This window comes from Pseudoliparis swirei, chromosome 19 (assembly GCF_029220125.1).
Source record: "Pseudoliparis swirei isolate HS2019 ecotype Mariana Trench chromosome 19, NWPU_hadal_v1, whole genome shotgun sequence".
Lineage (NCBI taxonomy): Eukaryota > Metazoa > Chordata > Actinopteri > Perciformes > Liparidae > Pseudoliparis > Pseudoliparis swirei.
In genome coordinates, this window is record NC_079406.1 from 6,062,491 (window position 1) to 6,134,579 (window position 72,089).

Here is a 72,089-nt window from a genome sequence, read left to right on the forward strand (position 1 = left end):
TCGTTTTTTATTGATTTTGCAAACACAGGAATGAAGAATAATACCACCTCCAACAAGTTGAGGTATACAGAACTTTACATTCAGTCGTTTGGAGGTTGTCTGACTGACACACTGTCACCATTTACAAAGATTTCAAGTACAATGAACAAACAACCACAATAACAGCAACTTAAGGTACATTTAAATATAGTACGAATTGAGACCCAGAAATTAGTCTAATAGAGATGAATTGACATCCCAATAAAAACATTTGTTTTGCTCTTATTTGAACCTTCAGCTCCGACAGGTTGGACAGTTCACCGATAGCCAAACTGTCCACACTTGACTCACAATCAATGACCTAAAATGGTTAATTTGAATTTTATGTGAAAGCACTTACTTCATGTGGTGATTTAAATTAACAACATTGCAAGGCTTGCATGATTCAAGTCAACAGTAAATGCCAGAGAGAAAAACTGAAAAATTCTCCTGCAACAGTGTCATCACGACCTCCTCGACTTTAAGTGGAGTTGGAACACGACGTCTCCCCCCCCCCCGTTACAACGAGAGTAAAGCTGTCCTCCCTTGTTCTTTTCTCTTCGTCGTCTCTGTGGATGGTTGATATTGCCAGTGTGAGAGAAGTGTTGCCCTCCCACCGCAGTCCATCCATCACAGCCAGCAGGCTGGCACTAAGCAGCTCATCGTTTGACATTTACCTCCCCTCGACTTCCCATTTTTCGCTTCGAGTCGTTTGATCTTTATCCTCCTCTTCTTTTTTTTCCCCACTTGAGTCATGCTTTGAGTTCTTAATGTCTTTGCACCCCTCCTGCTACCATAATAATGTGAAGATATGTTTATGCAGATGCACAGTATATGTCTCCACGCATATTTTGTAGAAATAGTGTCATTATTTGAACAAGATACATGACTGAAGTCTGGAATAGACCGATGAAGGAATGGTCACGGGGGGGGGGCCATGAAATAACACACTTGATAACATACATGAGTCAAGCTATGACCTGTTAGCTCAGGAGAGTGTGTTTGTGTGTGTGTATGTGTTCATGTGTGTGTTCACTGTGTGTGTGTGTGTGTCAAGTATCTGCACACCTGTGTGTAACTCTTGACCAGATTTGCATTTCTCATATTGCACATTGTGGGCGGAGCTTGTGAGACGTAGTGTCTTATTACATGTTTATATAGTTATAATATAATATATTTTGTCGCATAGGATTCTGACTCCTGTCGAGGATGCAAATCCTTCCACTGGCATAACTCATTTTCAAAAAGCCGTAAAATGTAAAACAGCAAGTCAGATGTCGATGAAGAACCCAGAGGAACAGACGTGGTGTTCCATGACACGTTGAATTACTGCTTTAACTGGAGAAAAAAAAAAAATGTTGTGACTTGCTACTTACTACCTGCATTAATTGGACAATATATAACAATGTGCCCTGGCTGATTTCTCCAAGTTCAAGTTTTATAGGCCTTGCAGTAATAAATTCAGCCATTCAAACGCAGTGTGATGTATTGGTGACAGACGATGAAACTGCAGTTTTAAAATCTGACCCGAGCCTATTAAGCAGCTTCCTGTTGTGCACCGACAGATATGCTAGAGAGGTTCATGTCATTTATGTTTCTCACTTTTCCCTAACAACGAGGAAGAGGTGATGGTCCCATCGGCACATGCCATGATCAGACGTTTGTCGCAGAGTTTGCTGGTGTGCTCGCCTCTTTCTCCGTTCAGCGTTCGGATGAAGGCTGTTGCGACGCTCATCGCCAGGGTCGCTCCTCCTACAGTCAGGCCAAAAAGGTTTGGCTCTCCACCAAGACTTACCACTCCATGTCCCCAAGAAAGAAACTGGTCGAGAGATTGGTCCCCGCTCAGTGTCCAGAGTCATCAACCCAAGGCTCACGCTTGCAACTCCCAGACCTGACCTTGAGCCCCAATTCCGTCGTTAAAAAATAAACTGTGTGTGAGAGCACAACTTGTTCCGCCTCCAGCCCTCCACCGCCCCAGTTCTTTGAAGGGGTGATGTTTACAAGGTCCGTAAGCTACTGGAGGTCCGTAAGGGGGGGCAAGCAAATTTCCTGTAGACTGGGAAGGGTTGTCCTGAGGCTGAAAGCTGGATGCTGCTTCTGCTTATATTAACAACACTACCCATCTACTTTTTAAAATCAGCCTGGGCCATCAGGGGCCCCCTAGGGGGGTGGAGTGCACCACGACCAGAGATATACAGAGAGGTTCTGTTTTCACCTGTCATCACACCTGTCTCTATGCTCTATCAGTGTCAGCCCCCCTGATTGGTCCCACTGTGTGTTGTTACCATGTGCTTTAATCCTGTCTCCCCATTCCTTGTGTCCTTGTGTCATCTTTGCCATTGAAAAGTTTTGATCCTCACTCATTGAGGCGCATTTGTTCACTGCAGAACCGAAAAATAAAGTACTTAACTTTATCTCTGTCTCCGGTCGTGCAATTGGGTCCTTCCATAAAGTTACTAAATGTCAGTTTTTACATTGTAAAGTGACAGAATAGGGCAGCCATGAATCTATATATAAGGTGACATCACTTTCTTTAAGAAGTACAGATAAAGAGGCGATTGGCTGCTGTCAAACAGCTTTTACAGCCATGCACACAACATCGGAGATGCCTCCAGATGAACCCTCTGATCCCACATGAGTGTGATGTTACATATCCACTGACATGTTAACCAGAAGGAAGCAGAGGTCTGTTTTGGTGGCTGCAGAACCTGGACTGGCTTTAAATCTGTTGTAAAATGAAACCAAACAAACGGTTGAAGTGGTATATCCACTAGTTGTGATATACTATAAATCAAGGAAATAACACATACCGATGAGCGGATATGTTCGGTTTTGAAAAATGAAGCAAATACAGAACGGTCTTACACTCGAATTATGTTTAATGACCATAAAGCAGGGTATGATGAAGGGCGTGGCTACCTTGGCTACCACCAGTCCAGTCTGGGAGTTTTATTGGTTAATTTATTTGGTCTTACAACTTCAACTCTTTCACAGTGTGTTTTTAGTTCGTGAAATATAATTCTAACATTTTGGCCGACTACAAAAAGTTGTATTCCCATTGGCTTGTACTAAACTCCACTACTTTGAGTCACTTCTGTTTCCAAAAAACCAAGACTGTTAAAATATGGAGCTCAAGGGTGAAAAACCGTGGTCCGCAAGGCAATGGTTGACGTCACGTTGACCACTTCTACATTGTATACGTACTACGAAGAATATAGTCAAGAAGTTAAAAGAAAATCCATTAAATAGTGTCAAAACATTTTAACACTGGTAGTTGAAAATGTTCATTGCGGTGAAAATTGACTTCTACATGTGAAAAGGATAAGAAACCAAACCGAAAACACCATCAACACATTAGACACAATTCATTTGAATGGTTTTCATCAAATATGAATGCTTCTCTCCTCTCCTATCTATCATCAGTCCATTTGTATCATTGCAAAGACGCTGACAGGGTGAAACAAGATATGATCCATCTTCTGTTCTACTGCCTTTGTCGCGTGTCTCCATGAATCACACACATCAATGCCTGGACTCGTCTCGCCAACCTGCCCCCATTTATATCCATCGCATGCATGCAGGACCATCCTGGCAAAGTCTCATGAGCCCGCTGGGTCCTCAGGTACCGTTCTAATCAATAAATACGGGTCAAATGCAATATGTGCTGTCCGTTCAATGAAAATGCATTTCAGAAGTTTGGATCTTTTTAAACCCAGTCGAGCATTAACCGCGAGTAGGCGTGGGCTTTATAGATTTCGGGAAGACGAGTCCTCGGGAAACGCTCATCTGAACCGGCGCCGCGAGGCGGACTAGCTCGTTCTGTAATTGGGCCCCGTGGAGAAACTGGGTTGATTAAATCTCATGTTTCCCCTCATTATTAGATTAATCTCTCCGATGCGCCACTTCGCAGGTCTTCTTGTGGGTGTGCTCCGATATCTCAAATGCAAGGGCCCTGTGCAACAGCTTGGGGAGGGGGGGCTCAACAAAGGCCCACATTACCGTGTAGCCTTCAGTAAATCATCTCACGCTGTGACAAGTGGAAATGCACAAATCTGATCCAAACAGGTTACAAATATCCTCCTGCTAATTTTCCTAATCACAGCTAACGTGATTTTTTTAGAGAATAGTCTCAGCGCTCTACTCTAAGAGCTGCAGGCGAGCAACACACGGGACAGATGGCGCCGCATCGTCATTACCCTTCCTGGCGCGGGGCCCTCGCACCGGTACGGGTGGGTAGACGAGCCGACCCGGTTCACACCGTAGCGCACCCTCCAGAGATCGGCTCATTCGCTCGAAGCGGGAAAAATGCAACGACGGTTCAAAGATGAATTATTTCTACGATGAACGGGTCTCCTCGTTAACCGTTCCCGCATGGGTCCGTGTCGCCCAGGTCGCTCGCCGTTACGAGGTTCAACACATATTTTTCCTGTGGAGGATAATTGACCCTGACCTCGCGCAAATAAATCTTCCGACGGATATTTCACGTACAGTGATATCAATGCGGCAGATGGTTAATGCGTCTGATTGTGAGTAACCCTAGGCTCGTGATTATCCACGCAGGATTTTTCTTCTTCTCATAATTCATACAAGAGAAAAGGTTGAAATATATAGAATTGGGAATATTTTGAACCGTACAAAGAAAGAAAAACACTTTAAAATTAAATTTTCAGAGAGGAAGTGAGCTCATTCACGCTGGCAGTGAATTCACAGTGTGGATGTGGAAAGTTAAATCCAGCAGGATTAAATGACGAGCTGCGATTTAAATCATCAAACTTTTTCTTTTTGCATTGGAATCATAAGAAATGCATGTTTTAATAAATAAAAAAATGGAATCACGATGTAAATGCGTTCGGCCAGGACACGGAGTGCCAAGCTAGGTAGCTGGAAAACCACTCAAGATGTTATCTTTATTTTATATTATTTATCTATAAATTATTTTTTATAGTTATTTGTTATAAGACAAAAGACAATACATAGATATAACACCTAGAGGACAACAAAACAGTGGACAACACATAATAAAGTCAGAGTATTGGAGAATTGTGTGTGTGTGTTTTCGTGTGTGTGTGTGAGGACAGATTTATATGTATGTGTGTATGCATGTAGGTGGAATTTAATTGATTTTCAGGCAAGGGAACATTCAAAATGAAGATTAATTAATTAATCAATAAGATGGGTGGTGTTATGTTTGTAAGATATAACATGATAAAAAGAGATTTCATGATGCTTTTGATGTGTGCTTTTACTTTTTTCTTTTTTTCAGTCTAATTTCTCCGATAGACGCAACATTTTTGTTGAAAAGTTGAAAAGTTTTGTAGATTATCACCTTTCCATGGAATTTTATATTTTCTAACTATACAGTTGCGTGCTACACGATCAGCCTGATCCATTACGTCCATGGCCTATAGGAGAGTTCAGATACTCAGAAAATTCCTCTTACTTTCACCCATAATATATTTTTCCATCCATTGTCCACTTTGTATCTTGTGACATCACACATCTGAGTTGTAGCACTAGTTTTTGGAAGAGAGGGGATATTGTTTTTTAAATTGAGACACCACTAAATCTACTTAAACTTACAACTCTTTTTTTGTTCGGGGTAGTATTTGAAATTGTTTAATTTATAGTGCACTTTGAGTTGAAACAAAGTCAGTGTCTACTGATACTGATAATAAAATAATAAAAATATTTGTTTATTTAGGCACATGTTAATAGTGTCTAAAAATAATGCAGTGCAGGATAATTAATTTAAATGTTTGTATATTTCTACTCCTAAAGATGTATAATTAGTATTCAAAGTGCATGTTCAGTTTATCAAAATAAAAGCACAAGTTTGGTACATTAACCACGAGTATATTTAATATCCTTAAATTATATCTACTTCATTGTATACTTGCAGTAAATCCTGGGTGAAGACTAATGTGTGGAGAGCTATCTGAATCAATGGTATCAGAATGAGTTGCTGGGCATCCCTCTGCTATTAGTTAAGGATTCAATAAATTATAATAAAAAAGATGTATTGCTCCGACCGTCTTTCACTGGAGGTGAGAACCCAGAATTACATCTTTGCACCGCGTGTTTAAATTATTCATGGAGGATACGGAGCAGCAGGCTTTCCTCTCTGAAGTTGACTCTGGTATCTATTGTTAAATGTTTAAATCCCCCCCTCAAGGGCCAACCCTGTATCACAAAAATTACGTTCCCCCAGACCTAAAATGCAATTTGCAGTTACGTTTGACTCAAACGTATTTCTCTCCAAATTACGTTAGAATGAAACGTATTTCTCTCCAGATTACGTTTGTATTTGACGTATTAGAATTACAAATACGTCTCTGATGAACGTATCTTTGCCGTTTGTTATCTCTCTTTTCTACAATGCTGTTATGAATTATAAAAAGCGTCCTCTAGTCTTATTTATTATTTTGTTATATATGTTGTTTCGCCTGCGTATTCTGACAGCAATAAGCGTTGTAACGGATCATATGAATTGGCGTGAAGACTTACTGCTGGTGACTCTCCTTTATTTTCTAATTTCAGGTGACAATACATGAATTAAAACTGCCACTATCACCACCTCATCACCACCGTAACAGAGTTAGTCCCATACGGGTCAAATCAACTATTAAACTTGTTATAAAATGCGCATCTGTCCGTAATCTATACCATAAAGTTCGCATTTTAACCTAAAAAAAAGTGCGCTTCCTTTTAACCTTTCAAAATAAAAGTCCGATTTATCTGTTAAGCGGAAGTAGTATAAAACGTCTATATTTATTCAAACAATACAATATAAAAGTCATACATACATCAAAATCAATAAGGAAAATGCTAAACAGTCAAACAACTCAAAACAATAAACCCTTCATGGCGTTATTTACAGGTGTTTACTTCTCATCAAACAAAAAGTGCAGGTACCCGGAAAAATTGGGGAAATAATTAGAGAATTGTTAATAAAACATGATTTACCCTACAACTTCCACTGATATGCATGCAAACTAATACATCGCTTCACACACACACACACACACACTGACAGAAACACATAGACACTCACATACGTACACACACACACAGGCAGAGACACACACATACTCACACACAGACACACTCTCAGACGCACACACACACAGACAGACACACACTCACACACACAGAATGACAGACACACACACAGACACACACACACACAGGCAGAGACACACACACATTTACACATGCACACACACATACTCTGCAGACTGACCCTTGACCTCCCAATTGTCTCTCAGATATAACCCTACTGCTTTATATTTAATATATTATATTTACCTAAATATAAGACTTTGAGGTCATGAGGGGAATCCCCTCCAAAACTTTCAAAAGAGAAAATTGTCACCGTGCCAATAACCCTTGTACGATCCTTAAAACCAGACTTTTAGTAAATGTTCATACTTTCAATAAACTTAAAGATCTGGATTATTTTCAGATTCAAAGAGGGGCCTCTGAATATGAATACCCTACAGTTTTGGACCGATAGCTCTGAGTTAAGGGCCCCAAAAACAGGTCCAAAGGGTCAAATTGGGTAAACATGTCAGAGCTTAGCTTTCTTTTCCAGGTTGTAGCCACTCCCAAATGGGGTAGAATACAATTGAAATTGTTCATATAGTACAAACATGTAAGGAGTTGTTAACCATTGAAGGAAGGAATTTTGTTTTCGGGTTTTAAACCCTCCCAAGCAGGGATGCTAAGTGCTATATGTTGCCAGCCTACATGGTTGGGCCCCATTTGGGAGTGGCTACAACCTGCAAAGAAAGCTAAGCTCTGACATGTTTGAAGAAAAAAGCTAAAATCAGCCCAAGCTCAAAACAGGGTCTCAGATTTGTTAAACCACACCCTCTTCAAGTCCTGGATTTCAGACAGCCAATTAACTCTTGTGGGTGTTTGGAGGAAATTTCACCCCATCACCTCATTGTAGGCCCTGTCCTGAGTGTCTGTGTTCAATTTGGGATTTCCAGGACGAATATTTAGGAGATTATGGCCATTTTTGCACTTGTCCAAAAATATGCAAATTTAAGAGAATAAGGCCCAATTTGACCCTTTGGACCTGTTTTGGGGCCCTTAACTCAGAGCTATCGGTCCAACGCCGTAGGGTATTCATATTCAGAGGCCCTTCTTTGAATCTGAAAAGAATCCAGATCTTTAAGTTGATTGAAAGTCTGAAAAATTAACTAAAAGACTGGTTTTAAGGATCGTATAAGGGTTATTGGCACGGTGACAATTTTCTCTTGTGAATGTTTTGGAGGGGATTCCCCCCACGACCTCAAAGTATTACATTTAGGTCAATATAATATATTAAATATAAAGCAGTAGGTTTATATCTGAGAGACAATTGGGAGGTCAAGGGTCAGTCTGCAGAGTATGCATGTGTGTGCATCTGTATTTGTGTGTGTGTGTGTGCGTGTGTGTGTGATTCTGCCTGTGTTTGTATGTATGTGAGTGTCTGTATGTGTGTGTCTGTGTGTGAGTGTGTGTGTCTGTGTGTGTGTGTGTGTGTGTGTGTCTGTCTGTGTGTGTGTGCGTGTCTGTCTGTGTGTGTGTGTCTGTGTGTGTGTGTGAGTGTGTGTGTGTGAGTATGTGTGTGTCTCTGCCTGTGTGTGTGTACGTATGTGAGTGTCTATGTGTTTCTGTCAGTGTGTGTGTGTGTGTGTGTGAAGCGATGTATTAGTTTGCATGCATATCAGTGGAAGTTGAAGGGTAAATCATGTTTTATTAACAATTCCCAAATTATTATTTCCCAGATTTTCCGGTACCTGCTCTTTTGTTTGATGAGAAGTAAACACACCTGTAAATAACGCCATGAAGGGTTTATTGTTTTGAGTTGTTTGACTGTTTAGCATTTTCCTTATTGATTTTGATGTATGTATGACTTTTATATTGTATTGTTTGAATAAATATAGACGTTTTATACTACTTCCGCTTAACAGATAAATCGGACTTTTATTTTGAAAGGTTAAAAGGAAGCGCACTTTCTTTTAGGTTAAAATGTGAACTTTATGGTATAGATTACGGACAGATGCGCATTTTATAACAAGTTTAATAGTTGATTTGACCCGTATGGGACTAACTCTGTTACGGTGGTGATGAGGTGGTGATAGTGGCCGAGTTTTAATTAATGTATTGTCACCTAAAAAAAGAAAATAAAGGAGAGTCACCAGCAGTAAGTCTTCATGCCAATTCATATGATCCGTTACAACGCTTATTGCTGTCAGAATACGCAGGCGAAACAACATATATAACATAATAATAAATAAGACTAGATGACGCTTTTTACAATTCATAACAGCATTGTAGAAAAGAGAGATAACAAACGGCAAAGATACGTTCATCAGAGACGTATTTGTAATTATAATACGTCAAATACAAACGTAATCTGGAGAGAAATACGTTTCATTCTAACGTAATTTGGAGAGAAATACGTTTGAGTCAAACGTAACTGCAAATTGCATTTTAGGTCTGGGGGAACGTAATTTTTGTGATACAGGGTTGCAAGGGCCCATACATAATTGACGGAGGCACTTTGCAGCAGACTCCTGTTGTTTTATGCCGGTCGGCACGGCAACGCAACGGATGCCCGACACGCAGTCGGGAGCGTTGTGTCACATGTGTCCGGCCTCGCTGGAGCTTTTTAGGGAACAAACATTCGATAACTATCAAAAGTGTGAGCTGCGTTTTGTTTGTTTGGTATTTTGTGTTTTAACTGTAGCTGTGAAGAAGAAATAAAAAAAATCTGTGAAACTATCTTAGCTTTTCAGCCCACGCTTCCATTATTTATTGAAAAGATTGAGTCACCGAGTCACTGTCTGCAGAGCAGACTGTTCCTGTGGACTTCATGAGTCAGTTTGGTCACTTTGACGCTCCACTTTGCTTAAGATAGCATATTGTTGCACTGACCGCGGGGGGGCTGCTGTGCAAAGAGGGCCCACCTTCCTCCCACAGACGTATTTGAAGATGAGATATTAGAAGTGTTAAGTCGTAAGCAAGAACATTAAAATAAAACACCTGTGGGATGGATTCATGATTGAATAAAGATTGTGTTCTCTGCGTGCCACGGAGTCACAGCGTGAGGCCGCGTGGGCAATTCATTATTCAGTCAGTCGTCTGGGTTCCAGGGCCCAGAATGCAATGCAAACTTAAACCGTGGGTGCAGCAATATTGTCATAACATCCTGCTTTATTTGTGATGGATGAATCACAGGGAGACATCCACAGCGTGTACATTGCTTTTCTTTTCCTTCTTTTTTTGGTTTGAAACTTTTAAAAAAATTGTTACAAACGTTTTAATGTACATAGGAGTGCTTGTGCTAGTTATCCTTTTTTTTTTTTAAGTATTGTGAAATTCAATGTGTACAATATAGGCTTTAAGTTTTACGTCCAACCACAAAATCCAAAGATGACATTCACTTTACATCGAGTTGGATTTGATCCTTTTTTCACCCCCTCGTAGGAATTCAAATAAAAAGCTTCAGAATTATGCAAATCTGCCTTTGCTGTGCGTTTTACGTAAATAAAAGGGACTCTCAAATGAAGGCAGCTGCATTGTGGAGGACTGAATGGAGCTTTCTGTCTATTTTGCACATAAACTAAATGGAGCCGCGGCAGTAAAAAAAAAGAAAAGAAATGAGTCGTAAAAAAATCTGATTAGGTGCTGATGAGCTGTGTAAAACCGTTAGCTGTGTTCAGCATCAGCACCGGAGCGGAAGAGTGTTTATGGAATGAGAACACGGCTTGTGACAGAACTTGGGAATTTGGCAATAATAGGCCGACTATTTATGTTTGCAGTCGCATTAAAGGGGAATCAAAGTAAAAAGCAATGCAAGTCTTATTTTCTATTTAGTGCGACCCAACAAAAGTGCCCACTGTGCTTTGTAAGGGCTCGGTCACACCAGACGTGCATTTCAAAAACGCGTTGCCCGCAAAACCATTGATTCCCTATGGTTTCTTGCGTTTTTCAGGCGCGGTTAAAAGTTAAAATATTCTCAACTTTCAGCGCGGAGGCGCGCCGCTCATCAATGTCGCACTCGGCCAATGCAGCCAATGGAATCAAGCAGGAGGCTTTCCTTCCCGTTTTTCCGAGGAGAACCTCATATTAGCGGTATTTAATTACGAAGAGCTTTATAATTCTAAATCTAAACACGACTCAAACTGACTCCTGCTCGGTCGGAAGTGCAACTGAAAGCGCTCGCCATCGAGACACAATTCGCGGAAAAGATGCTGGTATTCGCCGTACTCTTTCCTTTCTTTTTTTAAATATCTTGAACCCAAAATCAGCGGTTGGTTGCGGATTTTTGACAAGGCGTTTTTGGTGCGGCTGCGTTTTTGAGAGGCGCGTCTGGTGTGATCGAGCCCTGAGGAGAGCTGCAGCATGTGAGGCTCTGTAAATGTGTGACGTCGCTATAACGTGGAAATCTTTTGTCGAAGATATGTGTGGTTTGTGAAAGATGAAATGCTACTTCCAGAGAGAAGGAGTGCTCCAGCTTTAAAGGCATCACAACACTTTTGTCATCTTAAATTGGATATTTATAATGTGTTAGTCTGTGTGAAGTCCTCTTGCTTTCTAACATCTCGTTTTTTCTGATAGCACGGAGCTACGTGTCGCTAGTTCCGGAAACCTTCTGACCAAATTATGATTATGATATTTTAATAATTATTTAAGTTGGTGTTTAAGTTCAAATGGCTTACTGATTCTTATAGCCCAAGTTTTTATTTTATTTTGATGTACAACATCAATATATTTGGTCATGTTTATTATAATTCTTTAGACAGTTTAACCACAATGTCCAAAAAGTCCCCCAAAAGGGTTGAGATATTTTTTTCAGAAAGTTATCCTCGACTTTATGAGAACGGCAAAACATCAAATGTATACAACACAAGTGTGTCACCTCTAGGTTATCGAACGATTATTCCGCATTGTTCATCCTCCAAACTTTCATTATTATGTCGGTCGACCTCGAGTTGTGACGGAAAGACAGTGTTCAGCGGCTCTTTTTTTAAAGGCGTAACACACACAGACAAAAGAGATACGGACAGGGGGAACCTTTGAGAATCGTAATGTTCATAAAACACACAGCCAGTCATAGCCACCAAAAAAGGAAGTGTGGGATAACGGCCGTTGAGGTGCCCGTTTCAGCGTGCAGCCATGTGAATAGTTTATCATCGGAGTCAAACCACTCCCCCTTTCCTAAATCAGGAAGATGTGTAACCTGCTCAGAGAAACAGGTTTCTATTCCTCTTTAACAAAGGGTTCCTTTCAGGATTTCTAATCTGGCTCTGTAAAAACTTTCTTTTCTCTTTCCCCCTTTTCCCTCTCAGGGGGCTTGTAAAGCTTTGAGTCCAATTTCATACACTCTGTTTCCTCCTTCTGTTATGACCCCCCCTCCTCTCTTTCTCTCTCACCGGCTTTACCTCTTAACTCCTTACCTCTCTCAATCTCTCTCCTGACGCTTCCCCCCCAACTAATGCCAACATTTTCATAATTCAATGCCCAATCTTGTGATATGCGAAGGCATGCGCTCTACCGAGTGCCCGTTCTAGTTTCATCTGATTTCGCACCAAATCCGACCCGGGGGTCACTGATGACAAGCATTAAGAATAACCACATAAAGAAATATACAATATCGATAAAGAAGTAGCCAAAGTTCTTGCTGACGGTCTCGTTCAAACGTTATTATCGATATCAGTCCCACCGTTTACTGTCTCACGAAAACAAACGGCTCCGAATGCTGCTCCTTCACATTAAAAGCCTTCAACTGGTGAAAAGTTACTCATTGTGAAGCTTGTTTTTTCTATTGCATCACAGGAAACCGAATATATTTGTCAGCGTGGTTACCACTGGGAGCAATCATCCATCAGTAGTGTGTCTTCAAGACAGCGATCCTGTTGTCAGTGAACACATTTAAATGTGTCGCAGTGGATTACTGCAACAAGAGGGAGCCGCCACGGCGAGCTGCTCGATGAAGAGCCGCAGGTGACAAGCCGCTCACCTTCGACTCCCCAGCAAGGTAACCGAGGTCCCCGCGATCCTGCCAGCCGAGGTGCAAAACTCCTCCGACTGTGTTCAACATGGAATGGGATCACAGTCCCAATTATGTTTGAGTGACTTCATTATTTACGCAACACGAGCAGGTTCAGTCGAGCTGTAAACAGAGACGCCAGCTGCTCTTCTGTTGGGTTTTAGTAGTGGCTCTGGGTGTTTGCTGCAGTATTAAAATGCACTGTTGCCACAAATCGGCCGAGAGTGAAATGTAAAGGGTTGTAACTTTAGACTTGCAAATAAAGGAAGTTTTTTTTCTGGTTATGTAACAGTCTGACTGATAGAAGAAAGAAGATGGAGGATTGGCTTTTTTAAAATGGTTATTCTCTGGTCATTGGGTCCGATCCCCGAGGAAAAAACTTCTCCAGCTCTGACTCCTGAGGGCAGAGGTGTCAAACACAAGGCCCACGGGCTAAATCCGGCCCGCCACATCATTTTATGTGGCCCCTGACAACTTGAAAGACATATTCATCACCTTTTCTTCAAGAAATGCAAGAAAAACATCCCATGTTTTTATTTTGAAGGTTTTAAATTAAATGGATTTCTGTTATAATATTAGAGAATATTTCTGATGTACAATATTTCTACACTCAAATAAACAATAATCGAATGCAAAGAGAGTTATTTAACACTATTTTGGGGAGTCGTTTATACGTTTGTCTCAGTTACAACCCTTTGAGGGTAGCCGTGATGCTGACGTAGCCCACGGTGAAAATGAGTTTGAGACCCCTGCCTTAGGGGCATCTAGCGGCGACCAGCCAGACCCAGATCTGGCTTCGATGCCGCCTTCGACCCCACCTCCAGAAGCAATGTTTTGCATCGCTGATCCACCGGTCCCCAACATTGTCGCCACTGCTAAAGGAGACCCAGGCACCAGAATAATAAGTCACCAAAATGCATCATGTGCATGCTGGGCCTAAATGGGTCGGTCTCTCTTTCTGGATCTGGCAGGTGTGGTGGAGGTGGCAGCTGCAGATCAGCAGCCCTCAGGTTCACACTGCTTAACTCCAGCTTCCTCAGTCTGTCGTTGGAAAGAAACGGTCGTTGCAAAGATGTTTGGCAACCTCTGGCTCCACGACGTGGACGGTGAAGGGCCGGCTGGTGGTAAACGCCGACCGAGGCCTGTTTTCTGGATTGTTTCTTGGATCATTTGCCAGCTAATTTTATTTTGGAGTTGTTTGGGGGGTTGTCACTGTGCTGTGATCCGTGCTTCATTTCCTGGCCTGCTAATTAACTGGATGCTCCCAGGAACAGACGGAGGTGAAAGGGGCTGACAACAGAACTGGCTTGTGGACCAATGGATGTGCCAACTGCCCTGGGATCGACCCGGCTTCCAAGTATTCCACCTGTGTGTCTGCAGGCTTCTTTTATTTGGTGCACCGTCACCTAGATTTGGAACTTCAAATTCATTGAGTGTCTTCAGAGTCCAGTGCCACGGAATAAAACCCTTATCCTTTCCCTCAAGACCATGTCTTTTTAATCACATGGTAAAATCAACATAAAACAATTACTAGCTACAGCACTGAACATAACAGAGACACAGTTCAGGTATCAAAGTACACAACCTCAGAAAAGGGAAATATGTCCTCACATGTGTCTGCAGAGAGGAGATACTTGGTGGATCTTGCTGAGGAACTGTATTATCCGATGTAGTTTGGGGATTATGGTCGGGTCCATATGGTGCGTATCGGGCGATGCCGAGTACCGATCCGATACCAGTGTGATAAAAATAAAACAAAAAGTTATACAGGTCATAAGGTCATAAATATGTATAAATATATATATATATATTACATTAAATTAAGCTTACGCTTTTATCGAAAGCGACTTACAATCATGTTAGCTTCCTACACCGTAGGCACAACTACAGGGAGCAATTCAGGGTTAAGTGTCTTGCTCAAGGACACATCGACTCGGGCAGGGATTGAACCGCCAACCCCCTGATTGAAAAGACGGACCTGCTCACCACTGACTCACAGTTGCCCACATAATATAATATATATTATATATATATATATTATGTGAGTGACTGTATATATATTATATATCATAATGTCACTTCATAAAGGACAAGGCACTTAACTTTCTCAAGAGTAGGGCTCAATGATTGCTTTTATGTGCTTTCTAAATGGTGTGCATGCATTGTCACATACTCGTTCTTTTATTCAAGGAGTATACAGGCTCGGTTACTGGACAGTTGATTATAGAACTCTCACTTCAAAGGGTAAAATAAAAGAAGTGGTTTTTTTCCTCACATTTTTCTTTATTGCCCAAAATGCTCCAGGACACACACCTCTGGCAGTCGACTCCCGTTGCACTGACCTTGCTAACAGAGATGAAGAAGGCGACACCAGACAAAGAGGTTGCAGATGAAGGTGAAATAAACACAAGTTAAATTGAGATTATTTATTTGCATAACAATCCTGTCTTTGTTGCACAATTGTTGCAGGAGCCGACAGCAGGAACAGAGGCAGGGAGAGAACTACAAAATTGGACCTTTCCGAATCTACCAGAACAGAAAAGAAATAGTATTAAAGTCACGCATGTGCAAGATAATTCAGTTTGTACATCGCTACATGTATGATCCAGCTCTGTTTTCGGTGATGGATGTCTTCCAGGCTTTCTATGTCCGTGGGGAAAAGGACAGCGACAAAAAACTAAAGTTAAATTGAAAAGTGTTTACGTCTCCTCACTGAACTCAAAGTTCATGTCATCAAATCTAATTTCTCTTCCGCCTTAGAAGACATTTGGTTTACATTCAATTTCACAAATGGGATGGCTCGTGTCACGGCTCGTTGGCGACATTGCCCTCGCTCTGATTGGATAGCTGAACACGTTAGCGGGCCAGTGAAAATGATGTGGAGGCAATCTGCCTGTCACTCTCGTGTCACATGATGAAAAAGAAATGGAGCATGACATAGAGGGTCACTTCAGGACATCACAGGTTGCATTTATTCGATCCAAGCAGTGGTTAGTAGCACTGAAGTTACAACTACAGACATTCGAATCAGAAGACAAAAGGAAAACAAAATATTAAAAGAAGTTTTAAATGTTGTTTGATTGTAAATTGTGTGATTGTTTGATTTGATTTGTTTTATTATATGATCTAAATTTTGAATCAGACCGAAAGGTATTTGAACTTCAATTAATTGCGAGCAGCAGCTTGTATCTATATATATATATACAGTATTTATAAAATATATATATTATACATATTATATATATATATATATTTCCTTAACAAGAAACTTACACTCTCTGCTCGTTACATGTGTGCAGAACTTGCAACATAGATTACTTGTTTTTTTTAGGGTTTACTTACATGATTATTTAATGACTTGGTTAGATTTAGGTAACAAAAGTACTTAATGATTAAGAATATATATATTATATATATATACAGTATATAATATATATCACGTTACAAGACAAAAGGGGAAATAACTTGAGGTTGACTTGTGTGAGATGTCCAACTTTAGTTGTGGTTTTATTTGCGAGATAAATAGCCATTCAAAAATTACCTTTTTGTGTGAGATAGATAGATAGATAGAGAGAATATACATTATATGTTTGGTAAAAACCTCCTTCATGTAGACTTTTCTTCGAGCCTCTGGAGAGCATCCAGTAAATAAGCTAACTCTCTAATTAGTTGTGACCTTTCCGGATGCACTAACAAGGTGGCCAGGCAGCAACAGGTTGTCAGCAATGCAGCGCTGAAGCCCAGCCGCCGGCGATAACCTTAGTAATAAAGTAAAACAACAGGGAGTATGCACAAAATAACGACTCTGCCGATCACACGGAGGGGCTGTAGCTGTTCAGTGAGACTCTTCAAACACACGAGTGGAGGTTCAAACCTCTGTGTCAGCACACAACGGCTCTAATGAAGTGCCCTTGAGCAAGTTATGGAGCCAAAATGTGCTCCAATGGGGCTTCTTTTCTGACCTCTGTTTTCTTTCTGAAGGGCAATACGGGAAAATGCATCAATGTGATTTTTTGCCTACGGGCGGCCACCACATGTAGGTCTATGTAAATGTACTTTGGCGTTGAGCTGCTTTGGCAAGGGAGAGAAAGAGCGAGTGTAACAGAGATGAAGAGAAGCGTGTGAGCTCACCAGCCAACGTTAGCTTCGACCTTTCCCCAATGGCTTCGGCAGAGCCAGCTGGAGCTAACGCGGGGCTTGGTGGTGCTCTGCTCAAAGTAAGCATGTCACAACCTATGTCATCAAATCCTAAATTCAACCTTTCCCGTGTCCCAATGGGATTTCGGAAGTAATAAGCAATATCTAAATGGCCAGAAGACCAACACGGTTTTCCGTGTAAGTCAATATGAGAGTGTGTGTGTGTCTCCGTTTTACTGCTGGAATTCATATCCTGGAATTGGATATGAAATAATTCAACCAAAGGTGTGTTGCATTTGGAGAAAAAACTAAAAGAAATGCATTTCACGACCTGCCCGCAGCTTCCGTTCCTGTAAGATTTTTTGATCAAGCGCCGAAGCTTATATCCTGAAAATGGAAAAAAAGGAAATAAACAAACCCTGAAGCAGAATTCATGCAAGCCGAAATAATACAGTGCATCGGCCTTCACGCTAAACTCTTCCAAAACAGCGGGGACCGAGAAGAAAAAGGATTAGCCTTTTGATCCTGTCGCCCACAATCGTATGTTATCCAGTGTGCCTCGGTACATTTATTCAATGTGAGCATGAAAAACTCTCCAAAACAACAACAAACTCAACTCGAGCACCGACGACATAGCTTCTTTCAAGTAATATTTAAAGATGTTTTCTCATTTTTTCAACTTTTTTCAGCTAAAAGAAGAATCTGTAAACACAACTATGTCATATATAAACTTATACAGTTGGTATATTAGCAAACAATTGGGCTAATCACACACATAGAAGCATAAGCATTTATTTGGAAATGTGAGTCACTCTGCTTTTAGCTCCGTTTTGGCCTCCATCTATCTTTAGGGCAAACATCCACCTCTGTATCCACTCCATGCACTAGTTCTGCCACTCAATGCTGCCCTGATACAGTCACTTTACAGCTAACGGAAACGGGGGGATGAGATGGATGAGACTGAACCAAAACAGTACGGTTGCAGACTGTAAAAGGCTGTAAAAGATGGCGGCTTGGGCTCATCATTTCGTTTGTTTCCGAAAATTAAGTAATATACGTGAGTTACCCTATAATACGTCGGTACGGCACAAGATTAACTCAGAAAAGACTTTTGGTTTCACCCGGCACGCTAAAAGCGGTCTCGTCGGTAAACGTCCTGTGTTTGTTAGAATCGTTCATCCGCCAATGACGCCAATCCAGAAGTGTCTTGAATTGCATTCTTTATAGAAACCAACATGGTGGCTGATAGCAAACAGTCTGATTGTATAGAGGTCTATGAGAAAAAAGTATTACTTCTCTTTAATAGTTGGTTGATGGTGAAGAAAAGCATTTTGGGGCTGTTGGAGCCAGATTGGACGGTGGGGTTTGAAGGCATCAAGGTGGACAGTGAGTCTAGTTTTACTGGCAAAACATTCCAGGTGACTTCGCCACCTCAAAGTGCAGTGAATTGCAAGTTAAATAGACCATAAAGCAGGGAATGATTTTGAGTTGACTACTTTGTGATTGACATCTCGCAACCGCGACCAGAGCCCTATACGGTTTCTATTCGTCCCTCCTCTGCAGTCCAAATATGGTCACTTACACTCAGGGTTTGCAAAAAAACCAAGATGACGGCTAAACTCTATAACGCCAAAGGCCAAAATGCCCAACTCAAGGCATCACCGTGACAACTTCCACTCCTGATATTATTATTATTATATGCAGTCTATGCATCCACCCCAACCTCCACATATGCCATGTGTCACTTTTTATGCTACATCACCTGACTTCCCATTCACTATGGCCACAAGATGTCGCCGCCTAACAATAACAAAAGTAGTCAGAATAAGCGGCTCGTGAACACAATTTTTTTTTAAACTCATTTGTAGGTGAGGAGAGAAACAGAGATAACTAGAACGGGCACTCGGTAGAGCGCATACCTTCGCATATCACAAGATTGGGCATTGAATTATGAACATTTTGGCATTAGTTGCATGCCAATTGGATAGGAATTGACTGTGCAATGGTAAAAAGAAGATTTTGACCTTTTCATGACCTTGACCTTTGACCCGATCGATCCCAAAATCTAATCAAATGGTCCGCGGATAATAACCAATCATCCCACCAAATCTCATACGATTCGGTTTAATACTTTTTGAGTTATGCGAGTAACACGCATACAAATAAATAAATACACGGCGATCAAAACATAACCTTCCGCATTTTCAATGCAAAGGTAATAATAACGTACCAGTGGTGCTCGAGTTGGACGGACACAAAGAAAAGTTGTCCGACTGAATTGTCCATTCAAATGATAGTTTTCTCTTATTAGACAGTTTGAAGTGCGTGTCGCTGCTTTGTGAAATTGAACATCGACTTGTGTGCACACATCACACAACAACATTTATATCATAAATAGAGATTAATCCGCAGGCTGGAACTCCTCACAGAAATCCAGTCGTGCATTGTGATTGCATTTATAATTGCGTGAGGGCACACACAAAAGGCAAATGTCTGGTCACTTTGTTGTTCCGCGATGAGCGCAGAGGGCAGTCGATGGTGGGAAAATCAAAGAGTGTGAGAACCTTTTCAGCAGGTTGTTGTGCGTGTGAAAAACAACTGAAATTTACATCAGACTGAGAGGAGAGCAGGAAAAAAGAGAGAAGAGTGGACGACAATGAAGACGTTTTCCGGAAAAAACAATAGAGGCTTTTAGTCGCGATTTCTTTCATTTTGACATTTTTGTGGCAACAAATTGCATCCATTCGCCGACTTTAAGTGGGCCCTTTCAGGCTTGAAATAGCATTATGTGGTGATCGTGTGACGCTAATACCCTACATGGACACGGACAGCTCGCAGTGCTGTTGACACACCATGACAGAGCCTGTCTTCTCAATAGAGAGAGGATGTGCTCAACATATTATCCGTGCCTCAATAAAACAAATATTTTGGAGAAAAATAATGCATTGCGGACTATGGGAAAAAGGATAGGAAAGGAATTAAATTATTATGTCAAATATCTTCTGTAACTTTTGAGCTTAAATAGGTTACAAAGAATCATGTGTCGATAGCCTTTCTCTTGTATTTATCGCTCACAACTAACTTGCTGTCTTATTTATTATTAATTTTGCATGCTTCATTAGGGATGCACAGCCGCAGTCTGGCAAATGTAATCTTTATGAACGCGTTTCAGTTTCACGCTGCGCTCCTTCAGATTCGATGAACTACAAGATTAACCCCGTTAAAAGGGGTCAGTGTTCAGTCATAGCCAGCGGTTGGAGTTTATGGTGAAAAGGAGGCCTGAGAAGTGAGAGAGCTGATAGAAGGTAAAGAAATATTTGCATATTCATATACTATTTGCTCAGACTCCATATCACCTCGAACATGTCCCTTCTGGGTCTTGCAGGTTAAGCTTGAGGATTTTGGGTTAGCTGAACAGAGGCTGAAAATGATGTGTTGAGTGTCAACGATAGCTCAGAAATAAGTCATAATGTGGAAGTATTAAACAAGAGTCTAAAATAGAAGCTGTTTTAGAGTGAATGCACAGCCAAACTCTGAAGGTCACTGGGAGATTTAAAGGGCTGGAGCGAAACAATAGATCCATCACCGACATCCCAACGGCCGTAATGTCATACATAACACAACTCTTATCTCTGGATCAGAATTTCTTAGTTTCTTTCCACTATTCTTCCTTGCCTCCCTGTGTTCTTTTTATTTATTCCCCCCCCCCCTTTAAATGTCTTGATGATGTCTCATATCAGCAGTTAAATGAGGCAAAGACGGCTTTTAAATTAAGATTTGTCAGGAGGACTGCGGTTGTGTAGAATGAGAGTTAAAAAGGTGAGGCAATAACTACGGATGGGGAGAGGAGTGGGTGGGGGAGGGGGGGGGCAAAGATGGAGAGCTGATTTGTCGTAGAACAAATTCAAGTTTACTTTGAGGAGACCAAACAGAACTGAGGAAATAATTTTTTTTTCAATTCTCCTTTTGAAAGCAAAAGTTTGAATCTGCAATCCCTGTCAAATATATATATTATATATATATACACTCATAAATTATATATATATATGTATACATGTATATGTGTATATATATATATGTGTATATATATATATGTGTTTATATTTCTATATGTGTATATATATATATGTGTATATATAAATATATATGTATATGTATAAAGGCTGTATGTTAAAACGTTTTAAACCCTATTCTTCTGGAGTCCGTTTGGTGACTTGTTGACTGTTTTTCATCCGATGATATACCTTTATAGTCTATATCATAATAATTAAGTATGATAAACTAACAACCCGGTAATGTGTTACTTGTCACTAAAGCATTCAGCTGACATACATTTACCTTCATTATTCTAAAATGACATTACAATCCAACAGACAGTAAGAGACAACAAACCATAAAGTTTCACTTGTGGTCTCGTCCACATGATAGTATTATGCCAATACTTCAGCTTTGTTAAGACTCTCCTGACTTTCTGGAGTCTCCTACAGTATCACACTGTCCTCATCTGCACGCTCACTCCTGCTGTCATCAGTTGTTTTCAAATCTGAAGGGAAATATTTGACGAGCTGTCCGTGGTTCCCTCCACACTGTCAGTCACGTTCGATGAACGCATGAAGTCAGTCAGGGGAAATCGTAACGCCTGCTCTTTTACCGCTTAGAGCCTTTTCCCGATGGAATCCGCGTACATACGAAGGTGAGCACGATGCCGACCTGCGTTCAGTTAATATCTCGGGTGAGGCCTTGGTTCATTGTACGATGATAGCCGACGGGGTGAAACAGATCTCGGTATCATTAAGGCAATAAATGATACGCGGCCTCGCTTCGGAGAGAGCAGGGGGAGGCGGCGGGAGACGGGCAGAGATAACGAGAGGGGGGAAGTGTTCATGGACCTTTTCTTTTTTCCCCTCCATCATCCTCGCCGGCGGTGGCGGAACATCCACCGTCAGCCGGCAACAAAACATCAACATGTAATCACAGCCTGTCGGGAGCTTAATAAAATTAAATGTATTAATAGCCACACAATAACCGGCGCTAACACGCTGCAGATGCGTATCTATGCCGGGATGTCTTAAGGCTTCAAAAAAACACTTTCAAGAAAGAATAAATAAAATTAAATGTTCATTGGTCTATATTCTCTGAACGCAATAAGATATCAACAAGATTTTCAATAGTTATGATGACATTGAATCAATAATGGACCCCAGAAATTTTCAGGTCCAGGTGAACCTGTATATCAAATTTCAAGTCAATCGGTCATTGTTGAAAAAAAGTATTAGCTTTCTACCTCAAGGGGGCGCTAGAGAAACATTTCTATATACACAAATGTGAAACCTTGAAAATATCGTGATTTTCGCCAGTCCTGATAGGCATGTCAAATTTGACAACTTTTGGAATATGATAAAGGCCTCAAAAGGGCAACATTCCATAGAGAAAATAATAATAATAATAATTTGAAAAACAATAGGTTCCTCTACGACGAAGTCGACGAGGACCCTAATGAAAATGCTCTAACAATGCAAATACATGTACACAACCGTTCTGACTGGAGTGACTAAATCGTCATAGGTGCCAAGATAAGTGTGTGATGGAAGTCAGTGTCGGTATCTACATTATCCGAGCACAACCCTTGAACAACTCTGATTAAAAGTAACTTCTTCATTTGGTCTCTGGCTATCCACTTCAGAGTTCACCAACTTCTTCATTTGGTCTCTGGCTATCCACTTCAGAGTTCACCTGAGTCCGGCTCCCTTCAAGGTCACCCAGAAACAAAACAAAAATCTATTGCCGCTTATTGCCTATCCCTTTTAATTGTAAACTCTTATTTGATGACTCAGTTTGATTGAAAATCTTGGATTCTTATCTAAATTAAATGAGACAAGAAATATGTAAATGGTTTATAGTCATTTATACATTTGTATAAAGTCATATCATCTATTTATTATAATTGTATTTATTTTATTGTATTTATTTTATTCATCCAGAGAGTAACTTCCTCTCACTGAATGTCAGGGGGGCGGGTTAATGCTTCTAATTGATGAATGACCGGTCTTAAAAACCACATGCCTTTACGAGAAGCCCCGCCCCCGAGTCTGATTGGCTTTCCTCTCCCAGCCATTCCAGGATGCATCTGCTAAACTCTAACATTGGTGCACCGAGATAGACAGGCCGTATACATATTTATTGATCATTGTTGGAGATTTTCCAAGATTTTCATTGCCAGCGACGGCTTCTTTGTCAGTACTTGAACGTGCTCGGGTGGAAGCACCAGGCACATCGCTGCCTTTCGGGAGTACAGGAGTTCCTACAGCTGCCTCCCCACCGTGAAACTGCAAAACACACAACTAATGCTCATAGGAAGGACTGAGATCTGTCTCTGAGCTTTAGAGACGCGTAGACACTGATGATCATGTGCTAATGAATGGAAATGGAAGCAAAACGATTACTCGTCTCATCAGATTGTAAAGCACGACCTCTTGATTGTTCGCTTTGATTGCTCAAATCGTGTAGAATGTCATCATGTTTCTGATTAAAAAAGACAAAAAGACTAGAGTGGCAATACTGAACCGAGAGAACCTCAGAATTAGGTGCAATGTGCTTGAAATATAGAGTATACACCCAAAAATGACATGTTGTTTCATTAACACGGGACCAAAAGTATAATAAATGGCATTACCTCTCGGTAACAGCTCATCCCGTTCAGGTAGGACTTCAGTATTACAGAATTTCAGATGCAGAGCAGGTGAATTCAGGAGATATCTGTGATCCCGCTTCAATTTCAACGAAGTATATAAAAGAAGGCCCAGATTCAGGGAGAAGTTACCGTAAAGAAAAAGGGAAAGGAAGAATGTTTTGAAGCGAATGATGAGCATCTACATTTAGGCATGATAGAGGTGGTGTTTTTGCACCTTTACATTTCTATCTAAACTGCTTCAAAGGGAATGTTAGCGATACTCCTGGTTGCCAAATCTTGCATTTTAAAGCCCTATAAAACCCTTTAACGCTCACTTCCCCACGTGGGTAGACTGAAGACACTGCAAACAGCCTAGAGGACCAAGTGACTACCTCTCGTTGGTTTTGGCAGGTGCACAAGATGCAAAAACATGTACGCCGGGGAGGATAAATCCACCGTGAGCCCTTGGTGTTCCTCGGATATTTGGCTCCGAGCTCTGTTGAATAAGACGCCTTGCATAAGGCCAGCGATGTGCAAATTCATGAAAAGTGAATATGAGAAGCTGTTTTCCTTGGTGTAATTATAGTTAAGGGTGAGTTAGAGAAACAGCTCATTATTAATGAGTTTCCACTTGACTGAAAGATGCGGTGCTGTCACACGTCGCCTGGCTTCATTCGGTCCGACGTATTACAAATGAACCGAGAGGGAGTAAACATGGAGTAATACAAACTGACAGGTAATTCCTTTTATTGGACAGTTTGGCATCCGGACACCACGTGGGGAAATCAAATTCCTACAGCTGACAGAACTTTATGCAGACTTGCCAAAAAGTGCATAAAAAGAAACCGTCCATGAGAGCTGCACTGTGCGTGTCTTTAAACACACGCCACGTGGCTGCCATGTTGTTACCCACAGGAATGTATTCAATACACCACACAACAAACTGGAAAAAAAACTTTCTGGAGAGCACCTTTTAGGCTAGTTGTTCCCTGCAGTAAAATATAGAGAGGAAAAGTCCTGCATTACCAGAGAACACACATTTATCGGAGAGTCGTAATGGAGTTCTCTCTGAATGTTGGCCTCCAAATACAGATACAAAAGTTAATGAGACGTTTTCCATTTCTCAGAGAAATTAAAATGAAACCGCTGAAAGCGCAAAATGCTATCAGGTATCAACCAATCAGGATACAGTATCATACTGACCTGTTTTTCTTTATTACCATCTGTTTTTACCTACGGTATGTAGTTCTTATTGTTGTGCCGTAGGTCCATCCCTGCATATATTGTATTTCATCTACAATAGAAGCAAATATGTGCTAACAAGCTCTACCTTGTTGTGGCCCAGCCTTGTACAAGCGAGTATGGTTTCCTGACCTCACGTTCGTACCCCGCCTTGGATGAAAGCGTTACAGCCCGCGAATGTGTGTTAGTAGAAGAGATGACTCTCAGAGAGATACACAAATCCCCTGCAGGCAGGCGGCACACACAAGTGTGTGTGTGTGTGTGTGTGACAGCCTGCTGTGCGTCACGCTGCTGTGGGGCTATTCCCGGGGAGAAAGGCAGCGAACGCACACAGCGAGCTGGAAAGATGAGTCACCGGAAACCTCCGGTGGGGATTTGACCTGCTAGCGTGGTAGTTGGCATTTAATAACTTCCACCTGTTGACTTTTTTCTGTCAAAAACCCACAAGTGTCAGTGACGGGAGAAGAATCACAGATCCGGTTTGGGTCTTCACTAGACTTGGACCCACCGGGACCATCGAGGGTACAATACATTAGGAATGATCCAATTTGGCGAATGAGGTAATTGCAGCAATTTTTATGAAGATGGCATTTGAAGAGTAGTCCAACAAGTCATAACGGTAACATATCTGTAGAAAGTGTTCAATGTGGGAGAAAAATCCTTTTGTAAAAATGTCCTTTTCACAACATAAAAAAAAGAGGAATTATTACAAAAAATAACCACAAGCCATGCTGTGTGCAGTAGCAGCAAGGAAATACACTATGTGTAGGTATGCATCATATTCAAATACCTGCAGAAAACGCGACATGGACCGGAAAGGTTTCTACACACCTTATCAGTGTATTCATCACCCCTAATAATCTAAATTACTGTTGTAGCTGTTGGCACATGTCTTAAAAGGTGACGGTCTACTTAAGAATTGCCCTCTATGTTCGTTAGCTATAGAAAACCAGCATCTTCTCCGTTTGGCATAAACTCTCCGGAGGTTTACAGATGTGATGCACATCTCAAACCACATGTTATCTGGTGAGTGTACCTCGTTGAAAAAGGAGGTTCACTAGAGTAAATCTAGACATATGATTCAGCAGGATGTCATACATGCCCACACAGCATTTGGTGTCGGTAAATGTCATTTGCTCCATACTGTGTTAGAGATATAAAGAAATGTGTGATATGTGCAAGAGAAGATGAGGTAGGTTTCTCAGATTTACTCCAAAAAACACTGGCTTTTGTGGCTGCAACTATCGTTGATGCATCGTCTGAACTTTCTGCAACAAAGAGTCAGCAGGCGAACCTTCCCCGACCGTCTGTACATGTGCAGCAGGAAAAGTCCCGAATCCGGTTGTCCCTGCAGAGATATCGCGCTGCGTTAACGAGGTTACCGACATCGTTGGAGTTCTGTGCAGACACAATAAAAGCATGGCGTCTCGCCATTGATATGCAGCGGGGTCTGCCGTTGCGTTCGTTTGTATTCTCCGCGGCAACCCGTAAATCCTTGTGATGTTGCATCGGACCACCCATCAGCAAAGTGGCCATCAAAAAGAAAGTGCTTTGCATGCTCTCTCCGATCCTAATGGAAACAAATGACAAAAATAGCATCTTGGTCCTGGAGATTAGAGGCAGCAGGAAGGTTGAGAACAATGGAGAGACGAGAGGGGTTTGACACGGAGAAATGAAGGCAAACCTTTCAGCTGATGATTTAGTAAATCAGCCATGCTTGGAACAAGGCGCCTTTTCCACAACACACGTGGTTATGCCTCGTTAGTGCGTCTACTGTACCGGTGTTTTTGTGCAGTTCTTTATTTAGTTGTAAATACAGTATCCTGCAGTGCTCACAGTGCATTAAGAACGGAAGGAAACCAGGAGCTATTGCTTTGGAGGGCCGACGGTTGCAATTGTTGCTAGGCTACTGAAAAACGGAACTGTGTAATATGAGCGGCGCTTCCATTAGGGCCACCACACATCACGCGGTTATGTTTGTTCACGCCAAGGTCAAACCGGTCAGTCTGGATGAAAACAAATGGGGGGAGGGGGACGGACAAACGCCACCATCCCAAGAGCCTCACGTGGCAACACAACAACAGCAACATTGCTGCTTACAATTCATGCTCATTTAAGACCATGAAAGTATTTTATATATATATTCCAAGGTTGAGAAAAATGAACCCGGAAAAATAGAGTTGGGAGAATCAAAAGAGAGAAAGAAAGTGACGCTGCAGACTCGGATATACTCCCACACGCCATCACCTTTCTACGGTCAGTAATGACCCAACCATCAACAGGAAACAATGCCTGCCTTTGGTAGTAATTGAAAAAATGTGGAATGAAAAAAAAACAGATTATTGGGAAGAGCAGACAGCGAGGGACCTTAAACCTTGATAGGTGACAGGAGAGACCAAGCTGGTTGTAAAAGGCAATCGATTCCTTTAATAATGGCGGACGGCGTTGTGTAATGCCGACGGAAAAGGTTCATTTACCCTGGCCCCAAGGTAAACTAATTTTATTCTACAGTAACATGCTTTTAAAGAAACATAAATGTGATGGATTGAAAGGAAACAGTTTTGAAAAGAACGTTTTTTATTAGATGTTGAAAAAGAAACAAGGTTATGTCTCCTCTTTGTATCCTGAATTATTCAGCAGCAAACAACTCCCAATATGTCTATGGTGTGTGTGTGTGTGTTCGTGGGATATCTATAATAATCTAATCTTTTGATGAATAATAAAGAGAGCTTGCAGGCAACGAGACACAGGTGTCAACAATGAGACAATGACAGCCAAACCATTAGCTGAAATCAATTAATTATATTCATGAAAATGTCACAAACGAAATTGACGTAACCGATAGGAAGATGAGCGAATTACGTCATCTGCTGACTACTACAGCTAATGCTAGCTACTTTGGTAAAAGACTGGGCAGCACCCATCAGAGTGATGTCTAGATACATCTCAGTTAAGATATCACTCAATAAACACATCAAATATTTAAGTGGTCATAAAGGAATAGCCATAGTTAAACCAACTACAAACTTCAACTACAAACCAACTACAAACTGACATTGTGGGTACAAATATATTTATAAAATTGGAATTATGCGAAACATAAATACAAAAATTATAGTTAAATGCAAAACTACTGGTTTGACTCTCAATCTCTGCCTTAATATTTCCTGTTCTTGTATTTCACGATAATGCATGTCCTGAAATGAGTATCGGGCGGATTCAATTCAATTCAGTTTATTTGAATAGCCCAATTTCACAAATTTGTCTCGGAGTGCTTTACAATCTGTACACATAGACATCCCTGTCCCAAAACCTCACATCGGATCAGGAAAAACTGCCACATAACCCTTCAGGAGGAAAAAAGGGAAGAAACCTTCAGGAGAGAAACATCGGAGGATCCCTCTCCAGGATGGACAGGTGCAATATATGTCATGTGTACAGAAGGACAGATTTAGAGTTAAAATACATTCAATGAATATGACAGAGTGTATGAATAGTTCATAGTAGGCATATTCCACGATGGAGACCTCCACGATCCATCAGGCAGATGGCGGTGGGGAGGAGGAGTGGGCGGAGTCTCAACAGGACAGTGGCGTAGTCATGAGCAGGAATTCCACAACCCAGACGATCCATCAGGCAGATAGGATCTATGTCATCTCATAGGGTCCGATGACCCCATGAGACGTGAAGTCAAAAGGACTCCGGGGAGAAAGCAGAGTTAGTAATGTGTGATGGAGAGATGAAAATTCATCCCTAAGGAGAGAAAAAAGAGGAGATAGGTACTCAGTGCATCCTACAACGTCCCCCGGCAGCTATAAGCCTATAGCAGCATCTCCAGGGGCTGGACCAGGTGAACCTGATTCAGCCCTAACTATAAGCTCTGTCAAAGAGGAAAGTCTTAAGTCTACTCTTAAACGAGGTGACTGTGTCTGCCTCCCGGACTGAAAGCAGACAGCTCCTCTTTTATGGAAGCTGGTTCCATAAAAGAGGAGCTTGATAACTAAATCAAATGTTTCCGATGACAAATGTCGGACAAATGTTTCCGATGGCCTTTTGTCTGTCATCCCTCCTTCACCTTTAATCTCTCCTATAATTCTCTCTCTTAACTGCTTTCTTTTTCATCCAAGCACCACTTTCTTACAGTATCCATAGCAACGTGCATCACCTGAAACTTCCCAGAATGGCCTCGCAATGGCAGCATCATCCTCATCCTCAACAACTCATCGTTCTGTACCACTGGCTCGGTTGTGTACGGCCACTGTTACCATTCGTGTTTTCACTGGCTTTGGTTATGAATGTTTGCTTTGGAGCCAAATAAAACCACGCTAATTCATTACTTGACGTAATATTGTATGTTTCGGGTCAAAGTGTCATATTTGGGAGAGGCTAAAATGAGCCGCGAAGCCAACCGTTTTGCTGTTGCGACGAGGGCTCCGGAACTATCATATTCATTCCAGAAATTTTAGAACAAAGACTTGAACTACGGAGTCTTTTTGGAGTAATAAAAATGTCCACATCAAGTATCATTGCAATCCATCCAAAAATTGTCAACACTGTAAGAAAGAAAAATAAGAAATCAAAACTAATGTTGAAGATAATACAAATAGTAGATAAGTAAGGGGGTCGTCAACAACTTGGGGATTCATCCTTTGGGGACCATAAATGTCGGGACACCGTTTTACGGCAATCCATCCAATAGTTGTTTGTTTGACCAATGGAGTGACACATACAAACATCAAGAGCCATGCTGGGCAAATGAGTATTTAATTAGGACGTAGATTTAAAGACAGAAAAAGGAACAGTGGTATGTCATCCAATGACTTCTGTTCTGATGGTAATTGCACTCCAGAAAATGCCTCGTCCTCGGGTGTTGACTTCAGGTGCCCTGGCTTCCAGAGAGTGAGAATAGCTTGACAGTAGCTGTGTGTGGGTGGAGGATACGAGCTGGCGTCTTTTCTGTGTCGGGGACCACATGCTGTGTGTATGTATGCAACATTGTTATCCCTGCCTGAAAGACCTCTGATTGAAAATAGACTACCCCCCCTCCCCCCCTCACCACCGCCAAGATGAGATATACTATCTATCTCACATCACCTATTTTGTTTAAGAGGGGGTGTGTGTGGGGTGGGGGGGGGGCTGTGTGTGTGAGATATTGTGGCATTAGCGCAATGTACAAAAATAGTTTGACTTAATCCCTCAGGTTTCAAGAGCTGCTGTCGTACCTTAGATCACCTGAGCTGAGCAGGTGGGTGGGGGTTAGGAGGATAAAAACAGGGGAGAGAGGAGCGACGGAGGCACCAGGAAGAAGGGAGGGGGGAGAGATAAAAAGCAGATGGGAAAGGAGATGACAGGCGGCCATCGGGCATGAGGAGAGACAACAACAAAAAAAGCAGAACAAAACAAGTGAGTAAAGTTAACAAAAAGGAAACACAAGATAAAGTTAGCCAAAAAGGCCTCAATCTAAATTCTCTCCGTACACTCTTGAAATCCCAAATCTATCTTGACTCTTGAGAGTGCAGGTTGGCAGTAGAGGACATATTGACCAATAGGTTAACAAACAAAAAAGGTATCTGCGAACAGACGCGCGGAGAAGTGGGCTTCTGGTGTGAGCGCCCCGGGGTCTTCGTGGAGCCGTGGGTGGTGGCACCGCCATATCAGCAGAGAGAGGGGCAGGGCAGTAATGTAACGCACAATGTACAGCAAACTGGTCTTTGTTCTTCCCGTCTCTTCCCTCCTTCCTGGAGGAAATAATTGTGTTGACTCAGCAAAGATGACATTAAATGGAAAAAGGTTCAGTCGAACAAATACTTGAAAGCAGTACGGAGTGCCTGAGAGCATTATTGCGTTATCTTCCGTTAAATTATTATTCCCACCTGCCTGTCGGAATTTGGTGTCCCTCTACATTTCTATGATAAATTGGAGAAACCAAAAAAAAACGATTCGAAAACGAGAACCCGGCCCGCTTCATCTCCTCTCCCGTCTCGTCTGCGGGACTAGCGTCAAGTCACTCAGGCCTTCAAACAGCTGAATCTTTATCAATTATTTACCCTCAAGCCTTGTACGTTCCACTGGAGATTACTGCAGAGCCCTGTAATCACATCTCCCCCGAGCCAGCGAGGGCTGAAATAGTGATGGAGGGGGGGGGGGGGATACGTAACATCCAAAGCTGAGGGCATGTCGGGCTGCCGCCCGCGTTGTCGAGGCCCATCAACACCGACTGGTGTGGGGGGGGGGGGGGGGATACGTAACATCCAAAGCTGAGGGCATGTCGGGCTGCCGCCCGCGTTGTCGGTGCCCATCAACACTGACTGGTGTGGGGGGGGGGGGGGGTTCGTACGTCTGTGACTCGCTCGCAGTGGCCTCTCCTTTTTAAAATAGCTCGTCGTGGCCCCCGCAGATCGGCCCGTTGAACAATGTCAAACGCAATCGCGCACATCCAGCAGGTGTACAGAGGCCGAGCGGCTGGTGAGAGGGTGGAGGTGTGAACCAGCGGGTTTGAAAGGGGACGCAGCAAACTCCGCTTCAGATGAATGAAGCCAAAAAATCCATAAAAATGTGCATAATCTCTACTATCCATCAGCGGGCAGACTCCTCCGGTTGTATAGAAGTTTGAGGAAATGTCTCCTCATTGACAACTGCCCAGGTGCTGACTGATTAATGTTGTGTTCATTAATAAGTCAGGACCTGGCACAATCTTTCACACACATATGCACTTGTCTACACACACTGCACACCTCACTTGTTGGAACACAAGCAGACGAGCATCAAATAACCAGCAAGAAAGTGTGTGCGTATGTGTGTGCGTGTGTGTGTGTGAAGGATATTGTCAGTGCAGGGATACAGAGAGATGGTGGATTGCTTGAAGGCGGATGTACTTTAAACACACAATACACAATAAAACCAGTGTGTGTGCGCGCACACACGTTTGCTTCACTGCACCATCGCCATGTCTCTAAATATTATTTAAATGAAGTCGCTGTAGAACAAATTGCATTCTGAAGCAATAAAACTCACAACAGATTTGTCATCCTAATGGAGGCTCCGTCTCCGCCGAGCGCTCGTGTTGCTTTAGAGGTGGAGCTTCCTCTTATTCTCAAATTGCTTTTCGACAAATCTCAACAGAATCTGAGAGGGACTCAGACAAACTTCAAAACAGCGGAGTGAAGGAGAAACGGGGGAACGTTAATCTGGGTTGAAGTCATTGTCCTTACCCCGCCTGTATTTAAATCTCCAATGAAAAGAAAGCACTTCATTTTCTAAGCATGCCGATTGTTAAAGTATTGAACCGTTTAAGAGGGACTGCAGTGTACAACAAACCGACAAAAATTCTGTTTCATCAGCAAACGTAGCAAAGCGTCTTACGCAATGTACTAAGAATGATGTAATGGTTAGAAGAGGAAAACCTCAAATGCACATCATACATTAACAACCAGGCTTGTTTAATGAAATTCATTTTACAAAGTGCCATGTACTTGCGCTTATGAACCTGCGTCCGATTCCTCAATGTGTGCATATGAGAACAATATGGCCTCTGGGGAACTGATTATCAAATAATTATTCTTGAACCACAAGCTGACCTTGGGGGAAATTCCAGACTCAAAATGTTCCTAAAATATATTTTTTATTTTTTTGATGTGAAACCATGTCAGTTTTCCCATGATTGAGGAAACATATCCGTTCTCCAGAAAGAAAAGAGCTCGATTTCATTTCTTCAGGTTTCTATAAAAGGTCACGACAAGTCTGCCCGGAAGCGTTCACGATGTGAAACACGTTTCCTCACCAAAATGGATTGCCAGGCGGCCACAGAAAGTCAAGGAAACACTCCCAAGTGTGTGTGTGTGTGTGTGTGTGTGTGTGTGTGTGTGTGTGTGTGTGTGTGTGTGTGTGTGTGTGTGTGTGTGTGTGTGTGTGTGTGTGTGTGTGTGTGTGTGTGTGTGTGTGTGTGTGTGTGTGTGTGTGTGTGTGTGTGTGTGTGTGTGTGTCCGCGGTGGCTTCAGGTAACCGGGCTGGGACATTCTAGAAAGTTCACAGGCCTCCTAATGAGATTGATGTCTCATTAAGAGGGAATAGGTTACACACACACACACACACACACACGAGAGGTCTCATTAAGAGGGAATAGGTTACGCACACACACACACACACACGGTGGAGAGAGGTGTGGCTACAAAGACACAAGAAGACACCGGAGAAAGTCAATTACTTACCCTCTGTATGGTTCAGTGTGATACAACACCTCACACATGCATTCTAACACACACACACACTTAAAAACCTGATGCCAACGGAAGAAGAACAGGTGATCCACTCGGTTCCTTTTTTAGGATCCACTTACACTTTAAAGGATATCAAGTAAAGAGTGGTCAGATCAAATGTTGTTGCTGTGTGTGTGTGTGTGTCGAGGCTGTCCATGTTCCAGAAGCAGAGCCTGAAATAGTTCTAGCGCATCCTCCCGTGTGTTACTATAACGTTGTTTTTCTGTGTTTTCGTCAGACAACTTTAACCCTTTCACGGTGCGTTTTCGGCTCATGGAAGTTTCTGGTAATCTTGATCGGCGTTCTTAAGCCCACCCTCTTCTGATTCCATAAAAACCAAAATGGGGGCAGTGAAATCACGACTTATATACAGTCTGTTGGGAAAATATCGGAAAAATTCGCCAACCCGTTTGTCAGTGGGCACGAAATCGGAGCATATGCACTATAACACTGTTTTTTATATTCAACCAAGTCCTCATTCATAACTCAGTCAAATCATAACACAGACAAAAATACAGTATACATACATTTCAAATAAAGTGTAACTTAGGACTTTAACATTATCGCCAGTATATAAAAAAAAAAGTGAAAAAAGAGAAAAAATGCTATGCTAATTCTGCAATCTTCAAAAATTTGAACAAATGTAGTGTAAAAATCATCCTTCAAACTATTATGGGAACTGCAGTGTTGAACGAAGCCCAAATATGCCCATACAAACAACATGGTATATATATATATACTGTGCACATTTGTTTTTTCCTTCATGCAACATGAGTCATTTTGTCCATTTATTCAGACCGACAACACGCGGTTAATGAAATCATTTCAAACTACACTTAAGCCTTGATCATAAACAGGAATAATAAGTTACGTCAGCCCTTGTGGAATCCGTTCAACGATAACGGGCTTTTCAAGGGGACATAGGAACAGAAAGACCACAGATGCACTGCAAAAACTCGGCCTCAAAAAACAAGAAAAAAAAGTAATAAAATGAGGGAATATTACTTGAAATAAGCCAAATTATCTGCCAACAGAACAGGAAAATTTGACTTGCCAAGATTTCTTAAAACAAGTAAAAGTATCTAGCCTTGAAGAACCCACAAATATCTTAAAACTAGTGTAGCCAGATGAAAAACAAGTAAATTTGTCTTGATACAATGAAACAATTTAAGAATTATTTTCTTAATATGTAGGAAAATGTGCTTAAATTCAGCAAATACAAGTACCATCATCTTGCAATAAGGATATATGTTAGGCAATATATCTTAAAATAAGTAATGTTACACTAAAACAAGTACATTCGTCTTGATACAATGAAAATGTAAGAATTATTTTCTCAATATGGAGGCAAATGTGCTTAAAATCTGGAAATGAAAGTACCATCATCTTGCAATAAGGCTATATGTTAGGCAATACATCTTAAAATAAGTAATTTTACACTAAAAACAAGTACATTTGTCTTGATACAATGACACATTTAAGAATTGTTTTCTCAATATGTAGGAAAGTTTCCTTAAATTTAGCATCCAATGCTCATGCAATATTCTTGGAATATCATGAAATTTACAGAGAAAAATACCATAATATGCTTAAAATCAGTAATTTGACAATGTATATCATACTAGAAATGTGTAGTTCTTCTGTAAACCCAATGAAAACACAGTACAACTGTATAATATATTATGGTACTTTATTGAAAAGTTCCAATTAACGGTGAACATACAAGACATGACAGTAAGTTTTGTAAAAACAACAGTTATACTGTAAACTTTATTACAGTTACGGTATTTTATTACAAAGTTCAAAGGAAGTTGCTGGCAACTAAAGTTACCAGAATTCCTTTGCAAAAACATGGTACAGTGTATAACAATAGGTTGGCATAGATTTTACAGTCAACATTTGATTATTGTAAATTACAAATGGAAATATCTTAATAACACCTTTTGGAAAACAAGATACAAACCATCGTTGATGAAAACCTTAAGAAACTAACATTCTGTGAAAAACAGGTTGAACTGATCCACTCACATGTGTTGTATACTCACAAAGCATTGTTGAGATCTTGAAGAAACAGGATGTGGACATGAAGGATATCCCATGAATAAGCAAAAGATTAGCCACTTGCCCAGAGTTGATGAAGAGCAATGAGTCGCTGTGTCCAGACTTGACTGAAGAGGGCACCCAGCATGGTAGAGTCTCACACAGACACAAAGTTCAGGAAGTTCTTCTTGAAAACTCGTATGTTGACATCAGGTGATCCTCTCTGCAGCCAAAAAAACAAAGCAAAGGCAAAGTTAGATTGATGCAGGGCTTGAGCATGATGCTGAAACAGATACACATTCACTGCCTTCTGGTAAACTGAGCTCCAATGATAAAGTCACCTTTATAGTTAAACAATATTAATAAGTCAGGTTCAATGTTGAATAAGGACATATTTTAGCATAAAGGCATCATTACAATGTGTTACATGTCTGTAATCTTGCAGCCTACAGATGAGTCCACTCAGGCAATCAAGACCATCATCACGTTTCACGTGGTTCGGGTTTCCAACCAGGGTAACAGCCCATCCAATTAATTCCATCATTTAAAAACATGTTTGTATTTTTTTAAGATACACTCACATAAAACCTTTTGATGTACCCCTATAAGCAATAACACAATTTTTATTGCAAAAAAAGGATAAACTAGATTACAGTCGAGCCTGTTGTGGATTTGTATAACTGAAATACTCAGTGTACAATAGCTGATATATCTTCCTCCGCCTTACATTTAAATTGTTTTAATGAGACCCAGTCCAATTACAAACAATGCCCTCCTGCATTTACCATTACATTTATAGTACATGTCACCTGTGTGCAAAGACAGAGTTGCAAACCTATTTAGGGTGGATTTGGGAAAGATAGTACACATGACGATATGCCATAGAATTAATTAAATGTTTCTGCTATACGTGGAACTAAATTTAAGGGGGATATCAGTTCAAACCACAAGAAAATTAATTGAGGATGATCAATTGAGGTAGGTTTGAGTTGTGCTTGCACCTATCATTTGCTATACTGAACTACATCACTGCTTACCTCGATTTAGCCTCGACAAGACTGGTGTCTGAGTCATTAGGTCCAGACTGAAGACAGGTGGGGACCGAATCTCCTGCAGACATGCCATGATGTTCAGGAAACTGGAACTTAAGGCAGGCGTAGTCATCATTACTGCTTGAAGACTCACAGGTCAATCGGTTGTCTGTGGGCTGACATGATTCTCTCTACAGCCAGAAAAAAGACAATTGAAAAGATTAACAATAATATAAATTTAAATAGCATTTACAACATGACAAAGTGGTTACAACAATAACAATTTATTCTGTTGTTAAATTAACACACTGAACTTAAAACCACTTACCACCGTTTATCCTTGACAACTTGGATCCGATCATGGGTCACACTAGTGGAACAGCAAAGAAGGTGTTGAGGTTCATGCTGGTAGTCGTAGTCACACCTAAAAAGAAAGAGTAAGGAGATAAAGGACAAGGGGAAGACGTACATCCTCTTCAGTAAAACCAAAATCATCTCAAGCATCAACTTTTGCTCTTTTCAATGCTAATGTTGTAAATCAAAATGAAAAGGCTAGATTCACACTCAAGTGCCCCATGTTGTCGTCATCATAGCGGCCAAGGTTTGATTTCCGGTGGGCCCTTTGCTGCAGATCCTCCCCTGTGGTGCTTGTGTGCTTTTGTGTGTTTCTCTCTAACACAAATAAAGAAAAAACATCTGAAAAAATGTCATGCTTCGGGAATTTAAATAGATTATAATCTCACCGTGTTGCTGGGTGTCATTAAGGTCACGAAGTTGTTCCATCCAAATTGGATGACAATGTCTGAAAGGTGGCAGGAGAAAATAATTAGCATTTGACGATAAACTAAATGTTCTTAATTTTCTGTACATAAATGTAAACATCGACTCAAAGGACACTCTTTGGTGACGTCCTCATCTGATAATGTGGACGGTAAATTAAGATTTGATCATGAAACCATCCCCTCACTGGACAGCTCACGGAGCTTCTGAGGAGCTGTGAGCCGTCATGTCCCGCCATAGCGCAGTTATAAGCGTCATGTTAACAACAGTCACGTGAACAGAGTCCCGACCACGTCAACAGCATCAAGTTAAGAGCGTCACGTTAACAGCAGTCCCGACAGCATATGACACAGCGCAGTTTAAAGCAGTCACGTGAACAGTCCCGACGTCACGTGAACAGACTTGTACAATAACGTGTCTGGTCACGTGACTGTCCGGACTGACCGCTCCGGTATATGTGAGCTTGTCTACACATGTCTGCGTGGAACCAGTTTCAAAGCACTTCAATAAAATGGTCGTTATTAGATGAAGTGTGTAGCACGTGACCCCTCAGGTGTCTTAACCCACCTGCCACAGTAATGAACCTATAATACGAATGTTAGCTACACATTGCCTGAGCTAACATGTGGTAAAGTAAGCTAATGTTGGCTCCTTCAACACAGAAACCGACAACCTACGTTACATCGACGATGTTAAAGAAACGTGAAGACACTTAACCATCAGATAGCTAAGTTAACTTACTCTTGACGTCCAAGGCGACACAGAACTGCAGAACACCATGCCTCGAATTCAAAAGTAGCTACCCGCTAGCTCACATGAGGCTAGCTCAACCCCTCACCAGAGAGCCGAGTAGAAACCTCAAAGTGTCACTAACGTTGCCCGTTCAATACAACTTTTACTCTCTGAAATTAAATTAAGTTGGCATTCTTACCTCAAGAAGAGCTGTCATGTCAGGAGGCTGTTGTTCAATCTGTGGCGTTTCGTGAGTCACTGAAGTAGGAGAGCAGCGCGCAGCCCAAAGTGCGGAGAAGTGGCGCGAAACCGGGTTCAACAGTTCAATCTGTGATCGTTGCTTTCTGATCACTGCACCTGGCCTCGCCTTTGAACTCTCTCTCTCTCTCTCTCTGTTCTCTTGTCTGTCTCTGGCTGTCTGTGCTGTTTCTTCTCTAGTAACTAGATTATTTGAAGAATACAATACAATAAAATAAAATCGCAGGACAGGACATATTACATTTAAGAATTTAAATAATAAAGGACATTTAAAAAATTATAAAAATGAAAGTAAATACAGTGTATCTAAGTGTATATTAAGTGAAAGCGGTGTAATGTTCATTGATGTTGTTCAATTTGAGGAGGATCTGGCCAGAGGTGATTTATTGTAAAGTCTAATAGTTGCCAGGCATGTTCTCCTGTAACTGGAAGGTTCTCCTGTATCTGGAAGGTTCTCCTGTATCATGAAGGTTCTCCTGTATCAGGAATGTTATCCTCTATCAGGAATGTTCTCCTGTATCAGGAAGGTTCTCCTGTATCTGTCCTTGTGAAGCGGAGCTGAAGCAGTCTGTTGAAGAACGTGCTCCGCTGTCCCTGCAGTAGGTGGTGGAGAGGGTGCGGTCCATGTTCTCCCATATGGACAAACATTTCTTCATGTCCTCCTCTCCACCTGTTCCGGATAGTCCTCTTTGCAGCCAATGATGGAGCTGGCCTTCCACACCAGTTTAGTGAGTCGGTTGGTTTTCTCCAGTTACAATGCTGCTCCCCCAGCAGAGTACGGAGAAGTTCAGAGCACTGGTCCAACAGCCTGGTAGAACATCACCAACATCTCAGAGCACTGGTCCAACAGACTGGAAGAACATCATAATTGAGATTTTTCATATATTACAAACATTTGAGGACTTCCTTGAAAACCTTCAAAGGAGTGCATTTGTTTTCTTCTCGTTTTTTAAACCGCTACCAAGCAGGGATGCTAAGTGCTAGATATTGCCAGCCTACATGGTTGGGCCCCATTTGGGAGGGGCTACAACCTGGAAAAGAAAGCTAAAATCTGACATGTTTAGAAAAAAAGAAGCTAAAATCAGCCCAAACTCTTAACAGGGTCTCAGATTTATAAAGCCACACACCCTCTTCAAGTCCTGGATTTCAGACAGCCAATTAACTTTTGTGGGTGTTTTGGGGGAAATTTCACCCCTTCACCTCATTGTAGGCCCTGTCTTGAGTGTTTGTGTTCAATTTTGGATATCCAGGACTAATATTTAGGAGATTATGACCATTTTTGCACTTATCAAAAAATATGCGAATATAAGAGAATAAGGCCCAATTTGACCATTTGGACCTTTTTTGGGGGCCCTTAAATTGCAGCTATCAGTCCCAAACTTTAGGGTATTCATATTCAGATGTCCCTCTAGAGGATCCACATCTCTAAGTTGCTTGAAAGTACGAAAAATTAACTAAAAGACTGGTTTTAAGGATTTTCCTCTTGTGAAGGTTTTGGAGGCGATTTCACCCCATGACCTCAATGTATTATATTTAGGTAAATATTATATGTAAGGTTAATTTGAAAGACAATTAGGAGGTTACGGGTCAGTTGGCTGAGTAGTGTGTGTGTGTGTGTGTATGCATGTGTTTAAAAAGATGTTAGTGTCAGAATTTATTTTAATTTATTCATTATCATTTCTGATTACAAATATTTGACACAGTGCTGTCGTTGATGTACATTTTATGAATAAATAAAAGTACACTTGTTCTCTGATCTTGAGAATTCACATTTATCTTTTATTGAAGAGGGAATCTATGACAGATCTGCTCACTGATGTCATCGAAGGTATAGGCGCCAAAGTACTGAATGGTAATATGTCAGAATTTGGACTGGTGAAAAACATATTTCCTTTTGATTCCAACGTACAAGTAAAATACCATCTTGGAGATAGAATAGAATTGCACAACAGTTCAAATGACTCAGTGTTTTCCCCAGATATGTCTATTATATACAATTGTGTTCTGTATTTGGTCTAGGAATACATAATTGCTCCGCTGTGTTTTAATATTGACACCAAAACAATAAACTCCATTGAGTTTTTATTAGTGCTGTGAAAAATAACGCGTTAAGTCAGTTAATTAAATTACAGGTTTAACTAGTTGTTGTTTTTAAACGCATTTAACGCATGCGCAGAATGAGCTTCCAATCCGTCTGTTGTTGGTCGTCTCTAACCAGCAGCATGTCATTCTGTCTCTACGTGTCGCGTTAACACGACTCCGACCTCCGTCGCGCGCAGAGCTCGGATGCCGGGCGTGAAAAAGTCACTTGCACCCCCCCCCCCCCGTCAACAACTCTTCTCGGAGCTCTTGCCTGTCTTGAGAGCCCTGTAAATGTATATATGTGATTAATCATGATTAATCCACAGAAACCTGTGATTAACCTGATTAAAATTTTTAATTGTTTCACAGCCCTAGTTTTTATCTGTTTTAATTTGTAAAGAGATGGAAAGGATGGGAAGCTTGAAATAAGAAAGTCTGACTAACAAAGCAGTTCTGTACTTGTCAGTGTTGACCAAACAGCCTTATGATTATGTCAATTCTTGTTTCAAGCATTAACTTGCTCAAAACAAGTAATAACATCTCATTAACAAGTTTTAATACCTTATTAAGATAATTAAGGACTAAAACACTTAAAACAAGTGAAATGCTCCAACATGAAAACTGCCTTGTAAGAAGAAATATCTTGTCAGTCAAAAAACAAGCATAGATTGCCTTAATTTGAGATATTTCATCTTACTTAGATTTTAATTTTTGCAGTGTGTGCCGGTTCCTCTCTACATCTGGTTTCATAATTCATTTATGCACACATTGATATGCATGACGATGCTCCACAACACTGGTACAGCAAGGAGAGAGAGAGAGAGAAATACACATGTAATTGATTGATTGATTGATTGATATATTTATTTGTCGTTTGCCAGAGTACAGGTACAAAAGCATCGAAATTACAAGAAAGGGTGGATGAAAGATTACAGCATAACATGAGGGAAGAAGGCGAGAAAAAACACCAACCCCCCGACTATGCCCCGAGAGGGGTACAGTGTGGGAGCAGGAAAAAAACACCTTAGCACATAAGCACATACATTTTAGACATGACTTGCAACGAGTAGGAAGGGGGGAGGGGGGGTAATCCAACAACTGGGTGATCTAAGCCCATCCATTGGGGGCAGAAGGTAACCAGCACCGACAAGCAGCCAGCCGGTCCGGCGCCAACACAGCAGCGCCAGCACAGCCCCGTCCGGTCACACTGGAGGTAAAAAGCAGGCGAAGGCGTGGGATGGGGGGAGGGGGGTAGTGAATGCGAATCAGTATTATTGAAAGTTCGTGTGTGCGTGTTCTGGTATGTCGTCCTCCCCCAGGCCACAACAGACAGAGTTCTCAGTCCGCAAGATGGTCGTTGCCATGGAGATAGCCTTGAAAGGTCCTGGGAGAAAAACAACCACAGGTGTCTGTGGATAGGGGGAAGGGAATGAGAGAGATTCTCGTTTCAGTGATCTTCGGGGGAGTTGTTGTTCCAGTAACGGCCTTGGCCAAGGCACGTCCTGTTAAGGGAGCCGAAAGCAGATAAGATTGGGATTGTTTGGTCTTCCAGTAGCTGCATTTTTTGCGCAACCACTATTCCTCCATCTTCCTCCCGTTTGCCAATAGAATTTCAAATCGATCCACTTTCATTTGCAGAGCCGTCAGCTTCTCCACGATGTTATCATTCTGGCGGTTTAATGCCACAGTCTGAGTGCCAACAACTCTACCCAACGTCAATCATGTCGGGCAGCCTTAGGGGGCTTTTTACAGCTGTCACCGTTTCCTTAATTTTCCGATAAGCCAGGGCAGCGCCAAATCCAAACAGCAGAAATCCTGTAATCATAGTTCCGAATAGGTAGATGTCTTCTACGTCCTCCACGGAGAGTGGTGCTAGGCACAAGACCCGCCACTTCGCCCACGCGTCCATCGTGTATCCAGCAACATTCGTCCCAGCAGGACAGGCAGGTTCCCCCGAACCCGAGCTTCTCGTCGAGAAGATGGTGTCAATTGCGTTTAAGGACCAGTTGATTACGTCCATGGTTTTTAGTTCGAAGAGCGATGCGTAGAGAGTCTCTCCAGTATAGAGACAAACAAGACATGACAAGAGAAGCCAAGCAGGGAGGGGAAGGTCATGGGGAGGAGAGGGAGAGAAAAAATGCGACCGCCTTCGGAGAGAGCCAGAGAGAAGACCATGTGAGTGTATCAGTTACATAAGAGAGATGCAGAAGTTCAGATGCTGGAGCTTCTATCCGAGTTAACCAGCAGATCCCAGTGATTGGATGGCAACCCGCTCACTACGTAAAACTAATGGACTGAATCTGGTTTGAACTGGAGGAGTTAGTTCTGCCAGAGCTCGACTTGGTACTGGCCTCGTGTTTTCTTTTACAACGGTTTGAATACTAAATGACCCCCGACTTGAGATCACCCTGAAACGGATGTTTAGAGAAACTAAAGATGTCCTTCGCATTCCTGAAAGCCCTCTGAAATACTGCCCACCAATGTACTGCACTATAATCAAAGAGGATCTTATCATGTGTGTCGTAAACATTTTATCTTTTTTACTTCTTTTTTTTCTCCCAATAGTCATCTTGAAAGTGCAGCTGCAGGGGGCGGGCGTTCAGGGAACGGTGCAGGGACAAGGTCTTATCGCCGTCAGATGGTGATGATGGTTAATCAGCCCCAGCTGTGGTTAATCTGACTGTCTGTGTGTGTGTGGTGTGCATCTCTTCCCAATAAAGAGCAGTATGAACCGAGACAGCTCTCATTCGGTCTCCAGTTCACGACATGACCAATAAAAGGTTTTGTTGAATATAACAATCTGTGTTGCTGCCTCTATATTCAGTCACGGGACGACAGAGGAAGCCGTTACAGTGACCTTTCATCAAACAGCTGAGCGTTAGGACGTGTTTTAAGGAATTCCCCAACGATGAAAATGATGACAGAAGCTAATCTAAGGATATGATTGAGCTAAGGGATGTCACAGTGAGAAAAGAAAGATTATTTTAATGACTTTGGTTGTTGGCATTGCAGTGAGAAATGTTCTCAGGCAAAAACAATCCATTGATGGGTCCTAACAGTCAAGCTGGGGGGGGGGGGGCAACCAATTAGCTGCGGCACGATGTCTCTAAGCCAATCAGATCGTTGCTGTCAAACTTTACAGGAGTTCTCTACTCTGCAGCCATTTGTCGTTTCAGCTCGAACCTAAAGGCGAACCTCTTCCACCCCAGTCACCTCCAACTCCTTTCTTCACCACCTCCAGTGTCTGGACTCCAGGGGGATTCTGTCGGACCAGAACTCAGCATCACCGCCTCTTGTTCATGCTGGTCCAGGATAGTCTGATCGCCAAAGACTATGCACTATTGCATTTTGGTGATACCGATGTAATAAAGATTATGGTTGAATTCTGAATAAGTCTCTCCTGGTTCAAATGGCTACGTGCAGCATGTAAATCACTTGAAGTGATCCAGCAGAAACACATTTATGCAACTGGTTATGATGGAAACATCTGGTTGTGTAACAGATATTTCCTAGAAATTTGGATTTGGGGTATAATAGAAGGAAGAATTACTGCATTATAAACTTCCCGCAAATGACAAGTGGGTTCTAAAAAAGGTAATCTTGACCCAACCGGAGTGAATCGTGTGCCGGGTTCTTTTCGGTGAGCCCGTTCCCGAGGGACACCCCCAAAAAGAACACAACATATTCGGGAAGCAGGAAGGCCTCTAGTTACTGAATCCAATACCTGATTTGATTGGTGATAGGTCTGATGGGAGGGCGGAATTCCCACTACGAATACATGCTAAAATATTCTCAAAACGCTGGATTTGTTGAACTTGTTGAATGTTTCCTTGAGCTCATTAAAAACACTTCCCGCTGGGTCGCTTCCCCACATCAACGTCTCTCTGCTCGTCATTTTGCCACAACATTAAAGGTAATTATTACAGGTCTCTGCAGTTTCCCCTCCAGAATACAGCCTTTCAGCATATTTTAATTGGATTAGGGAGTCAGGTATAGATATACAGAAGGAGCTTGAAAAGTGGGTAAGTCTCAGGTGTACAGGTTGATTGGCAGCAGGAGAGATATTGAGTGGCACGCCAGACACACACACACACACACACACACACATACACAGATAAAGGGCAAGCAGGGGACCAAAGTATGAACACATGTTCGGCCTTTTGGCCATTGCCATCTTCGATAATGTTTTTTTTGCAACCAGTGGACGGAAATGATCATATGTGGAATTTGGAGTGATGTAGAGATGCGTATATATTAGAGATGCACCGATCAGGTTTTTGGTGCCAATCACCGATTACTGAAATCAGTATCTACCGATCACCGATAATACCGATCACCGATCACTGAAATCAGTATCTGCCGATCACCGATAATACCGATCACTGAAATCAGTATCTGCCGATCCAATAATACCGATCACCGATCACGGTGTCAATTGAAGCATTCTATTTATTGTGTAGCATTATTGCCTAGGACAGGGGTGGCCAACACGCGGCTCGCGAGCCTCATGCGGCTCTTTGCCTGGTGTCATGCGGCTCTTACGTTCATATCTAAGTTTGTGTTTTTTTGTATGTGCGTGTTCGCTATGCTTGAGTTCAATACGGTATTTTTCGTCAAACGCGCATGCGTGAGATGAAAAAAACGCAAAGTTTCCCAGTAGGGCACGGGTCTCAAACTCGTGGGCCAAACGCGGAAAGACCACATCCGAATGTCGAGCGGGCCGTTCTACGGTGGGTTACGCGAATGAAAGTGTCCGAAAATCAAACACTGCACTTACGCCATGAACGCCGCATTATGGGCAGCTGGATGTCCCGCACTATGGCTAAAGTAGTTTACGGTGACGCTTTCTCCAATTCAGCGGACACGGTGTAAGAGCAGCGTTGCGGGAGAACCGCATCCGAATGTCGAACACTCTCTTCGGCTAAAGTGGTTTATTGGTGGGCGTTTGATTACTCCAGCCCCCCCCCCAAGTGCACCGTTCGATTTTCGGACACCTGTTCTGATTGACACCATGTGAAGGAATTGCTTCGAGTGGCAACAACGGAATTAAGCCAGATTTGAAGAGGATTGTTCAAGGCAAGGAATCCCATAAGTCCCACTATGCAACATGCATAGTAAAAGAAAAACGCTATTGTAAATTATTCTATTTTTGTTTGTGGACTTGGTTGAACTGAGATAATGTGTGTTTGTGTGTGTGTGCGTGAGACAGTGTACACAATGTTCATTGTTGAACATGACAGACCTGTTGTCTTAGTACTGTAGGAGTCCATTTCTGTCATTATCATGTTGGTGTGTGACATTTACAACAAATCTGGCTGATCAGAGGTGTGTGTGTGCGCGCACACATATGTGTATGATGTGGCTCTTTGCGGTGACACAGTAAAAAATGTGGCTCTTAGTCTCTGACTGGTTGGCCACCCCTGGCCTAGGACTATGAGGAAATACATATATAAAGCAACTCAAACATTAAAGAAATTACAGATTTCTTTAAACATTTAGGACTTTTACTTTGAAAAATGTCCGAATTGATACATTAAAATAGTTTGATTGCTATTGTAGGGGATTTCAGATATGTATGGAATACATCTGCATTATTCATTTCCTGGAACTCTTGGGGAAATCTATTTACAGGACTTTTTTTAACATACAAAAGTCTGACTTATTTTTATAAACTCTTCCATGGTACAGTAACAATGTTTTAATGTTAGCATAATTTAAGCTAAATCTCAGAAACGATCTATAAAGATACAAAATCAGTTCATTGTTTACTTTTATATGTTAGTGTTTGATTTGTCGACATCTTATTTTGATAAACGGATGTTGTTTCACGTGGTTCTTTCCGCTAACTTTGCAAAACCGGATGTTGTCACTTAAATCCTTCCGTCAACATCAGTCTATAGAGGCAGACATGTGAGTGTCGGCTGAGTCGACCCAGAGATTCAACTCGGGGGACGGGGACGCCGCTCGGTGCGTGAGGATCCCCTCGTGGTCCTCTCACTCTGCGGCCCTCGCCGGGCGCATCGTCTCCGTTGCGGTGCGCGGCGATTGAAACGTCTGATAGTTTTTCTCGCAGATGTTACGTCATCTGATCGGCCGTTTTGAGAACGCCGATCAAAACCGATAATGGGAATATCGGCCGATATGGATCGGCGCCGATCAGATCGGTGCATCCCTAGTATATATCTCTGGGAGCGACCTCGCAGACACCCGTCAATCACAGAAAGCCCGCAGTATTTCAGAGGACTTTCAGAAATGCGGAGCTTTTGTGTCTTAGAACATCCGTTTCAAGGTCATTGGCAGCAGGAGAGATTGAGTGCTATGCCAGACGCACACACAAACAAAGAGATTGTGTGAGATTGAAGTTGGTTCATGTCGGCGTTCAGTCGGTGTGGACAGGACAAGGTGGTTCAGCATAGAACATCAGTATGTTAGCACCTTGGCGTTCACATTCCGCTCAAAGCACTGATGTGACTAAGCGAGAGAGCTGTTCGGACTCATTCACTCTAACAAGGTCACAACTTCAATTTCAATAAAACTTTGTATTCCTCATTTTGCTTTCTAAATAACACTTGGGTTGAACAAGAGTGTTTCGACATCCATTGGTGCTTCGCGGTGAGAGAGTACGGTACATTCGACACAAGTCTGTTCACGGTCTCATGCGGAACCCTTCTGATGATCTTATAGCTTTTTTATCGAATTGGAGAAAAAAACATGATGCTTTATTTCTTTTAGACCCTGAACATTGTGATCATCACGCCCACGACAGTCGCCGAGCATAACCGGGGACCTGGTAGGGACACAGTCCACGAGGCATTCGTGTCACGTCTCTGAATGGATGTCATAGTCTGGGAAAAAAGTTGATCTTGAGGAAAAGTCTGACATTCAAGCCCTGGCGGCATGTTTTATATGGTGATTTAATTGTATAGTTGCACTTATATTAGAGTGAGAAACTTGTGCTTCACTGATGATCTTTGTCAACTGCAGAGGAGGAGGCCTCACATCATGTGGAGGCAAAGGGTAGCAGCTTCTACAACGCTTCCTGCACCACGTCAGGGTGCTCCTGCTTCACGCACACCCACAACTGTGTGGATTTGGTAATCTTAATTGTATTGATTGTTTACTAAATTACTTTTTTAAAGGATGCTAATTTTAAATTTTAATTTTTGAAATCTCAAATACCCCCTGGAGTGCATAGTGTTATCTACATTTTACATTTGATATGGTTCAGCAATACGGCCTTTGTGTTGGCTCCCAGAAGGGACCGGTGGAGCAGCCGGGCCACAGCTCAGCTCCTGGAGGAGGAGGAGGAGGAGGAGGAGGAGGAGACGATGCTGCTGCCGAGCTGCCGAGTGCTCTTCCTCCTGCAAGAGCATAATTAAGATTAGCTACATACAAATAGCCAATCTTATCGCTGATGATCTTGTTAACCTATGAAGGTCAGATAGAGGCATCAGTATTAAACTGAGATGCTTTCATCATCAGCTAGAAGTTCTTCACAGCAACTTCAGCCGTGCAGTATGAGGAGCCGTTGCAATAATCACGTGCATCGATTTCGGAAATGTTACAATTCTGTTATATTCAACAACAAAATTTAAATAAAATGTAGAAATTGAAACAAAACAACAAGGTACAGATGCAACGGTAACCTTTTTCAAGGGATCACTCACCCTTTTTTTCTACATACAAGCTGTTATTGGGAGTATTTGCTTAAGTGCACTTCAATAAACTAGTTATGAACCCACATTTTCATGCAATAATCAGATTTATCCACGAAGGGGAGAGTTGAGGCTGCTGTTGTGCATGTGTGTTGTGTTTTATTTTTCTGTTAGCGTGAGCGAGAAATATACTCAGATTAGGATAAATCCTCCGTGGTGATTGTCTGTTACTTTAGAGCAAAGGTCATGGATGAGGTCAAGGAGAAGGGTGAGCAGCATAAATATGGGACAAGGCCGAATTTTCCTCTGTGTCTATTTGTGTTCACTAGATCAGTGTGATAGTTGACATCTGCATGGCAAAACACACACACACACACTGATGTTTTATCCAGTCACATTCTTGTCATCTGCTGTTCACTGTTTGCTTTACCATTTGAAACTGTCAATTTAGTTCATGATCAAATGCCATGTTTTATTTTGGTTCTGTGAAATAATTAAAAATTGTAATCAAATTAATCACAGCTTTCTGTGGATTAATCATGATTAATCACATTACCGATATTCTCGGTATATTTTTGTGAGAACATAAAGATTCATGACAAGACGGATATATAGATTTATACATTCTTTTTTTATTCTTTTATATCTTCATCCTAAACAGAATGTTTAAACAGAACATTTTTCTCTTTTTTGTCAAACCAAAGTCTTTGGGTTCCGGGGGGAGTGACTTTTCTTTTGCTCCATCCCGATGCGCGCGCACACAGCTCTGAGAGGACGGAGAGCCGAGAAGTGTTAACGCGACACGTAGAAACAGAAATGACATACTGCTGTGTAGAGACGATCAACAACAGACGGCTGTTTAGTTTAATAAAATAACAAAGACGTGCGGGCGGAGATTTCAGGGGGGCGGGCCAATTTTTTTAAATGTCATGCGATCTACCAATACTACGCCGCAATCGACTGGCAGGTCGCGATCGACGTATTGAGCACCCCGGATCTAGAGGAAGTAAAAGTCGTAACAAGGTTTCCGTAGGTGAACCTGCGGAAGGATCATTACGATGAACAGCACGACCGTCTGCATGAGAGCGGGACATAGCTCAGATTGAAGTGGTGTATTGGAAGCTCATTCTGCGCATGCGTTAAAAGAAAATAACTAATTAATCCTGTAATTTAATCATAACGCGTTAACGCATTATTTTTCACAGCTCTACTTTTATTACATTGTTTTTATTCAGTTACGGGTGCACATTAATAAAACATGCCTGTAAATGTACCAGTTAGACAATAGGCTGTTTTATCATCCGTAGTCCCTGGACAGCTAAACAACTGAATATAAGATTAAAACGACAAAGTTATGCATCGTTTAGCCTTTAACAAAGCATGCAAGGAAAATAAAAGAAGAGGATTTTATTACGAGCGGAAACATCAGTCAGGACGCCTTTATACTACATTGTCCCGTACTATTAGGACAGAGGCTCGTAAAACAAAATGCTGCAAAGGAAATAAATGAGGCATGCTTATGTGAAATAGAAACATGTGCTCGAGACAGGATTATGCTGCAGTAACAGACACTCGTGCAGGCAGATGAGGGTCGACTGGCAATCGCGAGACAGGTGACAGCAGACGGGCTGAGGGACGTTCAGCACGGACTGAATGAGGACAGTCGAGTGCCGTGACTGTTGAGCGCTGAGCTGTCTGTTAATGAACCTTTTCTTTCAATGAGCTGTTACTGTTGTTTTTTCTCGTGGTTTTCTTTATGGCAGCGTTTCTTAACCGCAATGAAGGTAACGAACACTGCAAGCTGCAGCGGAGCATTAGCCGAACCCTTCGTGACTGGAAAAATTCAATGTGATTTCCTCAAATAGGTATATATTTTATTAGTGCACACAATTAATCATGCATCTGTGTTCAAAGAACGGAACCAACAAAAAGATAAATTTCACATAAAAACATAACTCAATGAATATTTACTGCAAATCAATGTGACGTTTGTGTGTCTGAGTGACTGCAGCTTCCAGGGCTGCTAGAGTCGCGGCAGCCAGTTGGAGCGTCTCAAAACTGACACTTTATTCGTCTGTGCATTTCCTTCACAATGCTTTTGGTGTGAACCCAGCAGAACACGGCGAAGAAAAATGTAGGCAGACAATCTTTTGACCGTCAAAAATGGCCAGACATTACCAGTGTGAACCAGGCTATATCGAGTGTGTCTTGATCCCTGGAGTTCGCTCAAACCCAGGTTAAGAAGCACTGCTTTATGGGAAACGCAGACTGACATGTGGAGCTTTCGTCATTCAATTGAATTATTCCAAGTTTCTGTCAAATAAATACTTATCCCTCCTGTTACCTTCGGGTAAATTTGACCCCATTCAATGTTTAACCCTCCTGTTACCTTTATATTTACTGACATATTTTACCCTTGGGGTCAATTTGGCCCCAGCAATTAAAACCTCCTCCAGAAAATTATTAGAATTAATATTGTTTTCCAAGTTTAAGTGTGAGGTACTTTATGTTTGTTTGATGACTACCTAAATAGCCCTTTAAATATATAAAAAAGTTGATATTTCTTATATGTTTGACACAGTGAAAAACAGCCTGGGGTCAAATTGACCCGAAAGAACACCGACATTAAACATTGAATGGGGTCAAATTGACCCTAAGGGTAACAGGAGGGTTAAAGATATTTAAGTTTTTCAACGCCACACTTGTTTTCCCTAAGTGAGATTGGAAAGTTTCATTTCCATTGCACCCATCAGAACCAACTAACATCCATACACCATTGGCACAGCTACGGGAGCAATTTGGGGTTACGTATCTTACCCAAGGACACATTGACATGGAATATCCAAACCAGGGAATCGAACCACCGATCCTCTGATCGAAGGACGACCCTGCTCTACAGCCCCTGAGCCACAGTATTCAAGTGGCATTGGTTAATTCAATAGCAGTGAGTAAGAGCAGCCTAAATACGACTTGAATTGCCCTATTATTACTATATTAGTAACCATCACCTTCTTTGTTGGTCGTTAATTAATTTCCAGCAAGCGACTCCACATGAAAACTCCCCCGAGCCTCACCTCTTTCTGTTGGAAATGTTGTGTGTGCTTGGTAATTAAGGGACTAAAGCGCTGATGAGTCGTCTGACTCCAGATTAGGTTCCAAAGCCACTTCGTATGAGTGAGTTGATTTAATTGATTCATGCTGGTGATTTCCCCCAAAATCCAAAGTATTGATTGATATTTAGTCCCGTCTGTTGACTGCCCTGGTTTTTTTATTTCACTCCTGAGAGAGAACAAAAGTTGAGAAACTGCTAAAAAAAAAGAAATTGTGGACTTTCTATGTCTAACATTCATCTAGTGCTTCTATTTTCCCTAATATTTAAAATGAAATCCATTGATTTATCTGCAGCAGAAAAGCAACATCACGAGGCCACCGTTTCAAAACCAAAAGAATGCCTTCATCAAAAGATTCTCTGGTCATTTATCAGGGAGGCGCGTCCGTCTCCGAGCTACAGACAAACAGAACTGTCCCCGGCTCTGAAACAACACGGTTGAAAAGCAACGGTTGTGATCCGTAAACGTCGACTGGCATAGAGCAGTCAGCGGGAGTGTGACGGATCGTAAAACTCGGAACGTGTCACATGTCCAGCTAAAGTCTTTCTGCTCCCAGCTCTACAGATTTCTCCATGTGCTACCAGTCGCAAATACTCATCATTCACGACGGATGGTCAGGCTGCAGATAATAAAGCAGACGCAAACATGGTGGGCCTAAGGATTCCTTTCCCTGGACGTGTTCAGCCGTGTCGGGGTTTCAGAGCCCAAGGAGAATGTTCTGAAATATGTTTTTAAAAAATTATTCTGTTCATAAAATTAGCAACAACATTCTGGGCCTCGAAAATAGTTCAACTAAAAATAACTTTGACAGTGCTCCACAGAGAGTCAAAGCAAAACAAGTGGGAAACCACTATACCGCACCATTCGAAACCTCATTGTTTTCATGATTTCTATTGGTAGCATGTTTTTTTTTTGCCTCTTTCCTCTTTTTTTCCATTCCTGCTCCTCATGTCTATCCTAACTCCGACTGGCATCTTGACATGGGAGTGTATTAAATCTCATACCGGAGCACTCGTTGTTTTTCCACCTTCAGGCTTTCTTTCAATCGGTGTACGTGGCGACATGTGGACTTCACATTGCCACGCTCCAAGACCCAATCCTAAAGGATTACACACACACCAGATGTTCTCCCGCTCCTGACATTTCAGTGAATACATATTAGAACGTTAGTCGATGGTCTCAAACTGCCATCACCTTGGGCCACCGTGTGTCCGTGTGTGAGAGAAAAAGCATCAGTCTCTGCTCACACAGGGATCTGGAAAGGGATGTCCATCACACAAAGGGAGCTCGGAACTGACACCGATTTTTCCTCTCGTTGCCCCCCCACCGACTGTTATCAAAACATTCGACAGCCATAAACGCTGTGAAATATCTTGATGGCTCGCCCATCTCCATCATCATCATCTGTCACCGGGGCAACAGAGTCAGTTTTGTTTCATTCAATTCAATGGGTTGGGAGGTCAAACAAACACAGGACTTTCGACCAGGAAATCGATGTTCTAGTCGCGTTATTTTGAAGTTGCATAAGTGATGTTTGTGAGATTTGCATTGTTAAAGTTACTTATTTTAAGACTAAATGTGTTTCTTTTTTTCTAAACCCATTGAGCCTCAAACTCAGGTACAGAAAAGCATGCTTCATCGCGTTTGACTGCCGCATCGCGTGTCATCCATCAGCCTCTTTTTTTTCTTCCACATCCTTGATTGCCAGTTGCAACCAACCTCCACTGACTTGGAACTGGAGATTTAGAGAGTTATGGGGGGGAATTCACTGGAGCTGCAACCTGGATGGAAAAACTGTAGAAAGTCATTATTCATCTTCCTCGGTGTCGCCGCATTCTCGTACTGCGGCAACTCATTTGGCTGAGTACAGTGGTATTACAATCAGCCTGTGGAAATAAGACCCAAGTTCAAATGTATATTTCATAAAAAATATTCTATTGCCCGTCTGTCTTTTCAGTTTGCAGCGACAGTGTTCTCACTGGTCTACCGTTAGCCGGTGTTGTTGGCGTTCACTGGCCGCGATGCAGTACGACTTCCAACGAAGGGTGGCGTTTATTTCTCTGACGTTGAGCTCGAGGAAGTCGGTGATTTATTAGTCGCGACGCGAGGAAGAGGTCGGATGACGGACTGAGAAGGATACAGCGTTGTAATGAAAGTAAAAAGGTTCTTGATGTAGAGGTCCGTCGATGCACAACGGCACAGAAGGAGAGGCGGAGCGGAGACGGGGCAATGAGGCAGCCAGGAATAAATCAAAGGAGGTACCACGCCTGGTGCTTACAAAAGAGATGTGACCCCCCCCCCCTCCCCCCTCTTCCTTAACAACAACTAAATCTGGTCCGGAATAGAGTCGTAATCTCCAAACTACATCCAGCTCCTTGTTTGATGCTCTCACAATCGCATTCATCCCCCGTCCTCTCTGAAGCCTCCACCCAGTGTTCTGTCGTCTCTCTCTCTCTCTCTCCCACCCGTCTTTGTTGCTCATCCCTCGTCTTCTCGTCCAGCCCTCCGTGTGCCTCTCACACAGTCTTACTCCTAATACCCCTTCCAGACAGAGGTTGTTATATATCCGCCGAGGATGAATAAATGCACAGTCGGGTTACCGCTGTCTGATACCCAGAGAATAACCTCTGCTTGTCACTACTTCATTGCACACTTATCCGACAAGAGGGACTCCTCGGAGAATGAGTCATAATTGCAAAGTAGGAAGTAGAATCTTACTCCGAAGACGTCTGTTTTGTGTCCCGTGCAATGTCAACGCATTTCTTTATTGTAGTTTTGTTAATTTGCAGACTTTTCCAACCTTCGTGATGTAATAAACAGTCATTTTCCTAAACGATGTACTTTTTCTTGCTGACATAAAATGAAACCAACATTGGATGTATTTTTTTATGAAGCCAAGTTCCGTCGGAAGATCGTACTCTTGAAAGCCCGTCATTTATTCCTCATATATCTGACAATCACTTCTCACGCACGCTCGCTCATTATTTACTCATTGTTCGCGGCTGTCGATCATGTCACCAGCTGTTTAGATCAGCTGGTCTCCTGTATCCAATATGGTTAGCCTATCATCTCGCTAAATATGGCTGTCTCTTTACCTTCAGTTCATCATGTTGCTGTTACGCACCCTCCACCTCCCCATCCCCACCCCACTCTTCACAGATCCATCAACTCATCATCCTATCAGCCTCTACCCAACAGCACCAGCACCACCAGGTCTGGATGGGGGGGGGGGGGGGTTATAGTGTTCCTGATTGGGGCAGACCCTCTCTTTATCTCACTGGTATCTCCTCGTTGAAGTAGCATCATAGTTTGACAAGTTGGGAGTAGCAATCTGTTGGTTTGGTCTAGAATACATGAAGTCTTTGCAATACATCCATATAAAGAACAATACACCCATTGCTTTTATTTTAAACAAGCGGCTTCATCTATGTTCCACAAGCACTCCGTCTGTTCCTGCTGTTGACTGTTAATTCCGCTTGTTGTCCACCTCTTATCCCACAGATCCAACAGTTGTTCATAATGTGTCACATGTGGTGCCTTCAGCTGTCTCTTGTTCTGAGGACAAATCAATGCAAATTAATCATTATAATTGAATGAATAGACTCCAAAAAGTATATTAAAGATAAAAATTAGTGATAATCTGAGTCCACCTCCTCTTTGCAGAATAATATGGCATGCATATGACGGATGTTTTATGTCTCCGAGCTCAAAGACTCGCGACAACACGTTTCCTCGTGAGAGCCACCGAGTCTCCTCACAGAGTGCAGAAAACAGTGGTGCTTTCAGGGACCTTGTTCTTATGAAATGAACCATGCTAATAGCATCGGTCAAAACCTTGAGTAGTTCACAGCACATCTAGCGCTTCTCTGTGTATGACAGTGTGTCCATTTGGAGCCACACTACTCTCCCATTTCGGCCCATGTTCTGTCAGGTAACTGATCGGCTGATGCCACTTATAAAAAGTTTCCTCCGAAAGAACTCCCGTGGTTTATTTCCGTAAGTGTTGGTGTAGCCTTGACGTCGCAATCGCGTAAGCGCAACCCATTAATGCCGTAGCCGTAACGTAGATATGTCCACGTACTTTTGGAATATGTGAAGTTCTCCGCACTTCACCCGCGCCCCACCTGCAATACCTCTGCGCCCCACATGAGGGGCGCACCCCACAGTTTGAGAACCACTGCCTTTAAAGAGTGGGTTCACAGATTCATGTTCCCCAGAGGCAGTAACAGTCATACAATCGGTAATCCTGTAATCTCCATCAGCCGGCACCACAGGTAAAGTATGTAATACTTTGGTATATGACCACATCCGTCCATAAAAACAAGTATCACAAGTGTTGGTTGAATTACTTTGATTATTGATCTATCGACATTTCTAGCAGCATGTTAGCTGTGAGCATGTTAACCTGCTATCGTCAGTATTTTGGTCAAAGCTTCTCCGAGTATAGCCTCCGATTAGCTCATAGCGTTGGTGTAGATGCTTGATCTGATGATAAACATAACTGGTTGAATCAAACGCACCCCAATGCATGAATTATTTGTCAAATCGTCCTTCATGATTAAATCAAGACGTCAAAATATGAACAAAAGTCATCCGCAGAGCTTTTATTTTGAGTGAGCATAAAGGACAACCTGGAATGATGATTCACGTCACTTAAACAAGGGGGTTATCTCATCTGTCGATGTCTCATTCATACCTCCCCGGTGCACTGCTGCCTGCTTGTTTACTCTCACCTCCACTTGTGTTGGGTTATCCGTCAATATCTACCATATGTTTCTGTAGCCTTGTGTCTGGGAATGATGTATTTTGCATATCTCGGTCATTAATGACTTCTGTGCATCCCGAGAGGTTTGACGGCTCCTAAACTGCTACATTGTGTGTGCTGAAAGCATTGTGAATGCAGAAACTGCCACTAAAAAACAACTGTGTGACGAATGGAACAGCAACTGTTTTTTTGTTTTTTTACTTGGGTAGAGAGTTTCTGACCAGAAGTATGTCAATATGGTGTATATACTGCCAACTGCATGAAACATTTGTACAAGCACATGGGAAGCTGACAACAAATGCATGGTGTTGTTTTTTATATATCTATGTGTGTATGTATATATATATATATATATATATATGTAAAAGACAACACCATGCATATATGCATCGGCTATCGGTGTTATTGTAAAGAAAATGAAGGAGGAAACGATTGGGTGAGGCAACCGATAGATCAACAAGCCAATTATCAATAATGTCAACTACAATTACCCAAATTGTATGAGCTTGGGTCTGTGTCCTGGTTGTATGAGCCCGGGTCTGTGTCCTGGTTGTATGAGCCTGGTTCTGTGTCCTGGTTGTATGAGCCTGGGTCTGTGTCCTGGCTGTATGAGCCTGGGTCTGTGTCCTGGCTGTATGAGCCTGGGTCTGTGTCCTGGCTGTATGAGCCCGGGTCTGTGTCCTGGCTGTCTGAGCCTGGGTCTGTGTCCTGGTTGTATGAGCCTGGGTCTGTGTCCTGGCTGTATGAGCCCGGTTCTGTGTCCTGGTTGTATGAGCCTGGGTCTGTGTCCTGGTTGTATGAGCCTGGGTCTGTGTCCTGGTTGTATGAGCCTGGGTCTGTGTCCTGGCTGTATGAGCCTGGGTCTGTGTCCTGGTTGTATGAGCCCGGGTCTGTGTCCTGGTTGTATGAGCCCGGGTCTGTGTCCTGGCTGTATGAGCCTGGGTCTGTGTCCTGGCTGTATGAGCCCGGGTCTGTGTCCTGGCTGTCTGAGCCTGGGTCTGTGTCCTGGCTGTATGAGCCCGGGTCTGTGTCCTGGCTGTATGAGCCTGGGTCTGTGTCCTGGTTGTATGAGCCTGGGTCTGTGTCCTGGCTGTATGAGCCCGGGTCTGTGTCCTGGCTGTCTGAGCCTGGGTCTGTGTCCTGGCTGTATGAGCCTGGGTCTGTGTCCTGGTTAACGGAGGCCAGCACATGAACCATGTAATGACCCTCAAACCACATCATGAATCGAGCAGACTATAAATTCTGCACGTGACTTTGCGTCAATACATTTCCTTTAAACCCAGAAAGGTCAATGTCACATTAGATGGAGAAAAAAAATCAGGGGATCATGAAGTCAAGTCATTAGGTTCTGTTGGAAACCAAATGATGTGTCAAGCCATTAAATGAATGCTGAGATTTCACAGGGTTGACCAACGTTGACCTGTTCGTGGCACTGCATCAAAGTGACACCTCAAAGCAATTAAAGATATGACAAAATTGTTGAGTCTTTTTACACGGGTGAAGTTGCTGGAGTTTCCGAGAGCTAAGGAGTTGCACAACGGTCGAGTTTGCTGATTATAGCAGGTATCCCCGCTAGAGCCGTCCACAAATGAATATAAAATGCACGTCTGACTTTGTAAGGTCAGCAGTAAATGTAGTCGAGGGACTCTTTTGCTCTCCTTTACCGAAGTCGAATGTCGTGGACAAGCCCCTCGGACACCCGACGGCAACATATCTAAAATAAGATCTTTCAAATTTGAGACGTTCCATCATGGTCGGATTTGACCCCACCTCATCCGGACATTCCATCCCTGGAAAATCCTCCCGAGCCTGTAGCTGCGCTATCTCCCCCGAGGCAGCAGCAGGAGTGGCCGCAGTAATCCAGTTAGAGGAAAGTCGCTCACTCTAAATAGCAGCCAGAGAGATTATTCCTTTGAGTAAAATGGCACTGCATGCATGCGTGAGTGAGTGTGTGTGTGTGTGTGTGTGTCCGGCATCTGTGTGTCGGTCGAGGAGAACATGCTATGTAATCACAGGAGGCGATTACTTGGTAGCAGTCAGGTGTGTGTTGGTGTGTAAAGCCCTGGGAGGGCGACACAATGCAATCACAGGAGTGCGCGTGTGTGATAAAAGCTAGACACTGGGTTGGGCGTACGCCTGTGATGACGCCACCAGTTAGAACGATGTTACTCAGTTATCTTTCCTTATCTAATATTTGATTGAACTGAACAATGAATTTCATGCAGAGGAAGTTTAAAACATGTACGTTTGAGATTTGTGTTCCATTTTATTATTTATTTCCTTTTCCTCTTGAAGTGCATCGAACCACACACACACACACACAGATAAGAGGAAGCAGATTGGCTGAGTCGTTAAGAGTCTTAGAAATAAAACAAAGATAAAACCATGTAACGCCAGTCTGAGTATCGTTTTCTAGTCCTCTAATTCTCAATCCGTTTTTACCCACACATCAACTTCTCACTGGTCACATTTGCTTTTCACACCATTCTTACTTCACATCTGATGCAGTTGTGTGTGAACAATCCAAAGATGGCAGATGAAACCTTAACTGATTGAAGGAATGCTGGTCTATCTGGTACCTCTGTGTTTCTGTTCACTGTCAGGATTAAATAACTATTTTACTGCTAGAAAGATCAGATCACTCTTCATAATTCAGTCAGAAGGGACTTGAATGTAATGTGACAATAATTACGTATGAATAACATTTTAATAGTGCAAAGTCTTTGGCGATTGGACTCCATCCTGAATTAGAATAGTCGAGGGGCTGTGATCCCCCTGGAGTCCAGACACTGGTGGTGATGGTGGTGGTGGGAACAAGACACACACAGCCCGGTTCACACAAGTCGGGCCGTTTTTTGTCGGTCGTCAAAAAATTGGCTGACGACAATTTGGCAACACAATATTTTTCTTCTTTCCAATCCTTTGATGGTAGACATGAAAACTAAGAAAAAGAACAGACTTTTTGGGCGAATTTCTGAACTTGTATCTGAAAGACAACAGCAAAAGTCACATTGATTTACAGTAAATATTCATTGAGTTATGTTTTTGTTAGTTTTGTTCTTTGAACGCAGTGATTTTGTGTAGACTGATGCATGGTTCATTTTGTGCACCAATAGAATATAGACCTGTTTTGAAGAAATCATATTTTATTTTTCAAATTACGAAGGGTTCGGTTAATGCAGTGAAGCTTGCCGGGTTCAGTACCTCCAATAAGGTTAAGAACCAGTGGTCTAGTGTTTATTTAAGCCCCTTTAATCTACCTGTCTAATAATGTCACAGGTGAAATAAGTTCAAAGCCCGGTGCGGACACTAAAGCGTCGAAGGACACTGACAAGTAGGAGGATCTTTTTATTTTTTGGCATTTTTAGAGTTCTCACTTTTTTTTGGGGGTCCCATTTCAAAAAGTCACTTACAGTGGATAATCTTATTTTGAAGCCACCTCTTCCCCTATGACGGGAAGAAAGAATGATTTCACGGTAGAAATATATAGAAAATCAGACACTGGGGGACAAAATCGAGAATACTCCAAAGTGAAAGGATTCCACTTGACCTGCGTCTCTTGGCCCATGTGACGAAGCTTCGGCGAACCAGCGCCACGCGGAAGATGGGTTGATGCGGAAAATACATCGGGGCTTATTTCAAAGCAATTCGCTGCCAATTCACAGGTGTCCGGAGAAAGAGTCGCACTGACCGCCGGATGGCAAGCTGAGAAATCCCCATCGGAGCGAGAAATCCACACACACACATTTTGACTTTTTGATTTCCCTCAGTCGTCCAAGCGAGAGCAAACTACACACATATTGCTCTTGTTCATCCCATTGCACTAAAGATACTCTGGAAACACACACACACACTCTGCCTTCCTACGCTCCAGACTGTGGGGGAGGCTGTCTGACAAGCTGCCACGAGTTCACTTGTTTCACGTCTGATTGGGTGTCGGGGTGGCGAGGCCTCTGTGGGGATCGTCGAAGCTGCTAATAATCTCAGTGGAATTTGAAGAAGTCGGGTCGCGTGTCTGGTTTGAACCCACTGAAACCAGACATTTGCATCCATCAAGTAAAAGTGCACAGTTCTTTTAATTTGTCAAACAAAAGTACGTTAGTCATGAAAAACCTGTTAAGAATAAATAAATACAAACTAAAAAAAACACTATATACTTCCCTGCATGGCACCGGTCCGTGACTTTTGTTCTACTCGAGGGGATGAGCAGGAACAAACGTTAATTGATTCATGATTAATTAATGATGTCATTCCCATGCTCACATACAGGTTGTAAGTTGTTGTAGCAATTTAGGAATGAATACCATTTATTTCACAGATTTGAAACTAAATGTAATACATCTCATACCACCAAAATAACCAAGTAATGTGCACAAATAAAGAAATAGAAGTAACAATGACAAGATGTATTTTAACTCTGTTCTCACTTTAAAGTACTGTTACCTGCCTGTCTTTGCATTTTATATTCTTAATTCTTGCATTGTGTTGATTGTTAATGTTTACGGTTACTTAGTTAACAGACTTATTTCAAGCCCAACCGTGCTGTTTTTCATAACCCTATAACTAAAGCAGCTTTGTGGCCTAAACATAAGGGGTTATTTTAGTTTATTTACAGTGCTAACCACGTGTTTACTGCAACCGCAGCGGAGCAACGCGAAGGTTCCCGACCAAGTGTGTCTGTGTGTGAGGAGTTGGCCTGAAACCACCGCCACTCCACCACACACTCAGTACACACAGAGCTATACTGACATGTGAAGACTATGCCGCTCACACATATACCCACATTTAGCCACATTTGCCCCTGGCACATGCAACATGGGATGTGGTCTTTTACAGGATGATTTCGTTTTAGTTCTATCACGTTTTTCCAAAATGATTTGTAGGCATTCTATTATAAAATAGCTGCATTTAGCTACTGTATAAAGAGGACACAGACCCCCCCTCTCTTTGGACTAAACCCTGTGTACATCATCTGTCTCCGACACTGACAGCAAGCGCCGTACTCTCCTCTTCCCAGTCGCCCCCCGTGGTGATAACGGCGCCTCCTGTTGGGCCAGGTTGGTTCACCATTGATCACACCGCCGCTGCTTGTTGGTCCAGCTGTGGAATGGATCCAGAGTGTCAGGTCGGAGCTCGTTACGCAGCACCGTGTCACTCTGTGGGATGATCGCGCGCCATTGATGTACTAATGCATCGATCCTATTTAAAGAAAAAGAGAGGGACAACATTTTTTATTTTGAATTCTAATTAATTCATGATGTCATTCCCATGCTCAAATACGTGTTATAAGTTGTTGTAGCAATTTTGGGATGAATACCATTTATTTCACAGATTTGTAACTAAATGTAAAAAATCTCATACCACCAAAATAAAATGTAAAACATCTAATACCACCAAAATAAAAGTAAAACATCTCCTACCACCAAAAGAAAATGTAAAACATCTCATACCACCAAAAGAAAATGTAAAACATCTCATACCACTAAAATAAAATGTAAAATATCTCATACCACCAGAATAAAAGTGAAACATCTTATACCACCACAATGAAAGGAAAACATCTCATACCATCAAATGAAATATAAAACATCTTATACGACCAAAAGAAAAGGAACATCTCATACCACCAAAATAAAAGCATGCCATGATCTTTACCAATAGTCATTTGGTTGTTTTGGTTTCATATGGGCCACCAGTGCCTTCCCACTAGCTTTAAAACAGAGCCCTCTAAAGCCTCGGAGCCCACATGTCGGCCTGCATGTTTACATTCCCCTTGACTACATTTGTTGAGTAAAACATAAGACTATCCGAAAAAATTAACTCCTCTTACACAGAGATTTGACTTGTGAAGGAAAAGCACATCAACGTTCTGACACCGACGATATCGCCCTCATCTTTGCATCAGTGTTGGCACGTCCTGTAATCCCTTTTCCTAGTGGATCATCTTCCTCCCTGCCTTATCTGTTTGGATGTACCTCCCACTGTTTGCTTTTGAGTCTGTGCCATATACAAAAACTCATTGCCAATTACCTCAGATACCATCGGAGAAGAACCAAGAGTCGTTTGCTTTGAGGCAGATGAGCAGGGACGGTTCTCACTCATATGTGAGGGGGGACGGGGGGAGGGTTGAGATTGATGGGGAGGACAATATGGCAGGGAAAGTGCTGGGATAGCATTTAGAAGAGATTAGGTAAAGTAAATATTCTTTCTTGACATATACAGTAATTACTTTGGACAGGACGGAGGGATGGATGGAGGAGGAGCTCTTGGTGGGGGTGAGTGATGGGGCAAAGTCATCAAGTCACGGAGGCGGTGGGGAATGAATAAAGAGAGATCCATGGAATAATGGAAAAAATAACATTGTTTTTTGTGAAATAATATATTTTTTACATATTAAAAGGGAAAGTAAAGTATGATTATGTTGCTTTATAGTGTTGTGGTTGTAGATTGGTGTCGTTGTGGGCCTCGTCCACACACTGTGGCCATTACTGACGCACCCTCTGATACTTTTTCTTTTTTTACCATTAAGAATGCAATAAATTAAAGTTTAAACTCTACGTGTCTCCCTTTTTTATCACTGACTCTAAAGCACTTTGAGGCATAACTTCAACTGCGAAGACGGAGGGGATACATACCCCGATTTAGGAGTCAGCAACGTTTTTAAAAGAGTTTACGATTCAAGACCCAACGCCTTATAAAAATTATTTAATTTGAAAAATGAAGAAAAAAAATTACATTTACGCAGTCAAAGTTGGCAATGATTCAAATACGTTTTCTTCTACAACTGTGTTGTGACTACGACTTTTTCCAAAATATAATCAGACACTTTTCCTCAGCAAATGTCGAGCATGATCGGCATCCCCGACACCAACGGTGTCTTGCTCCATGTACTCGCTCGCAGCACAAATTATTCTGCAACAAACCGCCAACGCCGCCGCCGCCGGTTTTGCGGTTGCTAAGACACTGCGATGCAACAGCGGAGCCTCAACAAAAAACTCTCGGAGAGGGTGTCCGGTCGTGCCAGACGTCCACTGTGCTGAGTCATGTCTTCGCTGCGGCTGGTTGGAGAGAAAAGTGCCGACCGGCACATCCGCCGTTGGGGTTCGGATGTGTGTTGTGTGATTGAGACGCCAGGGTCAGGATCCAGCCTTCAACCAACAGATGCGGTGCTGCCCACCGAGTCATGCGCGTGCATCCATTTCTTATCAATTCTTGCACAGAGGAATATTTGATGATACAAAATAACATATAACAGGGTGTAACCCCAACCCACAGTTTGACTTTAATTGGGACGTCATACTGCCTGCTACCCAACTATTTGATTTTTCAAAAAGTGCAGAAAAAAAACTACAAATCTGAATCCCATTCACCCCCCCCCCCCCCGTGTGTTTCAGAGACGGCACAGTTCCTCTTTTTTTTTTACTGCACTCATTAGAGGATCCACTTTTGGCTTTGTAGAAGCACATTTGAGTCTAACGCAGGGTGTTTATCCTCTTTCACCTCTGAGACTCACAGCAGGGGAGTGCGGCTTCAATCAACCAATTAATTCATCAGTTAGAAACATGATACACTTTAATTGGATTCTTGAAGTTTCATATTTTTCTTTTCTCCTTTTCTGCTCTGTCTTTTATTTGCTGATAGCGTTTGTATTCCAGCAAAGACGAAACTAACAAGCAATAAAGAGATAAGAACATGAAACCAAATATATTACAATGCAGCGTTCTGCTCTTATCTATTTGGTCCCGATCCATCAGATTCATTTGTTTGGGTTCATGCTCTTGAAAGTCCGGTTATAAAACACTGTTTAAATGCAGCTCATATTCAAAACAATTTGCACTCCAGAGTCATTCCAGCTATTAATTGTGGGCTCTTGGGAACAAGCGGTGCCCTCTGTGAAAAATAATCGAAGATGATAAGTCATAGCCTCGGCTCATCTAGTCCAGCAGCCCAATGCATCCGCATTAAGTACTATCAAGTGGGCAGTTACAGGGTAAGAGGAGCATTTAGATTGTTGTTCAAGGACATCATGCTGTTTTTGTTGTCATAAAAAGATTCATGGATCATTATTAATCGTTACGCATCGCAGGGTTGTGTAACAATATACAGCCGTGGCCAATTAAAGTAAAACTGTAAAATAGTAGTGCATTCCTTTGGGACAGTTTTGGGGAATTTGCATTGTGAGGAGTGTGGCTGCAGTCGGACAGAAACTGTGCCAAACGCTCTTCACGGAAGTCTGATGGCCGTCAGTGGTGCCCCCCCTGCAGCTTGTTTGAGAACTTCCAGCGCCTCTGGGCTTTTTGCATTCACTTACAAATGAGAAAGGCCTTCTCTCAAGCCGGTTTTCAATATGCGTTCTCGTCTCTACTCGTGTTCGTGGGTCAAAATTCATAACTTAATATTTTAATTAAACTTTAACGTTGAACTATAGCGGTTTCTTTTTACTTTTGACCGAATTGTTTGCAATTACATGTGTAAAATAACTAATATATATATATATACATACACACATATATATGTATGTATATATATATATATACACAAATATATATATATATATACACACATATATCTATATATATACAACATATTTATTATATATACACATATTTAGATATAATCTATATATTTATAAAATATATATACATATATTTATATACACAATATATATATACGTTTTTATTTTTTACAAAATATATATACAATTATACACACAATTTGAAATAAAATAATGATATTTAAAGGATAATGAAAAGAACAGGGTTGTCATATTTTGTTTGACTGTAAAAAATGGATTGGATGGCGCATATATGTGCATTTGTCGAAGACCAATAGGCCGCCATGACACCTGAAGGTTTCTTCCTGATCATCGACTGTTGGGAACCATTGACGGAAAAACAAAGGGATTTCTTTTTTTATTCATAAATACGGTTTCAGAGGCATGCATATTAAAATATGATATCTGTATCTGACCAACGTATACACATGCGTAACAAAAGTGCTTCTTGTGAGACCGATTGCTCACTGAGATGCGTGGCGCAACGAGTCATGGCTTTGCTTGGACTCTGTAAGACTCAGTAAACAATAAGTACAGTCATTGATGCTTTTGCCAGAAACACCTGAAAGTTCAGTGCACACCATCGGTCTGTGAAATCAAATAAAATGGTTGAGAATCACATCGCTCTCTATTTAAAAAAAAAGAAGATATTCATTGGACTAAAAGAACGTGATTCGTCTGATGTATGTGCTGCATTAAAAATCACGCTCACACAGTCACTGTGCCCCAATTACTAAATAATATACAATCCTCTCCAGTCTGGGATCGATACACTATCATGTCTCCAACAAGAAAACATTGGAGCCTGTGCGCCACTCCATCGTAGCCCACTTGTAAATGGATTACAGGCGCTCGCGTGGACGTAAGGGCTCCTGAACGTTACATGAACATTGGTGTCATGTTCTAAATGTGAAGGTTAATAATTGAGTGTTTTTTTTAAACGAACATGATGATTATGTTGGGAATGAATCCTAAGGCAGGAAGGCGTAGTCAAATATTGATTTGTTTCTATTATTTAGCGGGAGCATGGCACACATGCATATAATATTGAGACACATGTGTACACACACTACCTACTGCCATGCAGACTTATTTTAGCCCGTCTTCAGCTGCACCTTTTCCCCCACTTACTTTGATCGTCATGCAACCAGTCATTTTCTCAACCGTCAGATCTTTTGAAATTGTAAATATCCATCTTACATGAACAGGCTGTACATTGTTTGTCCAAATATATATATACAAAATGAGGAAAGCATAGTTTAAATTATATGTTATTAATACCTATACCTCTCTACACATGGGTGACAGATATATTGATAAGATTGTATCAAATAACTAATAATCTAAATGTATATTAACCCTCTGCACTTTAATTATCTAAATTATTCATATCAACCCTCTGACCTAATAGCATACACTTTACTTTTAATATACACCAAGGAGTCAATTTCTTATGGCAGTTTATTTTAATGACTAATATCCATTCCCGTCCAGTTGATAACGCATTCCTGATAAACAGCCTGCTCTCAGGAGCATATAGCGCCCCCCACCTTGTAAACACTCTGTTAGCACTGTTGTTGTTCCTTCCCCTGTTAGCACTGTGGCCAATGCTAGCCCTGTTAGCGCTGTTTATATTGCTTGCCATGTTAGCAACGTTGCTATTGCTAGCCCTGTTAGCACTGTTGCTTCCCCTGTTAGCACTGTGGCCAATGCTAGCCCTGTTAGCACTGTTGCCGTTGCTTGCCCTGTTAGCACTGTGGCCAATGCTAGCCCTGTTAGCACTGTGGCCAATGCTAGCCCTGTTAGCACTGTTGCCGTTGCTTGCCCTGTTAGCACTGTTGCTATTGCTTCCATTGGCAGCGGGCTCAGCTGTTGCCATGTTGGGTTGTTGTAATGCAAGAGCACATAACCTCTTATTTATTTGTATGGGAAAAGCATATGTATTGACTTTGGTATTCACCAAGAAGGACATTCTCTTTAAAGTGGGCGCACACTTTGTCAAAAATGACTGCAATGCAACAAGTAGATAATGTGCTGTGAATTCAGTCAGAAGATTTTCCTCTTTAACAAATAAATATCAAAAGAGAACAGATCACAATTAAAAAAAAGTGTTTCAATGGACTTTGGTAATTTGTAAAAACAAAAAGGTTGTCACAAACCACAGTGTAGTCAGCTAACATATACACAACATTAGTGAGTTATCAGTATTCAGCTGAACCTGCAGAAAGGCTTATATAATTCCATTAGTAGAAACATTATGCACAGTGCAGCCAAGCTAAAAGTAAACACAGTAATGGCTTGCATCAGCACAGGTTACAGTCTGTGAACTATAGATTATTACCATCAAGGTTAATCATTTGGCCCTCAAATCACCAAAATGGACTGAGCTGACGATTTATGGCCATGCATTAGTGCTTCCTAAAAGACCAACTGATTATCCTAAAGACAGCAGATGAATGTAAATGTTATGCATGTCCTGTTTGCAAATCTGATATGCAAATGAATGGTTAGAATACCGCGGACCACATCAATTTGAGTAAATGTTGGTCGTAAACATTCTTTCAAAGAAGCAGAAACACAGCCAGCGGTTGTAGTTTCAGTTCAGTTTTGCTCTCTTTTTTTTTCTCCAAAGAAAGCAAATATAATATGCCATTTTTATTTAATGTTATGTTGCAGAAATTGAACATTGCGTTTTGAAACATGAAACGTGGTTTTAACACGACAACATTGATATAGACATACCTAAAATATTGATATGAAACGTATATGGGCTTCAGAAACATATCCATGGTTTATAGAAACATGCAATGCCAACAATTTCTTAGAAACAATCTTAAAGTATTCTACAAGTTTATATTTTGGCCACATACACAAATATATAGTCGGGTAAGCTTCTTAAAATGTAGTGGTAAGTACTTAGCTAAACATTGGAAACTTTGGAAGAGGAGATAATGGTTTGACTGCTTGCATAAGATAAGATCTTTGCAATTAATTGGTAAGTTCAATATCAATATAACCGATACGAACAATAGATACAGTTTTAATGAACCATGATTGTCATCTTACACATGTTAGAATGCGTTCCCACCTTTTTCTGATGGTTGCTTGTAAAGTATCTTGAAATGTGTGAGGGCCACAATACTGTATCAACCCAAAAGGAGGTGGAGAAACCAAATGACAGGGATATGAGAGGCTCACACACAAGCAAAGCAAAGTGAGATAATAGAAAGGTTCAAAGCAGGAAGAAAACATATCTCGGTGCCTAAAGAGATGTCCTTATAACCTTTCTTCCCCTTTTCTCTCTCTGTGTTCCTGCTCCTCTGTATTTCTTCCATTACGCTCCATTTCTTTATTCCTGTATTTCCTTCAGTGGGCACCAAGTGCAGAGAAAGTTCCCTGTCACTTTCCTTGTTTCGCTTCAGACGCATTAACTTCCAGTGAATCATGGGCTCATCTCATACGAGCGATTAACTACGTACAAATGGGGATGGCCCATTTTTTCTGAAGGCCCTTCATTCCGAGAGTCATGTCGACAGCGTAGTCCGTAAAAATGTCCCATTGACCATTTGCCCATTCGTTTGCCAGCCCCGTTATCCCGAAAGCACCCGCCCATTGTTCCCGAACAATCCCCACATTCCCCCTTCTCCAGTGAGACAATACCACGAGAAACAGAATTTGAGAAGCATTCTGCGCCGCAACATGAATGCTCCAGCGTAGGTAAAACTTCCATAAGTTAGTTCAGTTTTTTATCATTTTACGCCAACATGTGTTTGCCATTGGCTTGGCAGATTAGAGTTGATTTCGGACTGTAGCCGAGTGGTTGTAAGACACCGGGTCAACATATCCAAGTCGCGAACCGGCTCCATCTTATCAGGACGACTTTCAACGACTTCCTTCTAGACGGAGATCTTTAGTTCCACGGTGTAAAACAAAGTGGTATAAAAACACCGTTGTTCCAGCAGCCGTCATTCAGGTGAACAAATTATAATAATACAAGTGCACTGATTTGTAGCTGTGTGTACTCTTATCATGTGTGTCTTGTTGTGTGTCGAGATGAATGCCTCACTTTCCATTGCTAAACAAGATTAATTAATTCTTCTCTACATACAAAAGCACACCTGCACTCTCAATGAATGAAAATTTGCTGAAGTAGTCTGAAAAAAAGGGAGAAACATTGTCTGTGTCTACTACGGCGCACTTTACGAAGTACACTGCACTACAATTCAGAGCACTGTATTGCAGTGCACTGCGTCGCTGATAAGTGCTGTCTCAAATGGAACACTTACGTTCACCACTTGGCGGAAGTGACGGACGCAAATCTGTTCACGGCACCCGCGAAATTAAGCCGGGAGTGACATATGCAAATCTGCTTGCGATACCCTAACCCTTAAACTGACTAAATGAATGCACTTCTTGCCCTCTTGTTGTCCCTTGTTTACCTTTCTCCACCCCATGTGGAAACTGCGATACCTCCACAATCGCGGCAGGAGCCTCCGCCTTCTGGCTGAAGTCGAGATGGTATATGTAAATTTAATCGTGATTTTGCCTTACCTTCACAGCATAGCTTCATGTAGTAGTTGCAATTAAATTCTCCTAGCTAGGTATGCTAAATTCTCAATTATCTTTGTCAGAAGTAGCCTTCTTCTTTGCAATCCACATACACACCATATGGAAATAAAACATGACAAATCTGTACATGTTTGTCCCTAGATTCCAATTAGTTTTAAGAATTATCCACTGAAATGATAGGCATCATCTGCTTGTATTCACAGTAATAGGCCTACTTTGACTGACTGTACTTTTATACACATCTCTGTTGTCGTGAAGTGTACCCTGATACAGGAATCAATTAGCAATTGAACACACAGGCATATTAATTATTGTTATAAACATGCATCAATTCTAATATGAATCAGAAAACGCAATAAAAGACTACAAAACCTCAATGACAACATTTTATTGATAAAATGACTTGCATATTAATATAATCTTCCCTTCCCCTGCCCGCTTCGCCCGTCTAGCTGGGTCGGCAGCCTTCAGCAGAGTGGTGGGGGCTATTGATGGCTGCCACGTCAGAGTGAAGCCCCCAGCGGAGGATGCTGCCTGCTATTTTAACAGGAAGCTTTTTCATTCCATCCAGCTGCAGGCCATCTGTGATAAGTGCAAATTCATAGATGTGTGTGTGGGCTACCCAGACTCAGAGCATGATGCCAGGGTCCTGAATAACAGCCCCATCTTCTTTGAGCAGTCATACCCTCCACCAGGATACTGTATCCTTGGGGATGGTGGCTACCCCTGCCTGTCCCAACCCATCTTCCTCATGACCCCCTTCAGGCAGCCTGTCCACCACCAAGCACGCTACAACCACTGCCTGTCAAAGGCGAGGTGTGTTGTGGAGAGGTCCTTCGGGATACTGAAGACGCGATGGCAGTCCATCTTCTTAAAGGCCCTGGAGGTGGATGTGAGGTTTGTGCCAGAGGTCATTGGAGCCAGATGCAGATGTCGGGAGGGCAGCAGAGGACCAGCCAGCACCAGCACCTCCAGGAAACGTCTCTGGGGCAGGAAACAGAAATAGGATAGCCATTCAGTGCTATGTCCCAGAACACGATTACATTTAAATTAATACATACATACACATTAAAAAAACTAGAACGGGCACTCGGTAGAGAGCATACCTTCGCATATCACAAGATTGGGCATTGAATTATGAACATTTTGGCATTAGTTGCATGCCAATTGGACAAAAATGTATCGAGCTATGGTAAAAAAAGATGTTGACCTTTCCATGACCTTGACCTTGACCTTTGACCGATTGATCCCAAAATCTAATCAAATGGTCCCCGGATAATAACCAATCATCCCACCAAATTTCATGCGATTCGGTTTAATACTTTTTGAGTTCTGCGAAAGATTTTGACCTGTTCATGACCTTTGACCTTGACCTTTGACCCGATAGATCCCAAAATCTAATCAACTGGTCCCCGGATAATAAACAATCATCCCACCAAATTGCATGCGATTCGGTTCAATACTTTTTGAGTTTTGCGAATAACACACATACAAATAAATAAATAAATACACGGCGATCAAAACATAACCTTCTGGCATTTTCAATGCGAAGGTAACAACACACAACGATGATTGAAAGCTACAATTATTTCTAGAAGGACAAGCTTAGATAGCTATCGTAACGGTATTAATTATCGGGCGGCGTGTGGGCAAATGTTCGCGGTATCATGTTAACCCGTTATTAAACTGAGCATATCCATTGTTAATCCATAATTAAAATTGCTATTTCGATTGTTTAACCCTTGTGTTGCCTTAGGGTCATTTTGACCCGAATCAATATTACACCCTCCCCCCGCTTTAGGATTAATTTGACCCTAAGGCAACACAAGGGTTAACAGAACAGCCGTTGTTTAACACTGTCCGATGACTGACATAGCTATCTGTCGTCGGACTTGCCGCTGGAGCAAGCGCCTGGAGCCCGCCACCTGCCCCGGCTCGTCAAGCGAAAAGTGTCCGATAAAAGTGCACCTTCGTCGGACTGGCAAGAGGACCGGGTGGTGGATTACCCAGCTAGCTTATCATAACTGCCATGCAGATCCAATGGCATCTAATGCTACCTAGATATGCTAACTGTCAGTATATATCATATACATCGTTAACTCCACCAAATACTCATGTCTTTAATACCAGTACAATGTGTAATTACCGCTGATACTTACATTTACGGTCTGTAGCTTCGTGGTCTACCGCTTGTGCTGTCCGCCATTGTTTTAGAAATAAAATGAAAAGCTGGCGAAAGGGCTCCTCCTCTTCCGCTACGTCGCCAAGATGGCGGCCGTTTAGGGCGAGTAGTGTCCATCATTTTACACTACATTTTTTGCCCGTTTGCAGTGCACCATCCGGGTACTTTCAGTGCACTGAATTCTGCTGGTTTTTTCAGTGGCGCACTTCGAACACTGAAAGTCAGTGCTCGAAGTACTCAAGTGCGCGGTAGTAGACCCCGCCAGAATGTCTTTGCACACACACACACACAACTTCAGAGTATGCTACCGCGTAGCACTCGTAAAAGTATTCTTTCAGGTGTGGGTTACATAGCACTAAAAGCAGACAACAGGTTCGGTGAAATCTTTTTGTCGCGGCACATATGCTCTGGTAATTGTTGTATACGAGCTATGATAGTGATAAAACAACAGGAAGTGAAGTCGGTAATGCAATTACGGCAGCTTCAAAACCCCCACTTGCTGATAGCAGTGGATGAGGCTGTACCATCGTTAATCATCCAGCAATGCTCAGGCGGAAATTCCATAAGATAATAAAAGGAAATTCCATTCGCCATCAACATCACAGCAACATATGGCGGAGCTCCATAGCGCCATTCACATCATTCATTTAGCCCATAAGGGCCATAAGAGCCTAATGGTAATTATTGCACTTGGAAGTGTCAGTATGCACAGCTGCAGTCACATGCATCGTCTCTGCTATGGCACCAAGGATAATTAGATGATCAGGCCGAACCCTCTGAGGGTTCCCCGGAAAATATCATATCACTGTCTCTATGTTGAAGCTAGGGAGAGGATTGGTATCATATTAAACTAGCCACCCTAAGGGTCTTACTTATGGAACGCATTGGAAATAATGTATGGACATGGCCACCCTATACTTCCACGTTCCAGGTAAATGTAATTTTGGTTGATTCATGTTTTTTT

General features: G+C 42.0%; 1 protein-coding gene and 1 long non-coding RNA gene across 4 annotated transcripts; both read right to left on the minus strand.

The window, feature by feature from the left end:
• Positions 1 to 35,040: 35,040 nt before the first annotated feature.
• On the minus strand, positions 35,041 to 38,279 carry LOC130209696 (uncharacterized). Of its 3 annotated transcripts, none has more exons than XR_008834677.1 (6): positions 38,150 to 38,279; positions 37,182 to 37,240; positions 37,001 to 37,134; positions 36,767 to 36,862; positions 36,445 to 36,629; positions 35,041 to 35,630 (listed from the first exon to the last, which is right to left on the minus strand). It is a non-coding gene; the product is annotated as an uncharacterized LOC130209696 (long non-coding RNA). The 3 variants fall into 3 exon arrangements; XR_008834676.1 differs by having other exon boundaries at positions 37,001 to 37,110; positions 38,150 to 38,277; XR_008834678.1 differs by lacking the exon at positions 38,150 to 38,279 and adding an exon at positions 37,960 to 38,061 and having other exon boundaries at positions 37,001 to 37,110.
• Positions 38,280 to 56,297: 18,018 nt separating this feature from the next.
• LOC130210100 (uncharacterized) lies at positions 56,298 to 57,038 on the minus strand. Its single transcript, XM_056440082.1, has one exon. It carries the CDS (start codon positions 57,036 to 57,038, stop codon positions 56,298 to 56,300), a length of 741 nt encoding a protein of 246 aa, XP_056296057.1.
• Between the last annotated feature and the right edge of the window lie 15,051 nt (positions 57,039 to 72,089).

Excerpts from the sequence above, each read along its gene's own strand:
- LOC130210100 (XM_056440082.1), bottom strand. The coding sequence starts at position 57,038 with ATGTGGTTTGAGGGTCATTACATGGTTCATGTGCTGGCCTCCGTTAAC.